Source organism: Felis catus, chromosome C2 (assembly GCF_018350175.1).
Source record: "Felis catus isolate Fca126 chromosome C2, F.catus_Fca126_mat1.0, whole genome shotgun sequence".
In the NCBI taxonomy this organism is placed as follows: domain Eukaryota; kingdom Metazoa; phylum Chordata; class Mammalia; order Carnivora; family Felidae; genus Felis; species Felis catus.
The window spans coordinates 25,092,288-25,164,376 of NC_058376.1; the positions used below are offsets into that span (position 1 = coordinate 25,092,288).

At 34.7% G+C, this 72,089-nt stretch overlaps 1 long non-coding RNA gene across 1 annotated transcript; it reads left to right on the forward strand.

Moving 5' to 3' along the window:
• Positions 1-11,963: 11,963 nt before the first annotated feature.
• LOC123379896 lies at positions 11,964-16,677 on the forward strand. The gene is made up of 3 exons (XR_006584914.1): positions 11,964-13,232; positions 14,265-14,360; positions 16,194-16,677. It is a non-coding gene; the product is annotated as an uncharacterized LOC123379896 (long non-coding RNA).
• The last annotated feature ends 55,412 nt before the right edge of the window (positions 16,678-72,089 follow it).

The window sequence follows — 72,089 nt, forward strand, 5'->3', positions numbered from 1 at the left end:
TCTGTTATTCTTTGTTACAGTAGTAATTTTGATTCCCTTTTCATCTTCTATATAAAAATAGCTTTTTGCCAAAGGTTTCTAGTTCTTTTGTGTCACCAATCATAACCCAGGTGTTTCCTGAGTTGAAGAAGTTCCCTGGGAGTCGATTGGGAAGGTGTTTACATGGACTTCTTTATATGTGCCATCTCAGAGACCATATGGACAATTCTTTATAGTGCCATGGTATCTATGCTCCTTTAGTGCAACCAAAGCAGACTAAGGAGCAGGTGATTTGTTTTTCCACATCAAGATAAGATGCTCAACTGCAGGGCAATGAATTTTTGTTGGGGATCTCTGCGATGTTCCACTGCTTGGCCCATCCTTTCCTCCCACACACCGTGTGCACGAACTCCACCATGAAGAGACTTACATGCATTTTGGAGTGTGAGGATTAAATATGGTTTTTCCATTTCACTAAAAAGTGTTGACCATGCTTTTTTGTTTGTTTGTTTTCCTATATTTCTATTGTTGCTTTTGGTTGTTCTCCAGGAAAGAAAGAGGACAGTGCTGACTCACAGAGTAATGTTTACATGGGAATTCAATACTATTTTACATTCATATAAGTGCACTGCTTTTTTTCCTCTTAAAATCAGTGTACTATGCTAATTTTCTTTTGAAAAAAAAAGGTATAGCATTTTAGTCATTTTGTAATCTGGACCATCTCAAAAGAAACTACCTGTTTTATGAGGAAAGGTTTATGTCCTAGTTTGAAATAGAATATTGGACTTAATTAGGCATTTTATTTTTAAGAGATATGCATTGACTCCATTATCACAAATAACAGGTAAATATTTATGACGAATTAAACTCTCATAAAATATGCTCTCCCAATGTGAGGTAAAAGCCAATAGTAGTTTAAACTGTCTACATTGTAGAAGAAAAGAATTTTTGATTGATTAATAATGGTGTATGCTACTTCTTTTTCACTTTGCTAAACTTTTCCTGGTAGACTACATATCAAAATAATTCCTAATTATGAGTCAGTAACCTAAATATGACATTCTATTTATTTCATCCAACTTACAAAATAAATAAGCCTTATTTCACAGACTGCTCATGTGCTGGGTTACATTTCTATAACACATTTCTAATAATCAAATACATGCCTTTTTTGTTCACATTTACAGCTGTCTCTTTGTAGAAGAGGGATCAATAATCATCTGACTGGGGTTTTAACAGAGAAAGATAAAGAGCAAAACCTAAGGAAAGCTCACACTAACACATAATTGAAAATAGAATTTGAATGTTTTCCAAACAGACAATTGTAGTCTTTCTTACATGCAGCAGACATTTTCATTAAATAGATTCCTTGGTAATAAATTGTATATTTACAAGGGCTTTGTTTGCAGTGTCCCTTTGAGATGATACATCAAGTTCAGAAGCATCAATAAAAGTGACTTTAATATCCAGGAAAATACTGATGCAGCTGTTTGTTTTCCAACAGTGCCAGTGACTCATAAATAACAAAGTAACACAGGCATACCTTGGGCAAAGTGGCTGTATTATCCTTTCTATGACTCTAATACCAGTAAATCAGTTACCGACTTCAAATTTCTTAGAAAATATGCCTTCTAGTTCTAGACAACGTTCAACTCTAAACAATAACACCTGAAACAAAATCCGTGACCAAATAAGTGGATTTCCACATCGAATAAAGTTGAACTACTCTTTAAGTGTCATTCTAGAAATTTTGTGCGATTTCATAGTTTCAATATCTCATTATTTAAGAAAGAAGAATTTTTAATCAGCCTCACCTGGAAAGAGTCAACCAAAATGAAAATTAAACCAAGGGAACTATGCCTAAAAAATACAGAAAAGAATGATATCTTGAATTTAATAAGCCACTTTACAAAGAGGTAAACATATTTATATATTTGTCTTTATAAAAATTCTAATTATGTTTGTAGAGTAGATATTACTGCCTCAGGGGAAATAGACACTTTTATTTGTAGTCATAGAGTCCTAAATGGAGTCTGAACTAAAATATAAGAGTAACGGGGCACCTGGGTGGCTCAGCCGGTTAAGCGTCCGACTTCGGCTCAGGTCATGATCTCGCGTCCCTGAGTTCGAGCCCCGTGTCAGGCTCTGTGCTGACAGCTCAGAGCCCGGAGCCTGTTTCAGATTCTGTGTCTCCCTCTCTCTTTGACCCTCCCCCGTTCATGCTCTGTCTCTCTCTGTCTCAAAAATAAATAATTTAAGAAATTTTTAAATAATTTAAAAAATAAATAATTTAAAAAAAATTTAAATAATTTAAAAAATAAATAATTTAAAAAAAATTTAAAAAAATAAAATATAAGAGTATCAGTTCCCAATCCAGTGCTACATTAAGACTACACTGTATTGTATTTTTAAATAGTTGAAAGCGTACTGCCACTATCCACATCACCCCAAGGCTGCTTGACTATGTAAAAGGTTGTTTATATAGGTTCCAGGAGAAGCTTACCTGTTTGGTTAGCTTTGCATAAACAATCCTCCACCCCTTTATCAAATCCTCATTTATGTCCTCAATACAAGTATATTTCTCAGTTACATTCTTTAGTTTGTATGGTCTTTATAACTGTCTGTCTTTTTACAGTGACTCCATTTCTTCTCCCCATCTTTAAAATAATCACATGGAAAAATGTCCTATTAGTCACAAATTCGCTGCTCATATTCCAGAAAAATAATGAATAAACTATCTCTAAATAAAAAAATAGCAATATTCAAGGATTAATTATGGTGAAAACATCACATCACATCACATCACATCACATCACATCACATCACATCATAACATAGCATAACATAACATAACATGACATCAACATAACATACAAAAAGAGAAGTTTGTTTTCCGAACTTCCCAACTTTGCTTTCTGTACTTCTATACTTTTTTGTTTCTTGCTATACGTCTTTACTGATTTGTACTTCTCTCCTTTCATATTGTTCTTAGTATTTCCTTCTCTATTGGAAAAATGTTGAATATTAATTTATACTTTAATTTGAAAATTATCTCAGCATTTTTCATCTTCCAAGGGTATTTTTTATGACAAGCTTTCACTCCTGCTAACAACTTGCATTGATTTCATGTCACTTGGGAGAAAGGATTTGGGAGTATAGATGTTCCCCATAACCCTGAAATCAAAGCCCACAGAGGCTCATCATCTGCCTAAATAGCAGTACTCTGACTACTAGCTGTTCTATTAGTAATGCACCACTCCTTATAAAGGTCTGTGAAATTACATGAACAAAGTTATTGTAATGATGAATATCATTCACCAAAAGAGAAATTAATTAGCTTTAAATATTTAATTTTAAATTCATCTAAGTATACTTTGTAAGCCAGTATCTTATGTTTAATGCTGCCATTTGGTTCATTTATGACAACATATGGTAAAAGGAAAAATGTTTGTGTGTGTTTCTTTAAACAGAATCAGAGCTGATGGGATTATTGGGTTAGGGAGGGGAAGCTAGTTATTGAATTATAAATTCAGTAATTGGATCTGTCTGGTTCTCTGTCCTCTGAGTTTAATGCAGGGACATCAAACACTTCTGCTCACCTTCTGGATCTGAGTACTTCATATCAGTCATGTTATCAGCAGGCTTTTTACTGTTTGAAAGCACTGAATCTCTGGGGACAGCTTATTATAAAGAAAAAAACACTGAATCTTCATCTATTTCTGTTAAAAAAATGTATCATCAAAAGTCCTTTTTCTGGTAAGCTTAATCTAAAGACATCAATATGCACAGCTGTCACCTTGTAACTTTCATATTTTTATGTACAAAATCACAGTGCTTTCTCTGTCAGATTATTCCAGAAAGTAGCTACAGAAGATAAACCTACCTAATAAATGTCTTAAAAGATTCAGACTTTCCACAGTTAGGGTTTCAACAAAGAGTTTATAAATCTATTATTGGAATTGAGCTTTTTCAGTATTCAGACATCAAATTTGAAATCATATGATGTTTTACAGTAACAAGTGTTCAGGTACAAGTATTACTTGTACTATACAAGTAATACAGTAACAAGTGTTACTTATGGAAATATAATAGATATTTTTGAACCACTTTCTTTTTAATATTTCATAGAAATGAGTACTGTAATAATTTATCTCCACTTGTATCTATTATCAATATCAGTTTCTAGTGCAGAACAGTCTTTAAAATGATAATACCAAACATCTAATTTGCTCCTAGTATGTGCTCCATGCTTTTGTATTGATCTTCTGTTCTATACAATCTAAATGTAGACATTATTATTCCATTTCACAGACAGAGAAAGCGAGACCCAGAAAAGCAATGTAAATTGCCAATATCACATAAAGGGTCAGCTTTTGGTTTCACTGGTTGTCTGTATTTATTTCCTGTTTATAATCTTATTGATTCCTGCTCTCTAATTATTAATATTTCTTTTCTTCTGTTTGCTTTAGGCTTGCTCTTTTTCTCTCATTTTCTGAGATGGAAGCTGAGATTACTGTTTGCAGATCTTTCTTTTCTTATATATATGTTCAATGTTTCAGATTTCCTTGTAAGCATTGCTTTCACAGCATTTTATAAATTTTATTTTCATTTCATTTAGCTCAAATAATTTTTAAAATTTCTTTTATGACTTCTTCTTTGACCTATGTGTCATTTTGAAGTATGTATTTAAGCTCCAAATATTTTACAATTTTCCAGCTATCTTTCTAGCTTAATTCTATTATAGCCTGAGAACATACTTTATATGATTTCTATTCTATTAAATTTGTTAAGGTACGTTTTATGGCCCTGTACTGTCTTTGTGAATGTTCCATGTAAACTTGAGAAGAATGTGTATTTTGCTGTTATTAGATGAAGTATTTTACAATTGACAATTAGATTCCTTTGGTTGGTGTTGCTATTCAATTTAGCTATATCCTTCCTAATTTTCTGCTACTTGATCTATCAATTACTGATAGAGGTGTTTTAAAGTTTCAAGTATAAGACTGAGTTTGTTTGTTGCTTCTTTCTGTGATGTCACAGTTCTGCCTCCCCTATTTTGATGTTCTGTTGCTAAATACATACCAGTTATAGATTAAAATGTCTTCATGGAGCATTAACCCCTTTATCATAATGTTATGCCTTGTTTTCTTCCTGATAATATTCCTCATTCTCAAGTCAACTTTGTCTGAAATTAATGTAACTACTCCAAATTTTGAGTAGTGTTACCATGGTACATTCCCCCCTTCTGTTTATTTTTAATCTCTCTGTGTTTTTATACTAACAATGGTTTCTTATAGCCAATGTATAGTTAGGTCTTTTTTAAAAAATAGATTCACCTGACAATCACAGTTTCCTAATTGGTATATTCAGATCATTTACATTTAAAGTGATCATTAATGTAATTGAATTAATATCTACCACACTTTTTAGCTATTTTCTATTTCTCACACTTCTTTGTCTCATTTTTTCTCTTCCCTTTGTTTTCTGCCTTCTCTAGTTTTAATGAACATTATATATGATTCCATTTTCTCTCATCTCTTAGCATATCAAGTTTACTTCTTTTTCATTTAAGCGTGGGGATTGGCCTAGAATTTGCAACATACTTTTACAACTAACCTAGGCCACTTTCAAATAACACTGTGACACTTCATGGCTAGTGCAGATAACTTATAACAAATTATTCCCAGGACATAGCTCCCTCCAGTCCCTTATAATATTGCTGTTGTTTGTTTCACTTATTCATAGGAACATACATTATTTCTGCTACTATTTTGAAGTTGCAGTTACCTATCCTATAACATGAGAATGAGGAAACTAAGATCTTGTTTTATCATTTATTCCTTTTCTCGTACTCTTTCCTTTTTTATGTATATCTTGAGTTTTTGATCTATATTATTTTTCTTCTCTTGTAAGAACTTCAGAGAGATATTTATTGTGAAGAAGATCTACAGGTAACAAATTCTCTCAATTTTTGTTTGAGAAAGTCTTTTTTTTTCCCCTTCACTTTTGATAAATTCTTATCTGTTACCATTATAATAATTAGCCCTGGGAAAATAAACATAGGTTGATCTGAATCAAATTGAAATAAATCATGTTGAAATGTATACTTTGCTTTTACTTTCCCATATCTTACAGAGATTGATACACTAAGTGGATCCTTGATTATTTGGGACAAATATAAAAAATAATGCTTAGGTTACTTTCTAATATTTCATTAGGAAAAGCCATTATAAGCCTCATAAGTCAGGAGGGCCTGAATGGCTCAGTTGGTTAAGCATCCGACTTCAGCCCAGGTCATGATCTCACGGTTCGAGCCCTACATCTGTCTCTGTGCTGACAGTTCAGAGCCTGCTCTGCCTCGGATTATCTGTCTCCCTCTCTCTCTCTCTCCTCTTCCCTCTCTCATGCTGTGTCTCTCTCTCAAAAGTAAATAAACACTAATAATTAATTAATTAATTAATTAAATATTAAATTATATGTTAAATATAATTAGGTTGTCTAACAAGACAATCTAATTATATTTAACATATCTATTATTGTGCTCATTCCTTCAATGGTTATTAGACTTATATAAGCTTAGAGAAATCCTTCAAGCTCTATGATATAAAACATATATAATATGGCTAATGATAACATTAAGCGTAAATGCAAATTACCAAATAATTTTACATGTCCTTTTTTATTTTTGCATTTTATAAGAATGAGCATTTTTACTTTGCCATTTACAGAAGTGAGCATCTGAATGTCTTCAACTTCCTCTGAACTTTTATTCTCTGGGAAATCAAATTGTATTTCATTACCTTTTTTTTTTTTTGGCATTTATCATTTCTTAGTAGTTTCAGCAGCAAACTCCAGTTCTCTAAAATAATGAAATATTCACATACAGGTTATCAAGTACTCTAGAACAAAATGGTAGATGCTTTTTTCTCTCACTTCAAGGAAATATATATTTATACATATCTATCCCCAAATTTATGTTACCATATAGTGAGTGCATACACACACACACACACACACACACACACACACACAAAGAATAGCATATTTACTTGCGCTGGGACACAGCTGTGTATTACAGCTATACCTCTTTGAATATAAGGCAATATGCTAGTTTCTGTTATCACAATTCCCAGTCACATTTAACCATGCACCCTATATTTTATTTATACTGATAATCCTGATGCAAATGAAAGAAGCATATTACGGAAGTAATGAGATTCAGTAACTAGTTTTATGTACTGAAACTTTTTTTTTTTCTTTCTGAGCAGAGGCAGTCATATACTTTATGTATCTACCTTCAATTCACTTCTAAGCAGTACAAGAATAGTTTTTTCTTCCTTTTTTTTAAAAAAAATTAAAACAGATTTAGTAGCACGTAGAAATTATGCATGTGACTAATGGTGACAGGTGTGTTTGTACAAATACGACCCAAATACAGCTTTATGTAATCATTTCTTTCTATTAAAGTAGGATGCATCAAAAAGAAAATGAAATATCTAAATCCATCTCCTTCCTCATGATTAACGAATCTAGCCTGTCTCTCGTGAACACCATCTGCTCTCTCAAGCACATTTATAGATAACGCTTATCAAAACTGGAGGGGATTATGTGGAAGCAAAGAGAAACAATAAGAGTAGTTTAATGAAATTCTATGACAAACTAGAAAGGAAGAACACATCATCTTTCAAAATAAAATCTCTGAGCTCTCAGTAGGCAAAACCAATATTTGCAGAAAAATATTTATATACCTTAAACATAATGCAATCCCAGAGTTGCTGATGTAAATTGGACTTGGCCAGAAAGTTGCATTTATGAGGAAATTGAATGATGCTTTATCGATTATACCTAAGTTTATATAAACAAATAAGTTACCGACAAAGTTGAAATACAAGTCACATTGTTGGAAACTCGATTATATTGATCTATTGATGTAAGTTACAGTTCAGTTTGCATTATCATATTTTCTTTCCTGGTGGATGAAATTCACAATTGTTCTTTACATCTTGGCTTTGAGTTTCTTTACATCTTTCCCATCTGTAAATCACATTAATACCTTGTTAAGTTAACATAAATAGATGACAAGCTGTAATGATTTAACGTCTAAACACATGACTTTAGGGCTATTGCTATCCATCTACATTGTGTCTGTTCTTGCAGTGTCTTCTCATGAAGGAGGACTAGACATACGCACTAGACTACGCATCCCCTACTGAGGTTGATCTTGCTCTCTTTCTTCTCTGTGTGGGTAAATTATTGTTCCATCCAGCACGCGACTATGTTGTGTCTCCCTTGGACTCTGACACCAGGATGCAATGGGCAGAAGTGCTTAACCTCCACAACAGAGCATAAATAACGTTTACTGAACACAAATGATCCAAAGAAGTTTTATTAGTCAGTGTATGGGTTCTCGTTTTCTTTTTTCCTACTCCCTGTGATTGTGGAAGCTAGTATTGGTATAAAACCTTGTCAGCCTGGGCTCCAAAGTGAAAGACATGAGTAATCCTCCCTGCTAACCTACAATAGATATATAACGTGAGCAAGAAACAAACTCTATCAGTTTCAGATACAGAGCTTTTTCAGTTTTGTTTTGTTTGCTTTGTTTGTAACCATTGCCATCCTGAGCTTTCCTAAATGATATAAGAACTAAGCTTCCCATGGAAACATTTGAAATAGTAATTCATAAAGAGCCCTATTTTCCATATTGCTGAGTTCTATAGTTGTCTCCTTGTCACATATGTTGTACACGTTTTGTCAAACACCTCAAGTCTGCTTCAGCCCAAGAGCCCCTAAACTTGCTCTATCTTTATTCAGAAGGCTCTTGTTTCGGATTTCAGCAATGCTCATTCTCTCATCCGTGCTCCAAGGCACCCTCCCAGAAGGATTGTTCTTGACCACTCGATTCAAACAAAACATCCCTTTAACCAGCCACGGTCTCTCACTTCACTGAACTTTGTTTAGCTACTTATGAGTCTTCCACCTGCTTTGTGCTGCGTGCTTCACAAAAAAGGAGATTTCCTCTAGTCTTGTTTATCATTATATTTCCTAGAACCGTTTCTGATATGTAGTTGATGTGATCACTACACAGACACATATTATTGAATGAATAAATGGACAGCTTTGAAACCTAATATATTCACAAGTCACGAAGAAAGCATTAGTATAGCTGATTTTCATAAATGGGCAACATCTTCAACTTGTAATTGCATTGTGGCTGGAAGGAAGGAGGACATTGAGCTTTCTAGAAGATGCCAATCTCTGCCTCAACTCTGCTTTAAGACTTCTCTTTTCCCATACCTCCAAAGAGAACATCTAGTGACGATTTTATAAATATTTCTCTTCTGCTATTATAAGTTTGAGTTGGCCATCATGTAATGGTGAACTTTAGAAATGGAAAGAGTTGCAGTTAGTGTTTACTAATTATCAGTTATGTGTCAGAATCTCTGATGAATCATTTACATATTGTATCCTAATTCTCAAAACAATGTCTTGACATAATTATACTTTTGCTGGATACAGAGGTGGAAACTGAATCACAGAGATACCAAGTGCCTATCTTAACATCATACCACTAAAAAAAGTCAACAGATTTTAAAGTAGTATTTCTCCAAGTGTATTCTCCAGACCACTTGCCTGAGTGTTGCCTGAGAACTTTCTGGTAATGCAAATTTTTGGATTCCACCCCAAAGCTACTAAATCCCAAACTGTGTATGAGGCCCAGCCATCAGTGTTTAACAAATCCACTAGATAATGCTGATATAAGCTAACATTGGAGAACCACAGCTTTAAAGCAACAAATCCAAATAGTCACATGGTGAGCATAACTGGAAAATTTAGACCATAAAGCCACAATCAATTGTTTAAAATATTTATAAGAGTTGTCCTATACTGTAGTAACCAAAACAGGTGTGCACGTACTAGGACGGTTTCCACTATGAGGTTAGTGGGTTATGGTTTCACAGTTAGGCCCATAGAAAACCAGTAAATATGAATTATTATTTAAATAAAATCACATATTTTCAAGACTGTTAGTAAGAAGCTTGATGTCAGTGAGAGGGACAAGAGCTAAGAGAATTATGCTGCCGGAACTAATTTCCCATCAAGATGCAGCGTGAAAAGCCAGTGGGGATTGTGGAAGAAGTTGCTGAATTTAGGAGCTTCCACATGAGACCTACTGAGAAAATACTAGCCTTTAGCTTCCAGCTTGGCTGCATGCTGGAAACAAACAGCTTAATTGAACTTTAAAAGTCCCAGCACAGGTAATATGTTAATTTGACATTGTCAAACAAAGTACCATTTCAGTTATAATGCTCACTTTCCTTTATAAACAGGAAGACTGGGTGTGTTCAGTAGATCACAATTTTAATTTATGGTTTTTAAGAAAGTAAAAGCCTCAGGCTCAGACCTAGACAAATACATATTTGTTTTTCCTTCAAGAATAATTTGATAACTTTGTATTTACTTTACTGATTTAAAGACTTTTTTTTGGTTGTTCTAGGCCCTCTTTAAGAAATCTCTAGGCTATACCCCCATATCTATCTCTTATAATGGCCATATATTAACTCTTTTAGGCAAATTTGGGCTCTTCATTGTATATAAAGCCTTCTGGCACGTAAACATTTCTATACCTTGGTTTTCTTTACTTTTTTTCCTATTTTTTTAAAAAATGTTTTATTTATTTTTGAGAGAGAGAGAGAGAGAGAGAGAGAGAGAGAAAGAGATTCTGAGCAGGGGAGGGGCAGAGAGAGAGGGAGACAGAATCTGAAGTAGGCTCCACGCTCTGCAATGCCAGCACAGAGCCCAACGTGAGGCTCGAATCCAGGAACCATGAGATAATGACCTGAGGTGAAGTCCCATGAGTAAACAATTGAGTGACTCAGGTCACCCTACTCTTTTTTTTTTTTTTTTTAATTGTTCTGTCTTCTTGGCTAATTCTAGCTATTTGGCTTTACACTAGATAGCACTGTTTAGTTATCACTACCCACCCCCGAACTTCGAATGTATTTTTCATTTGAAAGTCATTATTATTAATATGCATGTGTTACATTTTTACAGTTTTCTATAGATTCCAACAGTTTAACTTTGAAATCATTTCCTGTGTGTGATACTTTTTATATTGATTATAAGGACTTTTGTTGGCAGATGTTTACATATCTTTGAATATTAAGTGCTACATCTGAAATGAAGAAAACAGCTAAGAATTTTTACACATAAATTATAATCTTTTATTTTCCAAAAATAATGTTTGTGTGAAATTTCATAATTCTCTGTGAGGGACTACACTATTGTTCCATATGTTAAGCATGGTTATTTTTCTAGCCTGTGAGATCTGCCTCTTTCCTAAAAATTAAAAATAATTTGCATGACGACTTAAACATTTAAGTCCAAGTTTTCTTTTAGAATATTCATTACAACAGGAGATGGCTAAGTGCTACATTTGACCATGCCAATGAATATTTGTTAAAATTTAGTTTGTCCATTTGACATTTGACTAATTTTATTTCCATGCATATACTGGAGGATTAAGTGCACATGCATCAGAAATAAAAAACAAACCAGAAGACTTCCTGAAATGACAATTAGTATTATTTTCCAGTGCTTTTTACTGCGGCCAATTTTCTGATGTGGTTCTTTCTCTGTGACAAAATTACTAAATACATAATGGAATACATCAAGAAAACACTTAGAAATATTTTATTTTTTAAATACATTTTTCTCCTTCCTTTTTCCATTTTCTTTTCTTTTCTATTTTATTCCAAAGAGTCAAGGTAAGCTGAATTTTAGACATATGAGTTGAACTTTTTTTTTTTTAACGTTTTTTTTTTTTTATTTATTTTTGAGACAGAGAGAGACACAGCATGAACGGGGGAGGGGCAGAGAGAGAGGGAGACACAGAATCGGAAGCAGGCTCCAGGCTCTGAGCCATCAGCCCAGAGCCTGACGCGGGGCTCGAACTCACGGACCGCGAGATCGTGACCTGGCTGAAGCCGGACGCTTAACCGACTGCGCCACCCAGGCGCCCCTGAGTCGAACGTTTTAAACAGACCCTGAAATGAATATATCTGTATATATTACAAATAAATAATATATATGTGTATATATAGATATATATATACAGTTTAAGAACTTAAACCCAATATTCACTTATAATTACAGACTGAATTATTATAAGTGCATTTTTTCTAAAAACTGCTAAATTATTCCTTACAGTCTTATTAGTTATACAGAGCAAATTTTATTGCTTTTCATTCACAGATGAGGAAAGCAATGTCACAATTATCTTATTTTCTTCCTCCTAGAGCTAGAAAACTGGCATACTGTCCCAGATTTTCTGGCTACAAGTGTGGGGCACCCTCGCTCTAAAGCACACTGCTTCTCTCATCAATGTATATGTGACTGAAAGACATGTTGGGGGAGATTGAAAATCCATAGACACAAGACCCTGAATCATCTTGCTTTTTAATCTATTTCTATTTTTGACTGTTAAGATCAACTCAGAATCTCATCTGAAATAAAGATACAAATATATTTTTATATCTGGGCTTATTTTTAGCGCAAAATGATGCTGTTGTACAATAGGTCTCATCTGACATGTACATCATCTGCTGAAGTATATGTGCTGATATTTAGCACAATAACTGATATATAGTCTCCACAGGTGAGTCAGAGAGAAGAACTTTCATTAGTTTTTATAAACCGTAACTTTGCCAAAGAAAGGCAAGAGACCATACAGCTATAAGCCTAAGGATTGACTGTCCAAGTACATGTCTTTAGCTCCCTCAGGTCAATGTTTTTACAGTGATCAATTAAAATAATAACAGTAATAAACATTTTTAAATGAGGCAGTTAATTGCATATCTCCATGTGTATTACCAATAATGGTCTAGATCCTACAATGCATCTAATTTTTTCAAAAATGTAGGATGATGCTAATGCTCTCCGTATCCTACTAAAAATTCTATTTAATTCCTATCTGAGTCCAAGAAATATTTATGGCATGTAAGGTGTGGGGTTTTTAGCTATACTTCTCAAAATCATAGCTTCTGGGTGAGTTAACCATTCTGTTTTGTGGGATTTTCATCTTGACACTATGGTTGCAAATAATTTTATCTTGTTTATCTCCATTTTTAAAGGCTCAATTTGCTGTGTTGTTGAGAACAGACTGGAAGAGGTGATCGGAAAAGGCAGAAAGACTTCTTTGAAGACTATTACAGTCATTCTGCTGAGAGATGACTACATGGATGGAGTGAGAATTAGTCAGTATTTGGATCTGTTCTGGTGAAGATGGGGGAAGGGAAAAGATCATAGGCTTAGTTTGGCTCTCCTACTTTGAAATGCCTACACATCAAAGGAAGATTGGTAAGGTGGCAGATATAGGGCTAGCATTCAGAAGGGGGACTTGAGACATGCACAGTTGTGACATGGGGAGGGTATGAAGTGCAGGTGACTACATAGAAAAGAAAGAGCAAAGACTGAGTGAGTCCTAATCCTAGCCTAGTCCTTAACTCTAGCCCTAGTCTTTTTTTTTTTTTATGTTTCTTTATTTTGAGAGAGAGAGAGAGAGACAACAGAATATGAGCAGGGGAGGGGCAGAGAGAGAGGGAGACATAGAATCCAAAACAGGTTCCAGGCTCTGAGCTGTCAGCACAGAGCCAGATGCAGGGCTCAAAACCACAGGCTGTGAGATCATAACCTGAGCCAAAGTCGGATGCTCAACCGACTGAGCCACCCAGGTGCCCCAACTCTAGCCTTAGTCTTAACTATCAAATGTTTAGAAGTTAGACATGACAAAAGATCTTTTCTTTTACGAAACTCTACTCCATCTCTGCTGAACTTTTTCATTAATGCTTGACTTTTCAGCTTTTAAATTCATCTTCACATTGCTCAATTTTAACAAGAATCCTGTCAAGTCAATTTAGTTAGAATCTCTTGATATCTGATTGCCCCGATAGCTAACTGGATTCCTCATTCTCCACCACCCCTCAAGTCATGTTTGATCACCCTGGCTTGCCTTCAGCAAAAATCCTGTTGGATTGGTTTAGCCAGAATCCCCTCACAACTCTGATGCTTCCTCTTAGTAATTTTCCATTCAGTGATTCCCACCCTGCTCTGTGGCTAGAAATTCCCACTTGCCGATGTTGTATTTGGAATTGAGTGTAATCGCTCACCCGTAGCAAGATCCTACTGCAGTGGTCCCTGGGGCTCTTGTGATACTCTCCTTGAATAAAGCCTGCTTTACCATCCCTATCAAGTGTCATGAATAAATATATACATATTTTTTATTTTAGCAGAGGAAGGAGAGAAACCAGCATAAACACTTAGAAGGAGCACCAGTAAGGCAGCAGGAAAGCTGAGAGGTGTGGAGTCCTGCAAGCCTAGTGAAGGTAATGCAGTGAGTGCTGGTGCGTGTACTTTCTTGCAGGCCTGAGAAGTGATGATTTAATTTAGTACAGGGAAGGTGAAAAGAGATTCCTGTGGATTGGTGGACTGACAGACAAACTGGGGGAGGTTGAAGGGAGAGTGGGAGAAGTGGTGACAATGTGGCAGTTACTTAAAAAAAAAGTTTGCTGGGTGCCTAGGGGACTCAGTGGGTTAAACAACCAACTCCTGATTTGGGCTCAGGTCAGGATCTCACAGTTTCTGAGTTGGAGCCCCAACTGGGCTCTGTGCTGAGAGTGGGGATCCTCCTTGGGGTTCTCTCTCTCTCTTTCCCTCAGTCCCTTGCCTGCTCACTCTTTATCTCTCAAAATAAATTTTAAAAATTTTAAAAAATAATTAAAAGTTTTTCTGCAAAGGAGAGCCAGCAAAGGATACAGAGTGAGAAAAACAGGGTCAAAAATTGTTTTAAGATGGAAAATAAGAATTAGCATGTCATAGGTTATCAGGAGTGATTAATTAGGGAGTGGAATTAATTACTGTAGAGTAGAAAGTAGGAAGAATTTCTAAAATGCCAAAAACAGTATTACTGGAATTTTCAACCATTTTGCAAATAGTTTTTTTTTCCTTTTTCTTGCCCAAACCTCAAAATGGATTTCAAAAAAATCTGAAAGACCATTCTTTTCTCCCAAACAAATATGTACTTCAAATTGTTCCAACTATGTCCTTCACAGCTATTGTCTCCTCTTTATTTATTTACTGTTTGTTCTGTTGTAAGCAAACCTATTTAGAACATTTTCATTGCTTTCATTTTCCTTATCAAAGTGCCTCTGCTGACCTTCTTATACAAAGACTCTACAACAGTGCTATTAATGTGATATAAACTTTAATTCCCTCTATTGACATATTTAAGTCCATTTACAAAATGAGGGAATAGGTAAAATAAATTGTGAAAACATATTTTTGAATGGGATGATGAGGACCTAATAAACTTCCCCCAATCCCTTGTACTGTATTTGTAATTATTTTTAGCCACTATATTTAAATTGTGGTTTGCATAAGAATATTCCGACTCATTTTTAAGTAACTCAAAGCTACAAAAATGCCCAGTTCATTTTAATGTCCTTCAAAGAAAATAACAGAAGTTTTCTTTCATACATGAAAGCATTCAATATTTATTTGAAATGGATTTTAATGCTTTATATTTTTACTCTCTGATATAAGAACCAATTTCTTTACCACAGATGGAAAGTAATTGATTCCTTCTGTGAAGAAAAGCTGAGTTGTTTATGCACATTTTCTCTGTGAACTTGTAATTTATACAAAAAATAGTTGTGTGGTTTTATTTATTTATTTATTGTGTGTGTGTGTGTGTGTGTGTGTGTGTGTGTGTGTGTCTCCTTTAGATGCAAATGATTGAGCTACATGCCAAAGACACTAGGCAAACTTCACTGTTACAACAGAGCATCACTATACCACTACAGTCAGAACACTGCGCTTTGTAAACTTTTACATGAGGAGGATATGAAGATATCGTTTTTCCCCCCACACACAACATTTCTCTAATTCTTAACTTAAAACTTCATCTTTCCTTTATTTTTTTAGGCAGCCAGTCATTTATTTATTTTAAGTTTATCTATTCATTTTTAAGAGAGGAAGAGAATGAGGAAGGGGCAGAGAGAGAGAGAAAGAGAGAGAATTACAAGCAGGCTCTGTGCTGCCAGTGCAGAGCCCCAACTGGGGGCTCGAACCCACAAACTGTGAGATCAGGACCTGAGCCAAATTCAGAGGTCAGATGCTTAACAACTGAGCCACCCAAGTGCCCCTCATCTTTCTTTTAGAGCTCAGAGGACAGAAAAGCGAAGACTGCCCTGGTGAAGAAGACAGAAAAGGAGGAGAAACAAACTGAGGCAGAATAGGGTAGTGTTATCACAATGTCTGGAAAGACTGTATCCTGTGTAAAGCTGTAGGTTCTGATGGATGGAAATTAAGTACATACCCAATTTGTGGCAAAACTGTTGCTAACAAATTATTATCGGCTTCTTGAGGAAACCTGGGAAATATTCTTCGCATGCCTTTGTAAATATATATATTTTTTAAACAATTAAGTTTACCTTAATTGGAGCTGTGACAATTTAGAATAAAGGCAATTTTCTAATTGTCATAAACCAGGCCAAAAGGAAAGTAGGACAAGATCTCTGTCTTCGCTGTCATGAATCATAAAGTAGTGAGTAGACATTAAATAAAATTAGGGGTGCCTGAGTGGCTCAGTCGGTTAAGCGTCTGACTTCGGTTTAAGTCATGATCTCACAGTTCGTGAGTTCAAGCCCCACATTGGGCTCTGCGCTGACAGCTCAGAGCCTGGAGCCTGCTTCCGATTCTGTGTGTGTCTCTCTCTCTGCCCCTCCCCACTCACGATCTGTCTCTCTCTGTCTCTTAAAATTAAATAAACATTAAAAATTAAAATTAGAAACTTATTAAATAATAAATGATAAGATTTGAAAGGCTGTACAAAATAGCTGTAACTTTTGGGAAGGTATCTGATGGAAAGAAAGTTGAATTAAAAACAAATGATTTGTTTTTAAGTACAATTTTAGGTAGAAGACAACTATTATACAAAGTGCCATATATTTTAATATGCCATAATTATACAGATTATTTGAAAACAGTGGTAAGTCATATAGTAAAGTCACAGTGTATATTAAAAATGAAATGCTATTTATCAAAGTTAAATGCAGAAGCATGAAAAGCATACATTAGCATTAAAAGCAGCATAGTAGTTACACATTTTTAAAAATTAACTATGACAAATTTTGTGTCAATGGAAGAAATTATTTTTCTAATAAATTTTTCATGTTTCTATAAGATTGGCAATTTTCAAAACAATGCTAAGTAGACAAGATAGAAAGTGCATTCTCATAAATTATTTTGCTTATCAACAGCACTTTGGTCTGTGTGTCATTATAATTGTTGGTTATTACTAGGGAAAGTATTAATTACTTTCGGGAAATAATTGACACTTTACATATGTCAAAATATGCTTATGTTTATACATGCCTATTGAAAAGTCAAATTTTATGACACTGGTTTCTGTCTTTCAACTTTTTTTGCATATGATCTCTTTGCATAGTATTATATCATAGTAATTCTTTCAAAAATGCTACAAAATAAAAACTGTTGATCTGTTTGGTTTTTTTAAGTAGGAACAATATTTCATTAAATATAATTTGAAAAAAAATGAAGTTGATCACTTTAAAATAATTTAGAGTAAAAGCAAATAGAAAACTGGAAAGATTTTTCTTCTGGGGTAAAAACAACATTTAAACAAAGTTAACCCAATGTGGTTGGTGCAAATCTTCACCTTAATGAGAGCGGAAGGAAATTAGTATCTTTTTAAATAATTTGATAACGTATTGCTAAATTAAAATTTATGTTCTTACACAGAAAATTTAGCAAGATTAAACAAGTTTCTCGATTACCATTGAAATGAAATAAGTAATGAAGAGATGGACAAACATTAAGCTAATTTTAAATACATTATATGAGGCAAGGTTTTTTAGAGAAACTGAACCAATATGATGTGTGAGAACGTGTAAGAGAGAGAGAGATTTATTTTAAAGAATTGGCTCACACATTGTGAAGACCGGCAGACTGGAGACCAAGGAAGAGCCATTCTTGCAGCTCACATTGGAAGGCTGTCTTCTGGCAGAAGTCCTTCTTACTGGAGCAGGTCTGTTTTTCCTTCTGATCAGGCCTTTATCTGGTTGGGTAGACCCACCCACATAATGGAGAGCAATCTGTTTTACTCGAAGTCCACCAATTTAAATGTGAATCTTATTAAAAATGCCTCACAGAAACATCCTGAATAATGGTTGACCACATATCCGGGCATCATGGCTCAGCCAGATTGACGCATAAAACCAACCATTACCGATGTGATTTGGAAATTATCCCCCAAATTAGGTTTTACCAGAATTATGTTAAAGTTAGCTTCATAGAAGATCCTTAGCCATTACTTGAAGATAGAGTTCACAATAGTACTTCACAGGGAAAACCCTAAAGGATTCAGAAATTAAATCAAAACTGTGAACTCTACATATTCCTTTTGTTTGTTATGAAACATAAAGGCTATGGACTTTTGCTGGAGAAAATCTAACAAAGTATCTTTTAATCAATGTTTATATATTTATTTTGAGGGAGATAGAGAGCAAGACAGAGGGTGAGAGAGAGAGAGAGAGAGAGAGAGAGAGAGAGAGAATCCCAAGCAGACTCCACGCTATCAGTGCAGAGCCAGACATGGGGCTCGATCCCATGAACCCTGAGATCATGACGAGCCAAAGTCAAGAGTCAGATACTTAACCAATTGAACCACCCAGGCGCCCCCAAAATCTAACAAAAGATCTTAGTGGAAACTCATATCTCACTAATTCTGGGCACTCAGTTTTGCCCATCAAGTTTGTCTCTTGATTTTCAAGGTATTCTTTCTCTTCAGCAACATTTCCAAGTAAACCTCCTTGAGATAGCCATCCTACCAACATACTTTCAGTCTTGCCTCCCATTAATAGATAAAAATATATGCTGTCAGATGAAAATGCCTACTGCTGGATCAAAGACTGGATCTATTACATGCCCACCTGATATTTCCTCTTTATTCTTATAACAATGAGAGAAATTCTGTCCTCCTATTGAAATCCAAGTTGCACATGTGTCCCTGGGACTGAATTGTCTCCTGCCTTCTCAAGGACCTTGTGCTATTTGATTTCTTTTCCTGAATATTTAATTGTTCCCTTTATACTGTTTTCTTCCCATCTATATTTAAACATATTTATGGCTCTTCTATAATTACAAATATAACCCTCCCTTGAACATGCATCTTGCAGCCATGGCTATATCATTTTTTGCCCAAATATGTCTTCAAACTTTGGGAAAAGATATATAGTTGGTTTTCCAACTTCCTCCCCTCCGTCACAGTCCTATATAGTCAGCTGCTATGCCGTCCACCAGACAGCTCCACTGTAAGTCCCATGGATACCTCAAAACAAACTGTACTAGATTGAACAAATTAAATAACTTTGCTGCATAATCCATCCATCTTTTCTTCATGTTCCCTAACTCAGGCAATGACATCACCATTTACCAGGACCAATATCTAAACATGAGCTCTTCTTTTTTCTCTTATCTATTTGACACCATATGCCATTAGTTTTGCCCATTAAGTATGTCCATCTCAATCCTCCCAGTCACTGTCCTAATGCATCACCTCTTGCCAAGACTGCAATAACTTCCTGACTGACATCACCAACTAGTAGGGACCAGTTAATTATTGGTATTCAAAAAAATGTTATTACACTCTAATTCCATCATCACAACACATTTCTAAGAAAAACTGGTGAGGCAGACAAAAATGGATGCAATGAAGTGAGCTTCAGACCAACCACGCTTTTGCCCTCATGCTTATTCATGAAGAAACTATCAAAGAACAATACAGAGTCTCTTCTAGTGTCCTCAGAAAAAAGCAGAAGACATGCATCAGACTTTCTGGACATGATGGCTTTATGCCTTATGCCTATATGCCTTAGTTACTTCTCATTGTTAGGGTCAGTTGAAGAAAACTCAAATCTCTGCCAAGTTTAGTTTTAGACCAAGCAGTTCTAGAGCTAACCAGTAGTTGCAGACTAAGCAGATGGTAAAATTCCTGGTTCTCTGACTTTTGGATTCATTCTTTATTTTTCACATTTACTCATAAAATTATTTTGCCCTTAATATTTGTCAGAAGGAGCCTTGAATGCCTGTGAAGAGTTCTGGTAGAACATATACAATACCTGGGACTTTGTATTTACTGAGAAATGGGGACATTTGGGTCCCCTGTTGTACATGCTTGGCAGAAGGGGCCAGTTTACAATTTTTACCTAATGAGCTGTCAACATCAACGTATAGACTTTTATCATCTGCCTGCTGCTTATTTCCGCCTGATCTCGTTATCCTCACTCTGGAGGGTTCCCTGTCACAGAAATCTTCTTCCAGTTCTGGAAGTAGCCACAGCTCTGTCTCACCTTCAAGCTTTTATTTATTTCCTCTTCCACTTTGAGCACTCATTTTTTGTTCATGAGATTATGCATCTTTCAAGCCTCAGCTTAAATACAATTTCCCCTATGTGGCACAGGGGAAATGTCTTTCTTTTATGCCCATAGTATCTTGTGTGTTGTCTATCACCGTGCTGATTATGCTAAATTTTAATTTTGTATTTGTCAGCAGTCCCACTTGCTGGCAAGTGCCATTAGGACAGCATCTTTGTCTTTTTTCTTCATCGTACTATCCCCAGTACCTAGCACAATGCCTAACAGAATGGCTATGTAACAAACATCTCTTGAATAACTGTATGCCAATAGTTTTAGGATGTGAAGTATGAGAGGGGAGAGGTCAACGGTAAGTAACCCGAAGAATATGAGCCAACTTTTATGTCAATGTATATATTGTTCTTTGTTCATCCTACAGATGCTGTATTTTATTTATCTGATATTAATGCAATAAGTCTGGTGCACTGATATATTTTCATTCTTGTTGATACTTTCCTTTTCCCTGCTGTCAAGGATCCAATAAGGTCAGTTCATTTAAAATTTAATGCATGAGGTGTCTAATCTCCATATGTTCAGGTATTTGGTGAAATATGGTTTGTTTGATTTGCAGATGCTCTGATAGATTTATCTTCTTTAAAAATTTTTCAGAACAACGTATTTTTATTTTTAGTAGTGGTGCAGAAGCTTAGATAATGCAATTTTAAATATGAAGGTTTTTAGTATGTATTTTTGCATCTAACTGTAAGTGTTCACCAGAAAATAAGGAAATATATCTTCATGACCTAATAACTTATTCAAAAACTGGCCTAGATTTTCTGATGCTCAAATTCATTATAAAATAAAAACAGTGAAAAGAACTTTTGCTATGAACACTAACATGCAAGGTAAACTTTTAATTCACAGTGAGCAGCAGTCAGATGACACCTTCTAGGGTCCATTAAAAAAAGATCTCTAGGCTTTTTAGTGAATTATGAAATGGTAATGAAAATTTGTCATCTAAAGTGAAATTTATTAGAAGATTATTTAATTCAACACATGCTTACTGAGCATCTTCCTTGTATAACGTATGAAACTCAAGCTTGAAAAACACAGGTTTTAGGGAAAACCCAACTATAAAGTTACCTATTTCTAGATATGAAATATTGAATTCCTAATTTGTTCCTAAGCAATTGCACATATGGTATATGTCTCCTATTAGCACACATGTAACATTAAAAAAACACTGATAAATATGTGGATTTAAAACTGTACATATACATTAACACGTTATCCCATCATCATTTCACCACATTTTTATTGTGCATAATTTTAACCAATGCCCTCTTAATGGTCAGCTGAGTAGTCTTATGAACTCAGTCTAGAATACTTTTACTTGATGCAAACTCCAGCAAACATTTCCCTAATAGAAAGCGTACTTGCAATGTTGCTTCCCCTGACATACTGCATTCCATCTGGTTTTCAGAGTAGGAGTTGTGGAAAAATGCCAGTGCACACTGCTTCTGTCCAAGCAGTTCATTGATTTCTTTCATCTTCGGCTAGTTTGGGTAACTTGATGTAGTCCCCATAGCAATGGGTTGTCCTTTCAATTCCCAAGTGATTCCTGTTCAAAGGAAAGCTATTCCTCCCATATGGCAGCCCTAATAAATTAATAAAGGTAATAAGTGTCATGCCATCTGCACTTTACATGTGAAGGACATTAATCAGGGTAAGCCTCCCAGCTGGGTGGTATCTTTAGTGTGTAGCCACCTGGCACACAAACAGTGTCATGGATCAATCGAGGCTATCAACACAGGACAAGATATGCATGAGCTAGCCATCCTGCATTAGGTTAATCTGCAGAGATTCCTATTTACCACAGGCTTGCTTTTGTACTATACTGAACATCCATCCACGATTAATGATTTATATTTGAATAGACAGCAGGTGAGTTCTTAAAAGTTTCAATTAACCAAATTAGAAACTTGCAAGTTAGTAATAATGGAAATACAGGAAACAAACTATATTTAATAGCATGGGAAAGGAAAAGTCACACACCAAAGAGAACTTGTGGAAAAATTAATGCTGAAAACTTTGGTTTCAGGATGCTTGGGTAGACATGTTGCACCACATCTTGATGAAAACTGCTGAAGTTTCTGATGTAAGCATTTAGTGCTATTAATTTCCATCTGAGTACTGCTTTAGCTGCGTCCCACACATTTTTCATGTTGTAGTTTCATTTTTACTCAGTTCAATATATTTTTTATTTCCCTTGAGGCATCCGTCTCTGACTAGTAGATTAGTTGACAAACTATTGTTTACTTCCCAAGTGTTTGAAGTTTTTCATATGATCTTTCTGCTATTGATTTCTAATTTGATTCCATTGTTATCAGAAAACATACTTGATGATGCCGATTCTTTTAACTGGTTGAGAATAGATTTATTGCCTGGGGTATGGTCTATCTTGGTATATGTTCATAGGCACCTAATATCTACTCTACTTTCTTGAGGGTAAAGCGTTTGATAAATGTCGATTGTATCCTATTTATTGATGCCACTGTTAAGTTCTTCTATATCCTTCCTGATTTTTTGTCCTACCCTCTCAATTGTTGAGAAAAGGGTATTAAATCCTCCAACTACTTTTGTGGAAGTGTCTATCTTTTCCTTTCAGTTGTATAAGTTTGTTGCCTTATATATTTTGGTTCTTTTATTGGATCTTATGTTTCTTTGCTGAGACTGTATGTTTCCATGTATGTTTGTTTCAGTCAATTTTATAATTATTCTTTACTTGAGTTATTGTTTTGATTATTGCTTTAAACTATTTTCAGGGGATTCTAACATCTCTTATCATATCTGTGTTGCCTTTTCTCATTTGAGTTGAGAACGTCCTAGTTCTTGGTATAATGAATGATTTTTTAATGAAACCTGGACATTTTGAGTATTATATTATGAGACTCTGGCTCTCATTTAAATATTATATTTCATCTGGACTCTTTTGATATCAATTTGGTGGTGAGGAAGCTATACTTCACCTCTTAGTGAGAGTAGGAATGGGAATCTAGGCTTCCTGCCTGGTCTTTACTGATACTGCCCAGGTTAGGCAGCTCATTACTACCTGCAAAGGATAAATATCTTGGCTTCCTATATGACCTTCTCTGTCATCACCCCAGTAAGGTAGTTGAGGGTGCATTATTTCAGCCTGAGGGTGGAAGGCTAGAGTCCCCTGCTAGTCATTTGCTAGTGCACTGGAAATGGGGGCTGTTCCAGCCCTTCCTCCCACATTACACATGCATTACTCTTACTTGCTGCAAGAGTAGAGTGATTATTGTATCAAAGTGTTTTGGCTTTCTAGGTGAGCCCTTTATTGGTTCTTTAGCTAAAATCAAACAATATTTTGTTGGGGCTCTTTTTTTCTTCTTCTTCTTCTTTTGGCTGGTCTCTTTGGCCCTTCTGGGTTACCAGTTTCTCCAGCACCAATGATGGGATATACTTGCCAAAAGGAAAACCTAGAAATGTCACTTCTGTGTCATTCCCTGGGTCCTGACAATTCTAGGTGTTCTGACTTATATGTCCTATCTTTCAGAGTCTTTTATATTCATTTTATATATAACTTACAGGATTTTTAGTTGGTCTTAGTGGGAGGTACAGGTAAAAATATTTCTACTCTGTGTTCACTGAAGCACAACCTCAATTTACCATCTACTTATGTTTCATGATATAATAAAACATATCTTTGGAATAAGTGTAATCATTTTTAGTTACTGTTTAATGATAATTATGAAAAAGATGATGAGGCAGATTTGACTTCTAAGATGTCACATCAAAAATATCTCTATCAAAAAACAAATAACCCAGTGAAGAAATGGGCAGAAAACATGAATAGACACTTCTCTAAAGAAGACATCCGGATGGCCAACAGGCACATGAAAAGATGCTCAACGTTGCTCCTCATCAGGGAAATACAAATCAAAACCACACTCAGATATCACCTCACGCCAGTCAGAGTGGCCAAAATGAACAAATCAGGAGACTATAGATGCTGGAGAGGATGTGGAGAAACGGGAACCCCCTTGCACTGTTGGTGGGAATGCAAATTGGTGCAGCCACTCTGGAAAACAGTGTGGAGGTTCCTCAAAAAATTAAAAATAGACCTACCCTATGAACCCAGCAATAGCACTGCTAAGAATTTACCCAAGGGAAACAGGAGTACTGATGCATAGGGGCACTTGTACCCCAATGTTTATAGCAGCACTCTCAACAATAGCCAAATTATGAAAAGAGCCTAAATGTCCATCAGCTGATGAATGGATAAAGAAATTGTGGTTTATATACACAATGGAGTACTACGTGGCAATGAGAAAGAACGAAATATGGCCCTTTGTAGCAACATGGATGGAACTGGAGAGTGTTATGCTGAGTGAAATAAGCCATACAGAGAAAGACAGATACCATATGGTTTCACTCTTATGTGGATCCAGAGAAACTTAACAGAAACCCATGGGGGAGGGGAAGGAAAAAAAAAGAGGTTAGAGTGGAAGAGAGCCAAAGCATAAGAGATTGTTAAAAACTGAGAACAAACTGAGGGTTGATGGGGGATGGGAGGGAGCAGAGGGTGGGTGATGGGTATTGAGGAGGGCACCTTTTTGGATGAGCACTGGGTGTTGTATGGAAACCAATTTGACAATAAACTTCATATATTGAAAAAAAATATCTCTAGCATACTACTAAAATGACACTATCTTCAATTTGTTATTAAATGCAATATATATATATATATGTATATATATAATAAAATAAATTATAATGTATAATGAAATTACATAAAACAAGTGTTACCTAGATAAAACTATGGAATAAATGGAAAAGAGCCTGAGATGAACTACATTTGTAGGATGACAGAAGTCTCTAGAAGAAAGGAAAAGATAATAGTTTAAAAATGACAACCTGTACCCAGATATTCCACATTCATAAACCAGGTGTCAATGGTTTTGAACGGCCAGACACAAGTAGTTACTTCTATGTATATTAAGTGGAAACTAACCTGAACATTTAAAAATCTTCAAGTTCCTTTGAGCATCATGTTAGTATATTTATCATTTTTTAATAAAAAAACTTATTTGGATTATCCATTATATTTGTCATCATTCGCATTGCAAGTTCCCTGAAGACGTGAAACTGAGACGTAAGCTTTCTTTTTTTTTCACAGGGAGATGCCAAAGGTTTTATAATAAGGACGTTTGCTATTTATGTACTTCTTAAGATACTTTAAAAATGATGAAAGGGCGGGGCGCCTGGGTGGCGCAGTCGGTTGAGCGTCCGACTTCAGCCAGGTCACGATCTCCCGGTCCGTGAGTTCGAGCCCCGCGTCAGGCTCTGGGCTGATGGCTCAGAGCCTGGAACCTGTTCCCGATTCTGTGTCTCCCTCTCTCTCTGCCCCTCCCCCGTTCATGCTGTGTCTCTCCCTGTCCCAAAAATAAATAAACATTGAAAAAAAATTAAAAAAAAATGATGAAAGGGCAAGTATAGGTTTATTTAACAGTGTATTTCACGCAACTTTATTTGAAAATATTTGATTTCCAGACATATCATCGCCTCTGTACAAGGAACTAGTGTTTCAAAATCATGTATCCAATATGTAAAATCTATGTCCTTTTAACACTAGTAAGAATATAAAGTCATTCTGTTTAAAAGAAATTTTTAATGTTTATTTATTTTTGAGAGACAGAGCATGAGCAGGGGAGGTGTAGAAAGAGAGGGACACACAGAATCTGAAGCAGGCTTCAGGTTCCGAGCTTTTAGCACAGATCCCGACGTGGAGCTGGAACTCATAAACCTCAAGTTCATGACCTGAATCGAAGTCAAATGCTCAACCAACTGGGCCACCCTAAAATCATTTTGTTTCAAATAAAACTCATTATTAGTTAAAATATTTTTTTTAATTTTCTATAATAAAACCAATTCTTCAGTGCTTTTACTTCAAAATTATTTTAAATTTATAATTCTTGTAAAACAAATTTGAGTTAATGAAAGAAAGAGCAGATATTTCAACTGATATCTAAATCACATAATTAATCATTCTAATATTTTCACTTATCCAAATATATTGGTATCTTTAAAAGTTACCAAGCCATGAAATTGAAGACATTTGGAAATTCACTGTCTAGAAAGTTTTCCTGAAACTTGGCAGGTTTTTAGCAGTCATTAGTTGAAATAAATATTCATAGATTTTCTACTGTTATTTGATAAACTTGTTTGATGCTCCAAGGTAAAAGGTGGAGAATTAGAATAACTTAAATTTGATTACCATCTATGTATGTAAAAGACACATACATATCTTAGCTCTTTCTGTTGCTACTGTAGATATTCTTATTTGTTTGTATATGTAGTTTTATTTTTGGTGGAAAGAACTTTTAAGTGTAGACATTCCATTGGTTACTATTCGTGGCCTTATTATCTCTATTTCCTTTTACACAGTCTCCATAGACCATAATGTCACTAGTCCTGGCTCTGGTTATCACTAATACACTGATGGCTTTCCTTTTCACATTTCTTAAAGACTGCCGTCAGCCAGCTACAAAAGAATTCTGCTTGGACTCATAAGTATATCAAAATCAGATGTCCAAATATGACAATCACATTACCAATTCCTACTGACTTATTATTATATTATCCTACTCATATAGCTCTTTTGTTGTCTCTATTGTCAAGCTATCATTAGGTGTACATCAAGACTATAGTGGGGAAGAGAAAACACTCTTAAGCTGTACCAGTGGTACAAGTTCTGGCTCTACCACTTACTAGTCACATGACATTGGACAATTTACTTAGCCACTCTGATTCAATTTTCTCATTTATACTATGAAGTGACATACATATTACTTACCTCATAGCATTTTTGTGACTATTAATAGCATGTTATCTGTAAAGTACTTAGAATAATTTCATATGTGCGTTAGCTATCAGCTATTATTACTATTATTTCTTGTCCGGATGACTAAAATGACATTATAGTCTTACCTGTTGATACTGTGGCATTTCAAATCCATTTTTAAGGATATTACTAGAATAGTTTCCAGAATCGGATCATTTCACTTCCCTACTTAAAATATTTCTATGGCCCCCGTTTATGATACAATTCTTTGAGAAGGCTACAATCCCTTTGGTGAACTGGCTCATGAATATTTATTAGGTTCAACTCCCATCAGTCCTTGGGATATTCTGAGAAGCAGATTCTGAAGTACAGGTGGGTGTGTACAAAGTTCATTAGGAATTGCTCTTGGCATTAGCATCAGTTAAACAAGAGACAGAAATGGGATTGAGCAGAAAAAATGTTGAGCTGTGATACAGTCCCAAAGGAAAGCTTAGCTGATTTTACAAGAATCTCTAAAACTGAAATGATCTTCTAAGTGCCCCATGCCAATTGAAAAGGAAGATGAGTATTTACACTCTCATGTCTATGAATTAAAGTTTGTGGGCATGGCTTCTGTTTCTGCCCCTAGTCAGTACATTGGTTCCTCCCATGTACTATTATGTTTTATGTCCACTGATGCAAAGAAATTCCTTCTAAATAAACAACTTACTTGGGTGTAATATGAAAGAGAGGGAAATTTTCCCCATTGTCTACCCCTACCTCACTTTTAGGAAGGTAGAAAAGAAGATAATCTTCTTTAGGCAAGTTCCTGATTGCAAAACTTGGTAAAAACTCTCCTTTTGGGTGGCCTGCATCTATCATTTACATACACAATAATTACAGATAGGGCAATAGTAAGTATTTTACTTTATGAATGTAGGGAATCAAGAGTCAGGATTCTTTATCTTTGTCACTGATGTTGTGAATCATGCAAACGTTTTTAGAATATAGTGCATGTATGTTCCTGTAGTGCCTATAGTGCAAGCCATAGATAAAGCAATATTGCATGCGACTAGCCAAGAAATCCCCCTCTTCTGCTGGATTAGAATCGCCCAAGACTCTTTGTTACATAGGAAAGCAAAACAAGAAACACATCAAATAGTAATTTAAAACGGTATTTTGCCAGTTCCTCCTTGCCCTGATATATCCACTTCGAAATAGAAGTAGCTACAAAACTCATGCTTTCAGTATCGTGTTCTCTCACTAAGGAAAAAATATTAAAGCCCCCCTACTTACAGCCTACTAAACAAGTATTTTGGGATTTATTTTAAAACCATTTTTATTCATAAAAACTTTGTGAGACCTTAGATCACAGATAACTTCTCAGAAGATAATTTCAAGAAGCATGGGTACAAATTACAAAATTACCTCCATTTTGCTACAGCCAATTATAGACTATAACATGCAGTTTACTAAAATAGTGATTGTAGTAAATTAGATTATTTTTTCAGAAATACTCACCACTCTTCTTTACTTCCATGGGAGGAGAGAGTCTCATCTCTTTTGTTTTGAAGCTTGGCCAAATATCTTGCTTTGCCATCAGATTGAGTGAGGTATACTTTCCCTTTCCAGTTGGGCTTAGTTATTTGATTTATTTTGGCCAATGGGATTTTTTTAAGTTTATTTGTTTTGAGAGAGAGAGCAGGCAAGAGCCTGCATGTGAGCTGGAGAGAGGCAGAGAGAGAGGGAGTCAGAGAGAATCCTAAGCCCCTGATGTGGGGCTCAAACTCACAAACCCACGAGATCATGCCCTGAGCTGAAATCAAGAGACAGACACTTAACTGAGCCATCCAGGTGCCCGGGCCAATGAGATTTTTAGTCACCATTTTACATTTGCATTTTTGTTCCTTTGTCATCATAACCACAACAACAACAGAAATAGGCCTGGGTTAACCTGCTGTCCCAAAGAAAAGATGGGAGACCCCTGGAACAGACAACACTCAGGAAAGCACAGTCTAGGTCAATCTTCTCCTAACGTTCTGCAGACTAATGACTAAGTAAATACTTGTATTCCACTGAGATTTTGTGATTATTATTATTTAACTTTTTTTTATGACAACAGTTGACTCATACAGTGGATCTTAGAGTTTTTTGACCAAACTTCATAGTGTACATTTCTACCTCAGCTTTTAAAAAATGTATTATTTAGGGCCGCCTGGGTGGCTCGGTTGGTGAAGCATCCAACTCTTGATTTCAGCTCAGGTCATGATCTGAGTGTTGTGAGATGGAACCCCACCCCCACATCAGGATCTGCACTGGTCCTGGAGCCTGCTTAAGACTCTCTTGCTCCTTCTAACACTCTTCCTTGCTCGCGTGTGTGCGCTCTCTCTCTCTCTCTCTCTCTCTCTCTCTCTGGAAATAAATAAATAAATATAAGAACATAAAAATGTATTATTTAAAAACTAGTCTCAGTATATTTTGAGAATATAGCCTTCAATATGCCTAATTTCATATCAATATTTGTATAGAATTGCGATTTTACTCAGGTACTATTGACGATCACCTAGATGTCATTGCTTTAAATAAAATCAGAAAATAAATGCATGCATACTAGATATAATGATTTATTATAAAAGTAGAAGTGCTGGTTGTTGACATATAAATTATTTATTTCCTGGTAGAAATGTTCTATACTCTGACAACTTGTATTTTTTCTGTCCCTCTTCTTCTCCACTATTGTTTTCTTTATTTCAACATTACTTCAGTTTATCCAATGTTATTTTATTTAAAAAAATCTAAATTTGAATTAGTAATTATAAAATAGTGATTGGATATTCAGTACATTGAAATTAAAAGAATAACTGACAAGCTAAAAAATTTAAAAAAAAAACCCAAACCAAAAAGACCAAGAAACAGCAAAGATTAAATATATTAGGAATTCTAATAACAATAGGGTAGAGGAATAAATGCTTATCTGCTGCTTTGGACCAGGTTTGTAGCTTAATCAATATGTGAACTTCTTTTCCATTGATGCTATTTTCATCATACTATACCTTGAAAAGTATGTCATTTAGGCCTAATTATAGATTTATCCTAAACATTGCTTAAGTAAATAATGTAATTGTTTAATAAAATAGATACAGCTTAGTGTTAAGTTTCTCCAAGTACATTTTAAAAAATAGTAATAATATAAGACTACTTTGTGGAGCCTATCAAGTCTAGGCTATTTGAGCTTTTGCCTCAAAGCAGATGGATCAAAACACTATGCAAGGATTTCCAAAATCTATTATAAACATAGCAGTTTTGAAATCTAGACATCAAAGTATTAATATATAAGTGTGCCAAATTTCTTTCATTATTCAATGACTCTTTGAGACTTCCAAAAAAAAGTGCTTCATTACCATATGGTTATCTAGTTATGTAACAGTATATAATAATAAGATAAATATACATTCTCAAGAAAGTATGAATGAGAAAATCTGTTGATTATAATAAACTCTATTTTTCTGTGGATAATTAGTTGCTCATGAAACACTATTAAAAAACAAGTAAATACATTCCTGCATTTATCAATACAATGTATAAAATGATACTGGAATATTAGTATTAGAATTATTTTAAACAGAATAATTCAGATGCTTCTTCTTAGCAGATTGAAATATAGAACAAATAAAGATAAGATGCAATGTTCAAATAAAATATTCTTTTTCATATTTGTTTTATACTTCCTTCCGTAAGATAAATGTCTTCAGTTGAATTTTTTTCTCATCAGGGGCGCCTGAGTGGCTCAGTCAGTTAAGCATCTGACTTCATCTCAGGTCACAAACTCACAGTTCATGAGCTTTAGCCCCACTTCAGGCTCTGTGCTGCCAGCGCAGAGCCTGCTTGGGATTCTCTCTCTCCCTCTCTCTCTCTCTGCCCCTGCCCTACTCATGTTTTCTCTCTCTCTCTCTCTCAAAATAAAAAAAAAAAAAAAAGAAAATTTTCTCCTCAGTAGAAGTTGGTTTTGTCTCGTCTTCTTGGTTTGATATAAGCCCATTTTAACACTGACACAATTGAGGCACTAGCAGGAGTGAAACAGGACAGAGGAAGTAGAGGATAAAAATTTATTAGTTTGGTGACATGATGCATGCTAACGTAATTCTTCCTGGACTTCACCAGCCAACTAGTAGGCCATTAAGGAAAAAGAAGACAGGTGTATTTCCATTGCCAGTTTTAATTAATTTCCCTAACAATTTTGTGGAGTCAAAGAGTTCCATGAAAACAGTGTTTGTCTAGACCTATAATTAAATATGAATGAGTGACACAAATTAAAATTTGAATAAACCGTAAAGTTTTTGTAGGCAAAAAATAAGCTTATCTCGTATTTTAAAAAATGAGTATTATGTTAAGAAACATGTTACATGGTTGAGTGCGTTTTGATAGTTCTATTCCAAACCTATTAATTCATTGAGTTTCACAAGTAATCTTCAACCCTTGAACCAAATAACTTAAGAGAATTAAGTGTATTGTTCAAGGAGGGAAATCTAAAAAATGTATTTCATAATCTTTTATCAAAATTGGTCACACAAAATTGTACAGTATCCTTCAATCAATAGTTAGATTACTTTTTATTTCTTTCTCATTTCTGATTCCATCCTATACCCTGTCCTCTACAATAAAGTAATAAAGTAAGTTCTACTGCCTTTACTTTTTTTTAATGTTTATTTATCTTTGAGACAGAAAGAGAGTGCACACAAGTGGGGGAAGGGCAGAGAGAGAGAGGGACAGAGGATCCGAAGTGGGCTCTACACTGACAGTAGAGAGCCCAATGGGGGACTCTAACTCATAAACCATGACATCATGACCTGAGGCAAAGTCAGATGTGCAACATACTGAGCCACTCAGGCACCCCAGTTCTACTGCTTTTAATTATGTGAAAATATCATTACAACAATAGCAGTAAAATATCATTATAATAATACATAAATGTAACACATGGCCCAATTGACATTTCTCTTGAGTTTCCAGAAATTAACGTATATCAGTACGCCATGCTTTGTTTTGCATCCTCATCTTCACACTGCTAATCATTTGTTATGGAAAGGCTGACTGACACTCGCATCATTCTGGCTTATTGGAGTCTTTCCTCTAATAAATCCTCATCCAACCACAACTCCAGTTGGAAATAAAAATCCTTCCTTAGGTGAAACCATGAGACTCTTGAATGAACTCATTATTCTTTATCATACTCTATAGCTGTCTTTGTTTATTTTTCCCCCTAGACTCCAAGCATCTCGTAGGCAGGGACCAAATCTTATTCGCAAGCATATGCCCACTGCTGACTTGTCATCCAACAAATAAATATTCTACAAACTTCCTGTGTATGAATGGACCTCTTGAAGACTGAGAGTGGTGTTGGTAATTAAAAATTAGAAACCGTCTTTGTATTATGAGTAAATTTGATGAATTTACTGTTTTTCCCCCTGGAGTATATTTCAATTCCACCTTTATTGTCTTACTTTTTACTTCATTACTTCTATCCTGTATTAAAAACAAAGAAAAAACTTTAATAAATTAAAAGTAACAATTGAAAATCTTTCAAATACAGCACTATTTTATTTTAAATACTGGACCAAATACTGACTTTAAGCTATCAGGATAGCTAACCAACACATATATGGATTGCATCTTCAAAGAATTGTGGGTGTCTACTTAGGGATCTTCAGTGTAGTATGATTAAGGAGGATGTTGTACATAGGTCAAGGCTGGAAACAAGGTTAGGGGGAAATGTAGGTAGCCCATAACGTGTGTTAATGTAAGGCTGTGTGCTCTATCTTGTGAGTCATTGTCTGGCTTTTGCTAAGAGGTGGGTGTTAATATTTACACTTAAAAAAAATTCTTTTAGTAGTAGCAATGCAAGTCAAGAGCCAAAAAGAACTCTTGGGAACAGTTAAAATGCGTTGCTGCAATCCACAAAAAAGGCAACAAGGGACTGAATTAAGAGGGGAAAGTTGCAAATAAAGAGATGCCAAAGGTAAGAGCTACTTAGCAGATTAAATAGAATGAAAATAGTGCACATTTGGATGTGGGAGGTGTGTAATTGGGGAAAATTTAAGATTCTGTAAAGAGTGACTGGAGGGATAGTTGTTCTCACAAAGATAAGGAAGAGAAACAGATTTTATGACATGTTATGATCTCACTGTCATTTACATTTAAATCACAATAATTTTTTTTTGGCATGAACTAATTGAAGAAAAAGATGAAAAGAGTAAATTTGACCAGGAGCAAGCCAGGTGGTTGGGTACAATGCCTAGAAATAAAAACTAATCACTAAAAATTAGCCATTTATAATGTGTAGACAACTTATACTCCCCTCTACATATTAAAATAAACTAATTAGAGCAATTTTTCATCTATTCTTCATGAACTGAAAAGGTCTTTGTTCTGATCTTTCAAAAGATAATACAGTCTAGCCTTTGGAGCTGTCTAAAATATAGTTGAGGGTTATTTTTAGTCAACACATTAGACACATTGCTGTAGTTTGCATTTCTCATCAAAGAAAATGAATAGGCAGTAAATACAAAGTACAAAAACTGCCATGAAAAGGAAGATTAATAAGGAAGGATTGTCATTTACTTTCAAATCCAGTGGCTCATTTTAAATAGAGCTCAAAAGTACTAGCTTCACAGTGCTTGAATTAGACAACATAGTACATATCCTTAATACTATCATTTGACCATACTTTTCTTTGTATTCTAGTATGTACTTATTAAAAATAAATAGAAATTAATATAAGCCTTTGCAACAAAGTCTGAATCTGAAATTTCTATGTTGTAAGTCTTCTAACATTATCATTAATGATCTCTACTTATGAAAAAATTAAGATAATATTCTCTCAAGATTATCTGATTCTTTAAATTTGGCATTTTCTAAATGGGGATTTTATGTAAATATCATTTATCATTAAATATTATTTTTTAACATTATTGTAATGTATTTGATATAGAAAAAAAGAACACATTTGTTTTTAAAAAAATTTTTTTAATGCTTATTTATTTTTGAGAAAGACAGAACACGAGCAGAGTAAGGGCAAAGACAAAGGGAGACACAGAATCTGAGGCAGGCTCCAGGCTCTGAGCTGTCAGCACAGAGCCTGATGCGGGGCTTGAATTCACAATCCATGGAATCATGACCTGAACCAAAGTTGGATGCTTAACTGACTGAGCCACCCGGGCACTCCAGAACACATTTAATAAATGCATCTTGATGAATTTGGACATATGCAAACACCCATGATATTATTACCACGATCAAGGTACTAAACATATTCATCACCTCCAAACATTTTCAAGTGCTCTCTCGTGTTTTTTTTTCTTGAGGTTTTTTGGTGTTAAAAACATGAGATCTATTCTCTTAGCATATTTTATATATTTAAAAAAATATTTTAATGTATTTATCTTTGAGGGAGAGAGAGACAGAGTGTGAACAGGTGACAGGCAGAGAGAGAGGGAGACATAGAATCCGAAGCAGGCTCCAGGCTCGGAGCTGTCAGCACAGAGCCCAACGCAGGGCTCAAACTCGTGAACAGTGAGATCATGACCAAAATGTGAAGCTTAACCCACTGAGCCACCCAGGTTCCCCTCTCTTAACATATTTTAAAGTGCAGAATTATTAACTGTAGATACTTTGTTGCAGAGCAGATATCCAGAACTTACTCATCTTGCATTACTGAAACTTTAAACCCACTGAACAACAATTTCCCATTTCCCCTGCCTTGGCAACCACCATTCTATTCCATTTCTATGAGTTTTAATATTCTAATACTTCATGTAAGTGGAATGAAGCAGTATCTGTCTTTCTGTCACTGGCTTATTTCACTTAGCATTATGTCTTCTAGGTTCAGCCATGTTGTTGCAAATGACAGGATTCCCTTCTTTGTTTAAGGCTGAATAGTATTCCATTTGCCACATTTTCTTCATCCATTTCTTTCTCAATAGACATTTACATTGTTTCCATGTCTTGGCTGTTGTGAATAATACTGCAGTGAACGGGAGTGCAGATAATGTTGAGATCCTGATTTCAATTCTTTTGGATATATACACAGAAGCAAAATTGCTGGTGCTATAGGGTAGTTCTATTTTTAATTTTCAATTAATCTTCATTCTCTTTTCCATAGCTGCTGAACTATCCTGCCTTCCCCCATCCTTGACAAAACATATCTTTTGCCCTTCTGTTAAAAAACATCCTAATATCTTATTGTGGTTTTAATTTGCATTTTCCTGATTAGTGATGTTGAGCACCTTTTCATGTACATGCTGGCCATTTGGATGTCTTTTTTGGAGAAGTGCTCTTTCTAATTGAGTTATTTGGTTTTGGTGGTTTTTTTTTAAATTAATTTTTGTGGGTTTTTTTTTCTTATGGAGTTGTAGGAGTTCCTTATATATTCTAGATATTAACCCTTATCAGGTAGATAGTTCACAAATACTTTCTCCCATTCTATAGGCTGCCTTTTCACTTTGTTGATTGTTTCCTTTGCTGGCAGAAGCTTTTTACTTTGGTATAGTCCCACTTTATTTTTGGTTTTGTTGCCTGTGCTTTTGATGCCAAATGAAACAAATCATTGCAAGACCAATGTCCAAAACTTTTTAGCCTAAGTTTCCTTCATAGAGTTTTATTGTTTCAAATTTTATGTTTAAGTCATTAATTCATTTTGGGTTGATTTTTGTGTGTAATGTAAGCTAAGAGTTCAATTTCATTCCTTTGCATATGGATATACAGTTTTTTTCAGTACCATTTGTTGAAAATATTTGTATTTCCCCCACGTGTATTATTGGCACCCTCACTGAGATCAGTTGACCCTGTATGAGTGGGTTTATCTCTGAGCACTCCATTAAATTTCTCAGCTTAATTAAAAAAATCCATCTAACTTTTAGAACCTGGACTGCAGCAATGGAGAAAGTGCGATGGTAATACTCTTTACCAAATTATCACCCGTAGTCACTTGAAATGCAGTACCCAGTAGGAACAGCCTTTGAGAGACTAAGTTGCCATTGTCATCAAAACCTATGAAAAGTACATCAGACTCAGTTTTTTCATCACACATCTGCTTCTTTGCCTTGACTTCGGAACAAGGTAACCTTTCCAAAGGCTTGCATCATATCTATGATGGTTGAACTGGGTTATTATTTCTACCGCCACCATGGCTATGCTTCACAGATTCCTGCAGATGGCGTTGACTGGCAAAGAGCTTGTGTGCCTATGTGACTGCTGTTCTGGAATCCCAGTGACTCTGGAGAAGCCATAGAATGTGACAGAGACTCAGGGTGGGGCAATAACAGTCCACACCAGGCTGGAGGTAGCCAGAGGATAAATTCTCCTTTATTTCCTTCAGATGGATTGTTCCGAAATGCATTAGTTCAGATGCCTCTATTAAGCTTCGTCCCAGTCAGAGCAAGTATTTATGCTTTCTATAAATCTTCGATGGGCACAGTAACACTCGTAGCCATATTTTCTCTCCTTACTTTTCTGCCTCACTCCTGTCCTAGGATTATACTTTTCAATAACACTTTAGCATGTAAGATTGGCTTCTGGATCTGTTTTTAGGAAACCCAGATAAGGAAAAAGAGACTGAGAAACTCAAGTACCCTGGTGGGGTGGGATATTTGCTCTAATATTGCAGGTGAATTTGGAGTTGTGCTCAACTTCTGGGGTGGAAATAGGAACATTCTTAGTTTGCTCATATGATGTTCATTCTCCTGCAGTTGTAAGGTTCAGATGGGCTGAAAGCAAATGCTGTTATCATTTAGAATGTCAAATTTCAACAGCAGTTGAATGCATAGCTTTGCATTTCATGTGAAATCTAAGTCATTGAATCAGAGAAGAGGGAGAAATGGAATGTGTGTGTCCAGAAACACCTGAAAAATTCAGGGCACATTTAACAGAGCATCTGCAGTGAGTCACCCTGACCACTGAAGGCAGCTCATCCCCTCTGTTTAAGGGGGCTGCCCTCCTATGCTTGAACAATCTTTAGTGACTTCACAAGTGAGGTGGAGGGGAGCTGTTTTTCATCTTTTTTGTTTTTTTCATTTATTTATTTTATTTATTTATTCTTATTTTTATTTTTTTAACATTTCAGGTTTTTATTTAAAGTCTAGTTAGTTAACATATAGTGTAATATTGGTCTTAGGAGTAGAATGAGGGAGTTACTTTTCAAAGATAAGCCAGAACGTAACATTGTATGTGACCTATGTGAATGTGCATCAAAATTCTCTCACAGTTCTGTTCCCAGGAATGACTGTTTGCTCTGCCCAGATAAAACCACCCTCCAAATGAGAAGCTCCGTAAAGACAATGGGAAAGAAAGGTGACATATTTAATATCCAAATTAAGAAACTTTGAAGACTGTGAAGAGGTGCCCAAAATAATTCAAATACATTATTTCTGAAATACCTGTTTGTTAATTGAAAAAATGTTATATGAGTGGACCTATAGAATACTGTTCAAAAATAATTGTAAATGTAAAATTCTATCTAAAAGCAACATACATACAAACCAACACACATACACTTACATTAAAGCAACATTAATAATTTCTCTATATAGAGTATCTGGACGTTAAAAAATTCATTTTGGTACCTCCTTAAAGTATCTATTCCATATTTTCATATATTTCTTAACAACATATTTTTTCATAATATGTTAGTAGTACTATTTTTACTTGTTCTTTCCAAATTTTATTATTTTTAATGATTTAATGAAATAGGCAGTGATAGTCTTCAAAGTTGCATCATGGTTGATAAATTTGAAACTTCTTTAAGTTTCTCTATATACTATCATATTTTTAAACAAAAAATGCCGTCTCTATGGGCACTGAGGTATGGCAAGTACAGAAAAAATTCTACATGGGAGAGTATTTTCAATTCTACTTTCTTTTTTCCACTTAAAGTGTGTGTGTATATATGTATATAAGTAGAATGATATGTATATATCCTATACACACACACTTTAAGTGGAAAAATGTGTGTATACTTATTTTTCAAAGGTACTATCATTTTCCTTTTTTTAAAGAAATTTTCTTTAGCAAATATGAAAGCACTCCTTAATTTAGATGCTACAAGCTTATAGACTTTCTCAATTTTATTCTAATTAATTACAGAACATAAATTTGTCCTATTAAGAATAAGAGCTTTTCAGGGTACCTGGGTGACTCAGTTGGCTAAGTGTTTGACTTCAGCTCAGGTCATGATCTCATAGTTCGTGAGTTCGACCCCTCGTCTGGCTCTGCACTGACAACTCAGAGACTGGAGCCTGCCTCAGATTCTATGTCTCCTTCTCTCTGCCCCTCCCCCCTTGTGTTTGTTTTCTCTCTCTTTCTCCTCTCTCTCCCTTTGTTTCTCTCTCTCTCTCTCTCTCTCAAAAATAAACATTTTAAAGAAAGAATAGGAGCTTTTCAAAAAAGTACTCTCACAATAAGATACATTACAAAGCTAATTATAGATTTTCAAAATAGATCCTTTACACAATTTGAGCTCTCATTGTATAACTATTCAGATATTCCCACGCTTTTTAAAAATTCTTTATTATTTTATTTTTTGACATTTTATCTATTTTTGAGAGACAGAGAGACACAGAGCACGAGTGGGGAAGGAGCAGAAAGAGCCGGAGACAGAATCTAAAGCAGGCTCCAGGCTCTGACCTGTCAGCACAGAGCCCAACACAGGGCTTACCCACAAGCCATGAGATCATGACCTGAGCCAAAGTGGAATGCCTAACTGACTGAGCCACACAGGCAACCCCCATGCTTTTTTAAAGGGAAAATTTTCAGTGCCTTCTTGTTTACAATATTTTGTTTTCAATCGTTGGCATTTACTAAAAATTTCAAAAGCTCAATGTTTGGAGTGTTCCATTTGTTTTCTAATTTGATTATAGATTTCCAAATAATATTTTGAAAGTAATAATAAAAATGGAATAATTTATCTGCAAAATATCCATAATATTGTAGGACCTTTAGGTTGATACATACAGCAACCCTTAATGTTATCAAATATATCCAAGACTGTGTACTGCTATGCTGAAGGCTTTATTAATGCTTGTTTTTGTTTAGTATTTATTATCAACTTTATTACAAAAATGCTGTAGTTCATTTACTTTCACCATGTATGTTTGCATGTATGTACCTACACATACCCCCCCACATATATACGTATATATACATATATATACGTATATATGTACATATATACGTATATATACATATACAGCATTACATATATATACGTATATACGTATATACGTTATATATATACGTATATACGTTACATATATATACGTATATACGTATATATATACATATATATGTATATATATATGTGTGTATATATATACATATATGTACATGTATATATGTATGTATATACATATGTATATATGTATGTGTCTTCTGAGTTTTTCTCATTCATCACACTCCTGCCTTAACTGCTCTGTAGTGTGCATTTGTTTCCAGTCAGTATTTCCATCTGTTTATCTGACTTTTGAATCTCATGGGAATATGCACATTAAATTCTTTTCTAAAACATGGTGGTTTAGGAAGCTCAGTTTCAGAAATAAGTGTCTTGCTAATTTTTCGAGATGTTTTATGGACAGAAAAATTTACAGATTTATATGTATTTTGCTGCACCAGTAAATGGACCATTAACTAGGGCCCACCCACCTTTAACAGAGCACTCCTCTGAAAGTTTTATAGGTATGAAATATATGTAGATATTTGTAAGGAGTTTTAAATTTTTTTTTGATGGGGTGCTGTGTAAATCTTGTATTTATAAATGTAATGAAGGTGTTGACAGAAAAATATATATACATTTTTTATAAGGATTGTGTACTGACTGAATACATTTAAAAGAAAATATATTTTGAAACCTGTTCTGCTATGAACAGATAACATATCTTTTTACTATGCTGTTGGTTTTTAAGTTAAGCTTCCTAATGCATAATAAATTTGCAATGGATAAAAAAAAATACACATATGTGTATATATATACATATATGTATATGTATATATGTATGTATATATACGTATATACGTATATACATGTGTGTGTGTATATACATATATATATATATATGAATGGCTGTATTATGTCTATATCACCATCCAATTGCAAATAACTTTCTATTTCATTTCGTTTCTTAATTCAGTGTAGATGATTTCACCATTATAAATGCTAAATTTTGCATTTCTATTATAAATTCACAGACAATTCTATTTTTAATACTTACTTACTTTAGAAACTTTCTAAATCTCCTCTTTGATTCCATGAATTAGCTTTTTTATTTTAATTAGCAAAACTGATTTAAAGCATCTCATGCCACTTCTGGAAAACTTGTAAATGCTTTCTTTTCACTTAATGAGGTCGACTCATTAACCAATATTTATTAACATTTACAACTTTTGTATAACATTTATATGATGCTTAAGAAAACTTTGTATCAAAAATGAGTGAAATTATTTCACTTGACATAGAGAAATGATATATTTCATTTGATATAGATGAAATTTATGCTTCCAATGTAATATATAAATGTGCCTTCAGCAACTACATGTTTCAAATTATTTCTTTGAACATAAAATTTCTTTTCTTTCCTTTCTTTATCTTCCCCTATTCCTTTTTTTAATTTTTTGTTCATTGGTCCATTCAAGTTGTTAATAGAATTTTAAATTTGCTGAGTTATCAAATATATAAAATATAATTAAATATAAACAAATTTATATTTAATAATTTTCCCTTCCCCAAGAAATAATTTTTTCTAGGCTTGTAAACATATTAGAACACATATTTTTCAAATATATTGAAGTATATATTGTAGAATTTATTAATACATGATTTTTAAAGTCTCCTAATCTGTAGTCATGTCTCCTCTCTCATTTACAAAACTGTCATCATGACTCCTTTATTTCTCTCTTTTCTTTCCTTCCATCCTTCCTATCTTTCCCAATTTTCCCAAATCTAGTCTATCCTTATGATTTCTACAGAAAATCTTAAAGTTTATTGTTTAATTTAATAATAGATTGCTATATTTAATTGTGAAATTTTCATTTTTTTAAATTTAGACTTTATTCGTTTTTTCTAGCCAGTTGTACTGAAAACATATTTTTAAAAGATTTGTTAAATGTATACTGCACGGCAGGTGCTGGGAAGTTCACAGATTTTATTTATCATTCACTATGATTTTTAAGTAGATGCTGCTGCTTTTTCTGCAGATTTTGTGTCTTCTTTCTGTGCTTAATGACTGTGGTCCATTAGTGAATACTGTATGCAAGGTATGTCTATCCTTGGTTGCCCTGGGAAATGGAAAATTAGCTTTTAACATTTTATTAAATATGCATCCTTCAGTTTATTAATATCAAATATGTTGTTGCAAAATAAAAATGTTCTTATGACAATAAAATAAATAGTTGTAGATTTACACACTATAAGAAAAAGATAAAACCACTGTAGGAGTATGAATGATACCTTCTACAAATACTTTCTACTTTCTACAAATTGTATGGCAAAAATGCCTACACATTCTTCTCTGCTGATATTTCACATACATTTGAAAGATCCCCCATATTTCCCACTGATCCTGCTAATTGGCGGGTTGGTAGTTTGTGACCAAGCTACTATACAGCAGGCTAAGGCACCAAGTGACTGACAAGGGCACCAATATCAAATATGTCTCACACCACGACCTAAACCTCAAAAAGGTAGCCTTCCCTGTTTTTTTTCTGTGTATAATTTACCAATTATGCCCTTGGTGCTCTCCTTGGAGGAGAGGTGTTAGTTACTTTGCAACTGGGAAGTTATTACCGGATGTCTTTCAAATTTAACACTCTGTTACCAAAGTGTCTTGCACAACATTAGACAAAACCATAACAGAGATCGGAAATACAGTGCAACCTCAATAACCTATCTCAGCTCAGGTAACACCACATTTAATAACAGTACTATTTTTAAAACCTGGAATAAATACTGTGTCATAAGGAAGAGAGGATGACAAGTGTAAACAATGTGCTGAGAAAACCAGAATATGTGGTCATCATAGCAGTAAAAGATAGAAATAAAAATTAATATTATAGCGTGCCTTGTAAAAAAGAACACTTCTTGTTGTTCAAATAAGGGTTGCGTAGAGAAGATTTACGTGGTATTTGGTAGTCAATGAAGTGGCCTCAAGCACGTTGATTTATTTTTTGTCACTGAAGTTTCTGATCGCCCCATCTTTTGTTTGGTTAATACTTAACTTATGTGACCTTGGGGGTGGAAGTCAGTCAGTCAACTCCCCATTATAGACATTAAAAATAGCAGATATTTGCTTTACCAGGTTTCCTTATACCCAGGGTACCTGCCCAGGTCCTAGGCTTCACTAATCAGATACACCTGTCTAGATTTTAAAACAGCACTCAGTGGTTTAAAGAAACTGGAAAAATAAAGACTTCTCATTAGCACCAGCGGCCCCTGCCGCTAGCTGGATTTCCTGGAGAACATCGGTGTCTAACATCGGTGTCTAACATCGGTGTCTAACATCGGTCTAACATCGGTGTTAGCAGCAAGTTACTTTGCATCTCCCAGTTCCGAATGCACTTTTGCTTACTGTTCCCAACCAGATGTTTTCCATGCCTGGTTCTGTGGTCCACCTGGCTCTAGGCGATAAGCTCAGTGTTATTTTATTTACTTTTTAAATTCTCACGTGATTCATTTCAGTACTGCAAAAACTACACTAACACGTGCGTGCACCTATAGATACCTTCTCCCCCTCCACACTCATACGCATTGCAATATATTAAGAGGCCACTGAAATTAAAAATCCTATATAGTCTTTCCTTTCTGAGTGACACAAGTGATTCTGGTTGCGGCTAACAGAGAATCCCAGCACTACATATTCCATTAATGATTCCAGGGATGAGACTCAGGAATACATGAAGATATTTGTTCATAATGCACAAACAATATTACAAAATCATTTTCTTCTTAGAAAACCCTTTCATAACACTTTTATCTTGCTACAGGCTTAGGGCAGAGTAGTATTGTTTGCTCATTAGTCAGTCATCTTTACAAATGCAATCTTATTTATTCTGGGTAGGAAAGTTACAGGCCATCACATCGGTGTATGGTCACAAATGAGCAAAAATGGATATCGCTTATCTTTACTATTAGTCCTCCTTAAGAGTCTATGAGAAGGAATTTTGCTTTGCATATCGTAGATGATTTTTCACAGAGATTCTCCCTACGCATGGTTTCTTCTCCCCTAAGTTTCACGCTGAGGCCACCATGAGAATTTCACAACTCTGTCACATGTGTAGTTGCCTCTCCAGGGGCCACCTGCCACCTACCCCAGGTGCTCTAGAACAGATTTAGGCTGGACAGGAGCTTCAGATGACTTGGCATATGAATTTCCCCAGGAAGTGTTTGTTCTTCATTCTCATGTAAGAATTTCTGGTAAACAAAACCTTCAATGTTTTATATGAAAAAAATATATATATTAGCTCTCTCTGAGTAGCACCAGCACTTGTGTTTTACCCATTCCGGCTCAAAAAATGTGTCTAGCCTGAGGAAATACTGACTAGCTGGGAGACTTGACTGTGAACCATGAATGCTGGAGTCATTCTGATTGGCAAGTTACCATGAATTCAGCTATCTGCCCTTCCTGTCTAAGGCAAGTGAGTGGGGTCTTCATAATCCCTTGCAGAGGCAAAGAAGTCTACTGCAAATAAATTCCTATCAATGAAACTATGGTAACTGTTGTTGTTGGGCTCCCCTTAGTTTCCTCTACCACTCAGATTAGCTCATGAAAGTGTTATAAAATCTATCACTTCTTTATATGAAATGCAAATATCTTGCTAAGAATCAGACTCTATGAAAAGAATTAACCCCACCTTCAAGAGGGGGAAATTGATAACCATTTATTATTTTTTTGTTGTTTGTATGAGACTGGTTTAAAATAAGTGGCAAGTACTATACACGGAGATAGATACATATCTAGATATATACACATGTTCTATTTCTTTTCCTTTGACTGTCCTAACTCTAGTGATTAGAGTGTTTGCTAACCAAATTCTGTTCAGTCTATGCTGGCTTTTCTACTCAGCAACAGTGTTCACAAGTTTTAAGGACAAATGTCATTTTCAGATATTTTTAGATTAGAATTGATTAGAGTGCTATTACATTTATAAATGAATTACCATTGGACCATGGCCAGTCTCATGGCATCAATTGGTGTGACATTTTGCAAAGCAAATCTGTCATTAACCTTCTAGTCCAGCCTTGTGGGTTAGGCAACCCATACAAATATGAAACCCTTTACAAATATGAACCCTTTACAAATATGAAATGCAGTAATCAATTTAACAAGAACCAGTAAAGCTACATCCAGATAGGTGAGTTGCATCAGAATAGGAAAGATTAAAATCAGGTGACATTTAATAAACACTAAATTTGATGTTGCAATGTCTGTATTCATAACAACTATTTCGCATTCAGTATTCCTGTGACAGTTACCCTAGTGTAATGTCTTTCTATGAGTAGCAGCTTGTAAGTGGAAAGTAAAATAGAAAAGATTGAGGAATTTTACTTGCAAAGTTAATCCTGTTAATGTATAATGACCACGGATGAATAAGTTAAAATGTGGGGCTAGAAGGAGTGAACTAATTTAAATTTAGTTATGTGAATATAAATGCATATGTGTATTTTCAAATACTGACCTCTTAGTGGATTAGAAGGGATTCCTGTAATTTGCTTTGACATAATCTTACTGTCTAATAGCTATTATACATGAGCTTTTAATATTTTCACAGTGTATGTTTCCTTATTCATAAATCTACTTTAGGATATTTTTAATTGTTTATTAACATTCGAATATAAACACTTCAGTGTTTTACTTTTCTCAGAATTTTATTGTGTTTTTTTCTCACTCATATATTGAAAACATATTTCAACATGAATTGAATTATCATCTGCTGTCATCACTTTATTTTATTATACCAAGTAAAAATAGTCATCTGTATGATTAATTTTATGTGTTAACTTGACTGGCCATGGAGTGCCCAGATAAACATTATCTGGATGTGTCTATGGGGGTGTTTCTGAATGAAATTAACATTTGAGTCAGCGGACTCAGTAAAGTAAATCGCTCTCCCCAATATGGGTGGCCATCATCCAATCCATTGAAAGCCTGAATAGAACAAAAGACAGAGGAGGGAGAGTCTCACCCCTTTTTTACCTGCTTTGCTCTTTGAGCGGGACATCATATCTCATCTTTTTCTGACTTTTGATTGGATTCATACCATCAGTTCTCCTGATTCTCACTCCAAAGGCCTAAAACCAAATTATACCACCAGCTTCCTGGGTCTCCAACTTGTTGATGGCAGATGGTGGGACTTAGTCTCCATAATCATGTGAGCTAATTCCTGATGCGTGTGTATGTGTCTGTGTGTGTGTCTGTGTGTGCATGTGTCCTATTGGTTCATTTTTTTTCCTGGAGAACCCTAATACACCAACATTGCCATTTTGCATGTATTTTATTTCTGATATAAATTTAAAATTGTTGGGGGCACCTGGATGGCTCAGTCGGTTGGTTGAGTGTCTGATTCTTGATTTCAGCTCAAGTCATGATACCAGGGTCATGGGATGAATTCCAAATTTGGGCCCTATGCTAAGTGTGGAGCTTTCTTGAGATTCTCTCTTTTTCTCCCTCTACCCCTCACCTCCACTCACACTTACTCTCTCTCAAAAAAATAATAAGTTTAAAGTTGTTAAAGGTTATTTTGAAACATATACAAAGTAAACAAAAGTGTATAATGACCCCGCATATCATTATAATGCTTCAACAATTACCAATACTCTGATGTTTTGTTTCATCATGTATGCATTTTAAAGTAATCTTTAACATTTACTAAACCAAAAATATATCTGGCAACTGAATGTTACTATTCTTCACATATGCAAGAATAAGTGCAATAATCTCTACTAAGCATTAATTTAGTTTTAACCGCTTGCATATTCAAATAACTGTATGTTACTATTCTTTCTCTTAAAGGGACAAGTGTTTTATTTGTGGAGAACTGACATATGTGTATTCATGAATACTTAATTCTCCACACATGTATTTATATGTATGTTTAAATCACAAAATGAGGAAGTCACTGATGGATTCCAGATTGGTGCATATAGACCATCAATTACACATAGGAAAAGAAGTGGCTATGGAGAACTACAGTTGTTTTAAAGAATGAAAAAATTTGAAGAAAATACAGAATTTTAATACAGATACGATACTGCTAATGCTCTCATGTACTGCCCGTATCTGTCGCGGACCAGAAAGACTTACTACTATTCAGCTGCTGGGGATGCTGGCAGCTGACACCTTTGAACTATCAGTCATCTCTGGAAATTGCCCTACTCTGAAAAGCTTTGTCTGGCCAAAGGCCAGATTGCATTTCCGAAGGCAGTCAACATCTAATGATTAGTGTAAGGCTCCACTCCCTCACCCCAATGTGGGACTACCTCCATTAAATATCTGAACTTTGGTGCATTTGGGACCTGGCTGAAGTCTGCTGAGTCTGCAACATAACCCACATTCTCCTTTTCCCAATCCTGCTTCCTTTGCTGCCTTTCCAAAGGAGCAAATCCCAGGAGCTCCCCTAGGAACTACCAGCCTATGAATTCTCAATTTAAGTCTATTTCTAAGTAAGACACTATGCAACATAAAGGTTGAAAGCAATTAGTTAATGTCAAACAGATGGTCTTCAAAGAACAAAATTGGGGTGAGATGGTTTCTAGTGTTCTTCGGAGACAAGAGAATATATTTAACTCACAACTAAGGCTTTTGGTAAAAACCATTCTTCACTGTAAAATTTATGAATCATCTGCATCAATTCCTAGCCCCTCCCAAATCTCCATTTGAGTGTGTGTGTGTGTGTGTGTGTGTGTGTGTGTGTGTGTGTGTTTGAATGCGCTGTGCATGTTTGGAGTGGGACAGATGTGTCAGGACCTTTGGTCTTCATTTGTAAAGAGTTCTTGGGGAGATTCAGTGCATCCTAATTTGACACAAATTTATAGCACATAAAGCAGGGAGGGAAGGCCATGTCTGGAGTACATCAGATATTCTGGAAGTCTTCTTACTATATGATTTGTTTATGCGTTCATTCATTTATTTATTGATATTTACCATATATTTATTTTTCTTTGCCTTTTCCATTACTATTTTGGTTGAGGTTGTGCATTACATAAGAATTTATTGTAAATGTCACCAAACCACAAGAAGCCACATCTGTACCCAACAGAAAGGTCTGCAAAATGCCTAAATATAGATATGAATATGGATGGATTTTGTGTCTCTTATTACTGAAGAAATGGTGAGAATATCTTTATTTGTATGATATATAATGGCCTCATGTTGTGGAGAGGAGAGGTTTAATGGAATTTTTACATGACAGCTAAACAAGGAAATCAAAGTTATGATGGGGGCTGCATTAGTCAGGGTTCTCCAGAGAGAGAGAGAGAGAGAGAGAGAGAGAGAGAGAGAGAGAGAATATATATATATATATATATATATATATATATATATATATATTCTAGCTTCCTAGAAACCTACACGTTGTATATTCAGATACTGCAAGGAAAGCTGGGCTCCCAGATACAGGTTAGAAAACCTCATCTGTCACTCAACTCTAGAGTAAGAGTAGATTCCTCTCCTGTTAATCTCTGGTTTGCCTTGCCAGCCTCTTACATCTCCCGTATAATCAGCTTCCTCTGTATTAACTACTGAAATTCCTCTGTATTAAGTACTTCTCCTGCTTTCGTGGTTAAGATTGGCATGATATCTCATCACAGAACAGAGGGAAACATTTGAGCCATTCCAAAGACTGATGAGTAGGGTAAACTTTAAATTCTTTTTTAATGTTTATTTCTTTTTGAGAGAGACAGAGACAGAATGCGAGTGGATTAGGGGCAGAGAGAGAGGAAGACACAGAATCCGAAGCAGGCTCCAGGCTCAGAGCCATCAGCACAGAGCATGACACGGGGCTCGAACCCACGAGCTGTGAGATCATGACTTGAGCTGAAGCCGGCCGCTCAACCGACTGAGCCACCCAGGCACCCCTATATATTGTAATAAAACTTTATATTGTAATAAACTTTATATTGTAATAAAAACAAAACAAAATCAAACAAAACAACAACAACAACAACAAAACCCAAAATGTATTACAATTCTTTAGTCCTCTTACTCTGGAACCTCAGGAGGTCCAATATGATGAAAGAGCAATTGCTAAATTCACAGGAAGCAGGTCCACACAGGTCTTACTTCCTTTAATCTCAAAGATCCTCCAATTTCTCTAACATCAGTTTGTATTGATTTAATAACATAAGGATAATACATCTGTCTGTAACCTCTATAATATTTGACACAAGGGAGATATCTTTAAATTCTGGGGAATCAGAACTCAGTGAGTCCTCCCATAACACCAAAATAATAGCAGTCGTAGGGGTGAGATGACATTCACATTCTTTCTTTAATTATTTAGGAAATAATTTTTTAGAAAAATATTAGTAATTTAAAAACCAGCATTTCTGCCCCTCTAAAAGAACACATACCAATGAACAGACAAACAAATAAACCAGAATACGAACCAAAATGCCAACATTTTAAAAACCCCAATTTGGATGAATTTGTTCATTACTTCAATATTTATTTATTTATTTATTTATTTATTTATTTATTTATTTAAAGTTTATTTATTTTGAGATAGAGAGATACAGACAGCATGATCAGGGAAGGGGCAGAGGTAGAAAGAGAGGGAAAGAGAGAGAGAATCCCAAGCAAGCGCGACACTGTCTGTGCAGCTTTCACTAATCAGCTCACTAATGAGCCCCTGAAGAGGGGCTCGATCTCACGAATCTCGAGATCATGACCTGAGCCAAGATCAAGAATCAACCGCTTAACCGACTGAGCTACAAAGGTGCCCTGTGGTGGGTTTCTTTGCAAGGAATGCATCTACTGTCGGTTCATTATGGCCTGGAAAAGAATAAGTAAGAAGATAATAGTATATACAACTCAAACATTTTCTCATGTTTTAATACACACTTTTGTGAAAATTCCTCATTTGACAATTTAATTTTTCTGGATATAATTGTTTTCTTGTGGCATTGAAATGTTTGTAGTGAAATCTTTGTGAAATAAAAATTATTAAATAGCCTACCTTTAAAAAAATTTTTAATGTTTATTTATTTTTGAAGGAGAGAGAGACAGGGCATGAGCAGGGGAAGAACAGAGAGAGAGAGGGAGCCACAGAATCCCAGGCAGTCTCCAGGCTCTGAACTGTCAGCACAGAGCCCAAAGAGGGGCTTGAACTCACGAACCATGAGATCATGACCTGAGCCAAGTCAGACGCTTAACTGACTGAGCCACCCAGGCACCCAAAATAGCCTTCCTTTTAAAGAAAGTGAACAAAATAATGGAGATGATAAATTTGAATTTTTCAAACTGATCCAATATCTACAGAAATAACTAAAGATATATGCAGCATTTCAACAGACAAAAAGGTAAAGGAAAAATAAGCTGCAACAATAAAATTTTAACCAAGGCATTAGAAGAAACATTTTGAGGATTATTTTTAAGCTATCTTAGATTTATAAGCAAATGAATAGCTAGCAGTTGAATACTATCAGTTCAGCGTATAACTGAGAAAATGCACAAACAAAATAATAAGCAAAGAAGGGTCCAATTACTACCTTATGGTATCATTTACTTGTGCTCAGATAAAATTAGTATATTTTAAATTACCTATTGTCCCTAAAAGATTTGTTTGTATTTGAGAGGAAAGAAACGGAAAGATAACATCTGCAGCTATTAAAATTTATAAAGTGTGTTATTACTGGTTTTATTCACATAGCCCTTTAAGATGTTGCCCCTTGAAACCCTTTTCTGTCAAGATGCTTTGAGAAGTATGAATTCTGTGGCCAAATGCGTTTAGAATGTACTGTGCAATAAATCACTGACTATGTGTTTTAAAGGTATAAAGGCAATGATAAATTCTGTACTGAAGAAAACTATTTGTGCTTAATCCATGAGATACAACTTTATCTGAAATAAAACCTTGTTTTCGTCATTCACCAACATTACATAAACTAGTTTTTGAAATATTTATTTATAAAACCTGATTTGCCATAGTTTGCTTCTGATTTATTTTTTTCCCTAAATAGTTAATTCATATTTCTCGTACAACAGTGGGAGTAAACTTTAGTGAGTGGCACCTATAAGTAATTAGAACAAGCAAATTTATCTGTCTTGAAACAAAGAGATAGAGCTGGAGAGCTAGTGTCAAAAATTAATACATAGAATTCCTTTAAGAACACATTTGGCTAGGATACTTGAAGTATAATGTATAGGATACCTAAGAGCTTCAGATACCATGACATGCAAACAGCTTTTTGCAAAGATGAAGTGTTTCACTTCAACTCATTTCAGCTTGGCTGAAATGCTGCCTTCCACAGGAAACACTGAGATGACATAATTGAACAGAATAGAATACTTTGGCTAGTGAGAATTTCATAAGAGTTGAATAAGATATTTCATTCTGCTTTCAGATTAGTCATTATTCTTTCATGTTATGCTTTTAGACAGGAAATGTTAGCTTAAAAAAACCTGCTGGGTTTTCACTGCTTCCATGAAAACTGCCTGTATATAATATAAAATCAACCCATTATTTGAGATAAAATTTGGGGTTCAAAAAAAGTTATTAAGTTTTTGTTAAAGAGGAGAACTTATCCAAAAATAATTTAAAACTCTGCCTGGTTTTGCTGGTCACTGATAGTACAAAGGTAGTGTGAAAATGGAGAAGTTTAGTTTCGATGGAAGTGAATGTTATAACTTTTTGAATTATGAGGAATAAAACAGCTTTAAGGGTTTTCCCCTACTTTCGGCTCCTTTCTCCTTTTATTTTTATTTCTCCCTTTGTTCCCGGTATCATTCTCTGCAAAGAATCGAGGCTATGTCAATGGTGTTGAATTAGGGATCTTAGAAGCAAGAGCATGATTCTATGAAAACAGCCCTTTAGAAATGTCAGTTTTATTAGGGCAAGCCTATTTCCAAGTAATAGACCTAGCACCTAAAATTCAGGAGTGCCACATAGCAAATAGATGAGAGAAAATAAAATTGTGGGAGATTAAGATTTATAGGCGAATAATTTTCTACCTGATTTGTATTGTATTGTCTTGAGCTATAGTATTGTCTGTATATTTGCAGGTAATTTCACCAGCAGATTTATGTCTTCATCTAATTTAAAACGTATGCCTTCATAAAATGTCCACTTTCTTTATCTTCCTATAAATAGTGTCATTTTCTCCACTTCCTTATCAAGGAGTGGGTACAAATAGCATCTTTCTCAAAGTATATGTATATTTAAGAGCACTGAAGTCACACAGAGCAGAAAAGTTTATAATAAAATTATGGATATAACGTCCAATCCATCAGTGAACGTGAGTTACATTTGTCCTTTTGGACAGTTTGAAGCTATATGATATAGTTGAAATAGTTCGACAGGAGTCAGAGATCTTGCTCTGGCTTTGTCTCATCTTCAGACTGCATTTTCCTCCATGTAACATGGAGAATATTCTAGGAAGAGCTGAAAATTCTACAGACCTCTTCTATCTTTGATATCCCATGACCCTCATGTGGCTTATCAGCCACCTGAACCCAAATACTTATTCTAGAATATTTTACTTAGAGGAAAATTTTCTGATGTACGATTAATATTCTGTGAAGAAGCATGGATTTTCAAATGATTTGAAAGAATTCTTATATACATCTGGACTCTACCACATGGGCATACACATATAACACATTCACAGACACATTCACACTCACAAATGCACACAGAAAGAATTCATAGGGATGCAACAAAGAATCCAAAGAAGTTAGGACTACATAGCACACAGTTGGGCACTGGAGGCAGTGTGAATCGTTGTCCTGGGAGTAACACACGAGCCTCCTTAAACCAGTAAAGCTAACAATTTTTTAACATTTCCAACTCGCCATTTCAAACTTAGCATTTTAAACTCAATTTACAGAGAATTTTAGCATGCACTTTTCATTTTTACCAAAATCCACAGATTATCCTTTGGTGTTGTATAGTGAACCTCCAAAATTTCACCAAATGTGAATTAAGATTGCCTGGCAGTTAAGATGAGCTCTTGATTAAACCTTATTCTTTGTCCTGGGTATATAACGTTGCATCTACTCCCCATTATGTTACTATTTATATATAAAAAGAAGGAACCTCAAGCCCATGTAACCATTTGGAGATCACCTAAAATAATATTAACATAATATTATCATTTATCAAGTTACAATGTAATGGTACTATTGTATACATTGCATGTTTATTAATTTCTTCATTAACATAGTTCTAAAGCATGGGCATCTTCATTTTAACAAAAAAGAAACTATTGCATGAAGATGTGAATTAAATTGCATGACACAACACAGCTGGAAAACATACATTTCAAGATAGCCTCTACTGTCACATCTCCTGGCTAGAGAAGAATAGACTTGAAATTAGTCATATTAGAAAGTTCATTGAATGTATTAAACTCAGTTTTTTTAAGGGGGATTAAAATGGATATTCTTCTATGCTTAATTGCAGATTGCTAGAAAAAGTGATTACAATCTGGGAAAAGAGAACATGAAACTCCCCAAACTCGGGAGGATCTGCCATCAGATGCATTGATTTGGGGGTCCTTCAGCTTTTTCAAATTATTGCATTTGTGATGGCAGCAGAGGAACCTGGTCACATTTTTAGATAACAGAAGTGACAGCAAAATGCACCATTTCACACAAACTGGTGTTTTATGATAATTTGCTTTTGGTGTTTATCAACGTTATTAAGGTTTTAAGTTTAAAAAATCAACCATGCTAAATGGATATAGCAAAAATAAGTACTTTCCATCCTCTCTTTCATGTCAGCACTGTCTTAAGAGGCAAGCTCTTTTGATAATTTTATCTCTTCTACCATAATTTAACTCCAATTATTTAAATATTATGTTCATACCCATGTCTCTTGAATAAGCAATACAGACATTGTCTGTTATGCACTGTCTATTGTGACATGTGGCAATTTGCTAAACTCTCTTTCCACTTCCCCCAATAATCATTCATTCATGCAGTCATTCAAAAGAGTTAGTTATTGACCACTTACTAACTGCCAGTCTCCTTTCTAGGACATAAGAATAGAATCAGGGGAATAAAATTCTATCAGAAAAAGGCAGGTACAAATAAAAAAAAATAATATGTCAATAATATGTGGAAACAAGGAAAATAAAATGAAACAAGGGAATAGAGAGTGGTTGGTTACGAACTTACCTCTTTCATAAAATTACATTTGAAATTTTTTTTTCAACGTTTATTTATTTTTGGGACAGAGAGAGACAGAGCATGAACGGGGGAGGGGCAGAGAGAGAGGGAGACACAGAATCGGAAACAGGCTCCAGGCTCTGAGCCATCAGCCCAGAGCCTGACGCGGGGCTTGAACCCACGGACCGCGAGATCGTGACCTGGCTGAAGTCGGATGCTTAACCGACTGCGCCACCCAGGCGCCCCATACATTTGAATAAAGGTATGATAAGATGAGGAAACATCAATGTAGAAATCAAGAGAAAGATTTTCAGGCAAAAGGAGCAGTTGAAATCTTTAAAGCAGGAATGTGCTTGGTATTTTATAGAATTGATTAAGAGACTAAGAGAGCTAGGCTAAGACTATAAAGGAGCAAGTTGTAGTGCACAATATTAGAAATCAGATCATAATATTAGGGACCAGATCGTATCTAAAACTGTGATCATATAGGGCTTGGTAGGGCTCTCAGTGCTGCCAGGAAAGCATGCTGGTATGTTCCCTGTCCCAACCACACTGATATCTCTTCCACTATTCTTACATCAGATGATCTTGCTTCCTACCTTATTAGAAAATTGAAATCAATCAGCCCTTCTGTCATGTATTCCTTTTACCCACCTGCTGCTACAGAATATAAGATATCTTTGCTCCTGTAAAAATTGAATCCTTTCATTTATTTACTAATTCATCACTTCTTACTTGTTCAAAGACTCTGTCTAGCAATCCTTCTCTTTCTGTCCTACATTAGTAAGTTTTACTCTCTACTGGATTATTTCCATAAGCACACAAATAAGCTGTTATTTCTCCCATCTTAAAAATCAACACATCAATCACAATAATAATAATAATAATAATAATAATTTTATATTTTAAATTTATATATCTTTATATTTTATATATTTTTATATTTATATTTTATAATTTTATAAATATGTGCTTGTGTGTGTTTAGTGGAAGTAGTATCAGGTCTCATTTAACAAGCCGACCAGAGCACACCTAGTTAAAACTCACCACATTCTGGCCAAAGACCAAACACTGCCCACTGCAGGCAAGAAGAGTCTCTTCAGACAACTAGACTGAAGCATAGTACAGCCAACAACAGCAAAATACATGTAGTACACATCAGAGACACTCCCTGAAGCACCAGGCCCTGAACACTACATGACCTCTTTTTCACAAAGCCATTGCTTTCAGGAGCTAGAAACATAATGGGCTTTTTTTTTAAAATGTTTATTTATTTTGAGACAGAGAGAGACAGAGCATGAACAGGGGAGGGTCAGAAAGAGAGGGAGACACAGAATCTGAAGCAGGCTCCAGGCTCTGAGCTGTCAGCACAGAGCCCGATGTGGGGCTCAAACTCACGGACCTTGAGATCATGACCTGAGCTGAAGTCGGATGCTTAACCAACTGAGCCACCCAGGTGCCCCATAATGGGCTTTTCTAACACATAAAAGAAGGGAGAGACTTAGACAAAATGCCAAGATGGAGGAATTCACCCCAACTGAAAGATAAGGTCATGGCCAGAGATCTAAGGGAAACAGATATAAGTAACATGCCTAATGGAAAATGTAAAGCAACAATCATACGGATACTCACAGGGCTTAAGAAAATAATGGAAGACTTCAAAAAGGGCCTATGACAAAGGTAAGAGAGTTAAAAAGAAATCAGTTCAAAATGAAATGTGCAATCAATAACTGAGATTCAAAACAGGCTTAATGAAATGGACACAGGATGGAAGACTCAGAGGAACAAATAAGTGACCTAGAAGACAAAATAATGGAAAATAATGATGCTGAACAAAAGAGAGAAAGAATTATGGAACACGAGAATAGGCTTATGGAACTCAGTGACTCCATCAAATGCAATAATATTGGTACCATAGGAGTCCTGGAGGAGAAGAGAGAGTAAATGGGGCAGAGAATTTATTTGAGGAAATAATACATGAAAACTTCCCCAATCTGGGGAAGGAAACAGACATTCAGATCCAGAGGCACAGAGAACTCCCATTAAAATCAACAAAAGCAAGTCAAAAACAAGAAATATTATAATTAAATTTATAAATTATAGCAATAAAGAGAAAACCCTAAAAGCAGAAAGACAAAAGAAGTCCCTAACTTACAAGGGAAAATCCATAAGGTGAACTGCAGAACTCTCAACAGAAAGTTGACAAGCCAGAAGGGAATGACATGATATATTCAACATGCTGAGGTAAAATATCTGCAGTCAAGAATACTCTATCCAGCAAGACTATCATTCAGAATAGAAGGAGTGATAAAAGGGTTCCCCAGACAAACAAAAACTAAAGGAGTTGGTGACCACTAAACCAGCCTTGTAAGAAATATTAAAGGGGTCTTTCTGAGTGGAAAAAGAAAGACCAAAAGTGACAAAGTCAAGAAAGGAACAAAGAATGGCTCCAAAAATCACAAAACAAGTAACAAAATGGCACTAAATACATATCTATCAATACTTACTCTGAATGTAAATGGAGTAAACACTTCATTCAAAAGACACAATGTATCAGAATGAATAAAAAAGAATATCAATCTATATGCTGACTACAAAATATTCATTTTAGACCTAAAGACACCTGCAGATTGAAAGTGAGGGGATAGAGAACTATTTATCATGCAAATGGACATCAAAAAAATCCAGAGTATCAATACTCATATTGGAAAAACTAGACTTCAAACCGAAGATTATAATAAGAGATGAAGAAGGGCACTATATCATAATAAAGGGGACAATCCAAAAAGAAGATATAACAATTGTAAATGTTTATGCACCCAACATGAAACACCCAAATATATAAAACAATTAATAATAAACATAAAGGAACTCACTGATAATAGTACAATAATAGTAGGGGAGTTTAACACCCCACTTACATTAGACAGATCATCTAAGCAGAAAATCAATAAGGAAACAATGGCTTTGAATGATACATTAGACTGGATGAAGTTAACAGATATATTCAGATAATTCCATCATAAAGCAGCAGAATACACATTCTTTTTTAGCACACATGGGACATTCTCACATACTGGGTCACAAATCAGGCCTCAACACACACACACACACACACACACACACACACACACACATACACACACACACACACAAACACACACACACACACAAAACACAACAAACACTATAAAATTTGAAGTCAACTACAAATACTGGAGGTTAAGAGACATCTTATTAAGCAATGAATAGGTCGATGAGGAAATAAAAGATTTTTTTTAAAAAATATACGAAACAAATGAAAATGAAAACATGACAGTCCAAAACCATTGGGATGCAGCAAAAGTGGTCATAAGAGGGAGGTATATGCAATACAGGCTTACCTCAATAAGCAAGAAAAGTTTCAAATATACAACCTAACCTTATACCTAAAGGAACTAGTGAAAGAACAACAAATGGAGTGTAAAGCCAGCAGAAAAAAGGAAATGATAAATATTAGAACAGAAATACATGATATAGAAACAAACAAACAAACAAAAACTAGTAGAACAGATCAATGATACCAGGAGCTGATTTCTTGAAAGAATTAATAAACTTGGTAAACCCCTAACCAGACCTATCAAAAAGAAAAGAGAAAGGACCAAAATAAAATTATAAATAAGACAGAGGAAATAACAACCAACACCACAGAAATACAAATTATAATAGAACAGTATGAAAAATGATATGCCAACTAATTAGACTACCTGTAAGAAATGGGTAAATTTCTAAACTTAAGGGTCTCAATGTGACCCCTGAGGGAGTGAGGTAAAGAGAACAAGCTCTCAGAAGTAATCTCTGGGACACTCCAAAAAATGAGTTATGTTAATCCAACAAAGGAAATGAAAAGGATGGCTATTATATTAGAAGAAACAAGTAACAGTAATACTGCAGAACCAAGAGAAGGAAAAGAGAGCTATCAGCATGTCAAATGCTACTGATGGATCCATTGTGATGCAAAGAATTAGCCAGACACTATGAAAGATAACTCTTCCAGTGAGTGGTGAGGACAAAGGTATCATTCTAGTGGTTAAGGATGAGAGAATAAGACAGAAGGGAAGGAGACCACGGATTCTTACAAAGTTTTGCAACAAAATAAGTTGAGAAATGAAGCATCTGGAAAAGTATGTGAGTTTGAGGGATATTTTCTTTTGTTTTTGTTTTAATTTGGCGAGTATTAGCATGTGTATGTATCAAAAAATGAAATAATAAAAGGAGGGGAAACAATTCTGCAGAGTAGAAAAGTGAGATAATTTCAGGATTAAAGTATAATATTCAGAGAGGATGGCAAGAGTAGAATTGATATAGGCACATCATGGTTCTATAATATTGATCCGAAATTCTGTATTGAGCTGATAGAAAATAATGTAGAAATACAAAAGTTGATGTGCCAGAATTTGTTAGTCTAAAATCTACAAGTGAGATTCAGGAAATCAAATTAATTGAGATGGAAGGAAAATTTTAGAAGTCTATTTTATTTTATTTATTTTTTTACCGTTACCAGAAGAAACATGGGATTGCCCAACTTTTCGCTCTGAAGGCAAGGAAAGGACTTCTCCCAACCAACACATTTATAGATATTGTTATAGATAAATAAAAATACAATAAATAAGTAAAATGGAAAGAAATTATTATATATCATGAGATTTGCTTCTTCAATACAATATATCATTGTTATAACTATGATAAATTGGCCATTGTTTTGGCTGGGTCATTGTTTTATTTCTTTATGCAACTTTTGTTCCTGGTGTTAATAATAGACTCATTTTTTATCGGTTTGTCCTTGATGATTTTGTCCTCATGAACATGTCTTCTTCCACACTCTGATAGCCACTCTAAAATTTTCTAGAGATTGGTTTTGTCAGACATACTGTCCTGAATGATCAATTCCCCGGCTCCAGGAGTCTTTACTTCCTTGGTAGATGCCATCCTGGCATTCTGTGCACACCTGCTGCTCCTTGCCTGGGTGGAATATTCTATTGACTCCATTTCATAATTCGTTATTTAAAATTTAATTTCTCTGGGTGCTTGGATGGCTCAGTCTATTAAGTGTCCAACTTCAGCTCAGGTCATGATCTCATGGTTCGTGACTCTGCGCCCTACTTTGGGCTCTGTGTTGACAGCTCAGACCCTGGAGCCCACTTAGGATTCTGTGTCTCCCTCTCACACTGCCCCTCCTCTGCTCATGCTCTGTCTCTCTCTCTCTCTCAAAAATAAATAAACATTTTAAAAATTTAAATTTAATTTCTCTTTTGATAAAACACACCCTCTAATGTCTTTCTGGGTTTGCATTGTAGATAAGTTATCTGATACAAAATTCTTGGTAATGTCTTTATCCTTCCTTCTTCAATTGTGTTATATTTTGGCTGTGTAGGAAATTCAGGTGGAAATTATTTTTCCTGAGAATGTTAGAAGACATTGTTCCATTTATCTCTCAGCTGCTGTGGACGAGTCTGATGTCATGCCAATCTTATTTCAAATCTTGCTTATGATTCATGATTTCCACTCTTTGGTACTCTTTGTGTCTTCTGTTTATTCCAAACATTATAAAAGTTTATGATGATATAGCTGAAATTTTTTGGGCAGCCCCTTTGTGAGTATAAAGATTTGTTTCTTCTCTAATCTGCAATGCGTTATCAATCTGACTTATTTGTATCCAAGATTATAATTATTACCAGCTTCATTGAAAGTAGATATTTTTTCCTCATATTCTTGCTTGTAATTTTTTTCTTTGAACATGCATTAAGCTGAGAGCACATATATAGAACATGAGACCAAGAAATTCATTTCTTGAAAGATTTCTACATCAGGTTAAAGGTATTCCAAAGCAGTCTATAAATAGTTTAGCCATGATCATGCTAAGTTTAGCCTTCACTGAGTTATGACATACCTCTTTTTTCCACCTTGTGATTCTGCTCTTCCCTACCCTCTCTTTTCTTTTCTAAGTATATGATCACGGATATAGGCCTTTTACTTCTTCTATTAATGTACATCACTTAAATACATGCACACCTTGAAAATCTGTGTCCACTTACCTAACATTTAACTAAGCTATTTCTTGCTCAATATATAATATGTCTATTTATTTAGTCTCTCTTGTATTTAATTACAATAATGTGTCTTTTTGAAATAGTTGTTTTTTGACCTTTAATACTCTTTCTTTTATTATTCTCTCAGCCCCTTCACAACTACTAAATCCATTTATCTTTTCTCAAATTACTGAGCCCTGAAGGAAGTGAAACACTATTATGATAATTTGTCTGCATTTGTTCCATTAAAGAGCAGTGAGAGTCTAACTATAAGCATATTATTTCTACTTAAAACACTGTGTTGCACAAAGAAACCTTTATTTACCGATTTCCCATTAGAAGTTGGCTTTGTAAATGAATGTATCTTACTCGGTGGACAATTTTGTACTTTAGTAAAAAATTGTTATAATTTTAAAAAGCAATACTTTGACACAAAAATGTATTGTAAAAAGAGGCAAATTAAATATTAATATATGTTACATTCCCACAAGCTAGAAATAACATGTTATAAACTTCAATGATTTATTTTCTCTTCCAGACACCATCTAATACCCTATATCAAAATGCTCAACCACCATTATTAAGGTTGTTCTTTGTTATTCTTTCCTTCTCAATTGCTCATATATTTAATTTTAATAACATTGAAATTGTATAAAATAGACTTACTCAAGATGTTCTATGAACACAGGGATATTGAATTAGGTTGAGTTGGTAGTTTATATTTAAAACCCTTTATGTTCTTTCTGAAAATCTAACTTTTGGGACTCTCCCTATAAGCTTCTCAAATTCTTTAATGACAAGATACAGCCATTTACTCTCAAAAATTATTCCTGACCTTCTTATCCTAGAAGAGCTGTTTCCTCCTTATAAAGATCTTGGTATTATAATATTAAATCTCCTATTTATTTATCTTATTCATAATACCAGCTAAATCATTGAAAATTATGCTTCACCATCTAACACATGTGTATTCAGATTATATATTTACCTATTAAAAGCCATACCTAAAGATCAGGTATTTCATTTTAGCCGTCTAAGGGTATTCATCAAAATCATTGCTCCCTGAGGTGTCAGACCATCAAATCAACCATAGAATGAGACTAATATTTCTAATAACATATTATCAACAAAGAAATAATCACAAATTTTAAAATCTAATCACAGGACATACCAATAAAAATAAAAGCTTTTAAATACACAAAGAAGGTAGATATAGATATAGATGATATAGAAAGATATAAATATAGACAAATATACAGACAGATATAGATACACACACACATATATAGATACATGTGTATCTATCTATATATACACTTTCAATATTTTATTTGACTAGATACAAATCACATATCATTTAGGTTTCTGTTTAATTACTTTATTTTCAGGGAGAAGTTTACAGATATCAAGTCTACACTTGGTTTTCCTGTTTTATTTTTCCATTGGTTCTTGTAATTTCATTTTTCAAAATGACTTATTGCATGTAATGCTCATGTCCTTGTACGTATAGTATTACACTGCATATTAGACAATATGGACACTAGAAAAACTGAGCACCATTTCTTCTTTCAATCCCTGCACTAAATAATTAAGAAAAATTGAAGATATCTACTATTTTGGGCATTTAAAAATTCTTAACTTTGTGTATAATTTCCATTTTACTTCCTTTTACTGAAAATTGTGTTTATGTAGATACATGCTACATACAGTATATACACAGATTGCTTCTGCTTGTATTAGTTTTCTAGACAGTTTTAACTATCATTATTTTGCAATTTAAATTTAGTAATTTGGAAATTTAGTGAGTAATAAAGATTGTAAAAATATTACCTAAAAGTAATGTTTATTAGCATATAAAGAAATTCAAAGACAATTGAAATGTTTAATTTACAATGAATTGTATCTTTACCCTTTTAAAAGGAAAGCAATAGCTTCAAATTAAGTCTAGCTGTCATGATTATTGTCATCAAATACTATATTATATGGGAAAAGAAACATCTTTTGTTTGTACTCAGCTCTTATCTGTCAAGTTCAGAGCTTGAACTAAATTGTTTCTTTTATTTTCATATTTAAGGCTCTGCAATGTAAGATTCTATTCCTTTTAAAATTACGAAGTATTAAGGGGCACCTGGGAGCTCAGTTAGTTGAGCATCCAACTCTTGGTTTCGGCACAGTTCATGATCTCATGTCTTCATGAGTTCAAGCCCTGCAGAGGATTCTGTGTTGGCAGAAAGGAGCCTTGTTGGGATTATCTCTCTCCATCTCTTTCTGCCCCTCCCCCATTCATGCTGTCTCTGTCTCTATCAAAATAAACTTTAAAAACATTTTAAAAATAAATAAGATTATTAGCTTTTAAGTATCTATTTAGTGCTACATACTATATGAATTATAAACATATACATGAGAAGATAAAGCTGTTTATTTGGAGTTTACCATTTGGTTAGAGAAAAAGACAAATGTCACAGCTGATAAAAAAAAAAAAAACAGATAAAAAGCACAATAAATCTCCAGGGGAAGAGAAGGTTTTTGGAGGATTGATTTTTCAAAGAATTCTGTTTTATTTTATCCCTTTCCATTTCTTTCTGTTCAATTCTATTCTAGATTGTAAACATTTATTCAATGCTATTCTGTGCTCTTTATGCCATGCTGGGGACATTGTGGTGTATAGAAAAAGGAAAAAGTGTAGATTCTTTTCCCAAGAATCTTGCCAGTTTTCCATTTTTCACAAATGACTATAACATAAGTAAAATACTAATTCACAATATAGTAAAGTTGGAGGCAAAGTGCAGTAGCAATGCTAGAGAGTATAACTCAATTATGATTAGGCTATAAAGAAGTCTTATGTGAGAAATAGCACTTGAATTTATACTTAGTAATGTGTAGGGATTCAACAACCATGGTTTAAGGGACAATTGTACAGAAGAGAAACAGCATTAGCTAGTGAAAGATATGAAAAATGCTAGATATTGAGTGGTTAAAATTTATATTTGGTGTCATATTGTAGGATTGTGCTTGAAAGGGCTGGTTGGTAAAACGTGATAAAAAATCAATGCCATTCTGACTGTCAACTTTTGGAAATAAGTAATGTCAAAAGTTCTTAAGCAACAAAGTTATTTGATCTTACTATGTTTTAGGACATTGTTCTAAGAGAGTTAAGAAGAGTTTAGAGGAATGTTGTATTTTTTTCAATCATTTATTCAATATTGTTTACATAAAGTCCAAACAATAGCACAAAAATCCTAACAACTTGGAAATTATATTTCAATGGAAAGTGTAAAATAAATTGTACAAATAGCATAATATAATGTAATATATTACCAAATAAAAAATAAAATGATATAATACAATGTTTGATATAAAAAAAGGTAGTAACAGGTATATATGTTCTATGAAAAAAAAATGAAAGTAGGTTGAAAGATCAGAGAGTAAATGGGATGCATGACAATTACATTGGGTGGAGCAGTGTCCTCTGAAGGAAAAACATTTGAGCAAATGCATGAATGAAATAAGGGACATGGTCATGACTCTGGAATGAAATTCTTCTTGGCACTGGCACGGAAAAACCATTACTCTAAGAACAAAGTGGGATTGTAAGGGCTAAGAAAACCAATGAGCTTAGTGTGGGCACAAAAATATACATAGATGTGCAGAAGGCAATGAGGTTAGTGAGGAAACCAGAGATCATGTCAGCCTTGTAGGTATGTAAGAACCATTGGATTCATTCTATCTGGGATGGGAAGACTTTGAGAGTTATAAGAAAAGAACCAGCACGATTTTATGTACTTTCAAAATACCACCTCATTTTTTAGGTGGATGATTGACTATGGAGGGACTAGAGAGGGTAGTGGACTAGAAGTAGAAATAATTAGTAGGGTATTAAAGTAATTCAAGCCAGATAAAATGTATTTACTTTAAGATGGTAATAGTGGAGAGAAACTGGTTACATTTGGGATTCCTAAGTTTGTGAAACATTGAATAAGAATAAAACAATTATACATTATTTGACAAAAATGTAATATATTTATGAACAAAGGTAGTGCAAGGATGTGAAAATAAGAGATCAATTATGCAAGTCTCTTTCAACATAAAAAGAGTTTGGTGTTGGATTTTGTAGGTGCATGAGAGAAGGGCTCATAATCTCTCTGATATTTCAAGATGACTGAAAAAAATTTGGAGATATTAGTCAATGTAGTGAGTTGTATAGAAAAAAACAAAATAAAACAAGCTTTGTAGGAAAACAACCAGAGACAGTTGAGGACATGTAGAGGGAAGACTGTGAAGATGGTTAACACATAATTGCAAATTTGGGTCTGAGTATCAGTGTGTAGCAGATTATGACCTGTTCTTCAGTAATTTGTAAATATCAATAAAAATATAATTCAATATGTTGAAAAAGAAAAAGGAACCAAACATGCATTTAAAAATATCAACAGGAGAGAGTGACATCAGAAGATGGCAGAATAGTATGTCTCTGTACTCTTCCCCCAACAGAAACACTGACTTCACTTTCATAAAGAACAAGGATGCCTTTATGAGAGTTCTGGAATTCAGGAGAGCGGTTACAGTACCCTAGTGGAGCAAAGAAGCAAGAAAAGATGCATTATAAAAAGTGGAAATAAAAGTCTCACTTTATCTGTACCATCCATCTTCCAGCCAGGCACAGCGGTGCCAAAAGAATTTTCAGTATTGGCTCATGAATTTTCCTGTGAAGAAAAGAGAGAGGAAGCCCACGCATGGTCCCAGTCACCAGGCTTGCTGTCCTGGGAACCACTGCACCAGGCCCACCTGTGGCCTCTGACCAAATGTAAAAAATTTTCCATGCAAATGGTAATCAAAAGAGAGCAGGAGTGTTACACTTATATCAGACAAAATAGACATTAAGTCAAAAACTGTCACAACAGACAAATAAGGTCTTTATATAATATTAAAATGGTTAATTCAACAGGACGATATAACAATTATGAATATATATGTACCCAACATCAAAGCACCTAAATATATAAAGCAAACACTGATAGATCTGAAGAGAAAAATAGACACCAATACAATAATAGATTTCAATATCTCATTTTAAGATGTGTATAGATGATCCAGACAGAAGAAGAATGAAAAAAAGAGCAAACTTGAATATTACAGACCAAAAGGACCCAACAAACATATAGAGTACATTGCACCTAACAGCAACAGAATACACATTTCTCTCAAACGCACACAGAGCAGTCTATAGGATGAATCATATGCTAGATCAGAAAATAATAAATAATAGTTAAGAAGATTAAAATCATTCCAAATATCTTTTTTCCAAACAAAATGGCTTAAAACTAGAAATCAATAACAAAAGAAAAACAGGAAAATTCACAATTACATGGAACGTAAACAATATACTCTTGGGACGGGACACCTGGGTGGCTCAGTGGGTTGAGCGCTTGACTTCAGCTCAGATCATGATCTCAAGGCTTGTGAGGTTGAACCCTGCTTCGGGCTCTGTGTTGACAGCTCTGAGTCTGGAGCCTGTTTCCGATTCTGTGTCTCCCTCTCTCTCTGCCCCTCCCCCGCTCATGCTCTGTTTCTCTCTGGCTTTCAAAAATAAACATTAATTTTTTTTAAATAAAATAAACAACAACAACTCTTGAACGACCATTGGGTTAAAGAAAATATCCAAAGAAAAAATAGAAAATATCTTGAGACAAATGAAAACAAACACAGCAAATACCAAAACTTGTAGGATACAACAAAACCAGGACTAAGAGAGTTTATAGCAATAAACACCTATGTAAAAAAAGAAAAAGAAAGATCTCAAATAACCTCACTTGACAACCCTAGGAACTATTTTAGAGAAAGTGTAACCCAAATTTAGGAGAAGGAAGAAAATAATAAAGATCAGAGCAGAAATAAATGAAATAGGGTATAAAACAATAGAATAAAACCAATTGTACTGAGTTGGTTTTTTGAAAATAAAAACAAAATTGAAAACGTTTTAAATAGACTAACCATAAAAACCAGAGAGAAGACTCAATTAAGTGAAGTCAGAAATGAAAGATGAGAAATTACAACTGATGGCAGGGAAATAAAAAAGATTGTAAGAGACTAATATGAAAAATTGTATGCCAACAAGTTGGACAACCTAAAAGAAATGGAGAAGTTACTCAGAACATACAAACTACCAAGACTAAAAAGAAATAGAAAACCTGAACAGGAAAAAAAAAACAGGGAGATTAAATATGTAATCTAAAACTTCCTAATAAAGAAAAGTTAAGGACTAGGATGGCTTCATAGGTGAATTTTTTAAACATTGAAAAAATAATTAATATCAATCCTTCTTAAACTATTTCTAAAAACAGATGAGGAGGGAATGCTTCCAAACGCATTGAAACCACCTCAGCATCACGTTGAAACAAACACCAGATAAAAACATTATAGCAAAAGAAAATTATAGGCCAATATCCCACATGAACATGTGTGTAAAAATCTTAAACAAATTATTGGTAAACCAAACTCCACAGCACATTGAAAAGATAATACACCATAACCAACTGCGATAGTTCAACATCCACAAATCAGCCAGTGTGAAATACCACATTAACAGAATAAAGGATAAAAATCACATGATTATCTCAATTGTTACAAAAAAAAAAAGCATTTACCAAGTTTAGCACCCATTCACGATAAAAGTCATCAACAAATTAGGTATAAAGGAACTTATCTCAACATAATAAAGGCTATATATGACAAGCCCACAGTTAACATCATACTCAGTGATGAAAAATTGAAAGCTTTTCCTTTAAGATCTGGAACAAGGCAAAGATGCCCACCTTCCCCCTTTTTATTCAGTAATACTAGGTTTCTTATCCAGAGCAATTAAGCAAGAAAAAGATATAAAAGTCATCCATACTGGAAAGGAAGAAGTAGAATTTTGTTTGTGGATGACATGATATTATATGCAGAAAACCCTAAAGACTACAAAAAACTGTTATAATTAGTAAATTCAGTTAAATTGCAGGACATAAAAACAATACACAAAAATCAGTAGAGTTTCTATACATCAACAAATTACTACACAAAATTAAATTAAGAAAATAATTTCATTTAGTATAACACCAGAACAAATAAACTATTTAGGAACAAACTTAACCAAGGAGGTAAAAAACTTGTACATTAAAAACTATAAAGCACAGAAAAAGTATTTAGCAAACACAATAAATGGAAAGACATCCCTTATATCCTGTAAGATGGCTATTATCAATCAATAAATCAATAAAATTTTAGAAAAGAGAGGATCCTATATACTGTTTTCCACAGTTGCACAAATTTACATTCTCACCAACAGTACACAAGGGTTCCCTTCTCTGCACATTCATAACAACACTTGTCATTTCTTCTCTTTTTGAGACCAGTCTTTCTGACTGGTGGAAAGTGATATCCCATTATGATTTTGATTTTCATTTCTCTGAAGATTAGTGATGTTGAGCATCTTTTCATGTGTCTATTGGCAATCCGTATTTCTTAGGAAAAGTGTTTATTCGGGTCCTCTGTCCATTTTTTAATAAGATTATCTATTTTTTATGGTTGAAATGTTTAAAGTTATTTATATATATGGATCCAGTAGTCCCACCTCTGGGTATTTATGTAAAGAAAACAAAAACACTAACTAAAAAAGATATAGGTGCCCCTATATTCACTGCAATATTATTTACAATAGCCAAAATATGGAAACGACCTATGCGACTGAAAAATGAACGGATAAAGAAGAAAAAAGAACATTGTGTGTGTGTGTGTGTGTGTGTGTGTGTGTGTGTGTAATATTAGCATAAAAATAATAAGATCTTGCCATTTGCAACAACATGGATGGACCTATAGGGCAGTTTATGTTAAGTGAAATAAGTCAAACTGAGAAACACAAATACCATAGGATTTCACTCATATGTGAAATCTAAGAAACGAAACAAATGAGCAAACAAACAGAAACAGACTCATAAATACAGAGAGAAAACTGTATGCCAGAGAGGTCTGGGGGGGGTGCTGGGTAAAACAGGTAAAGGGGATTAAGAGGTACAATTTCTAGTTACAAAATAAAAAAGTCACAAAGATGAAAAGTACAGCATAGGGAATATGGTCAATAATATTGTAATAATATTGTATACTGACAGATGGTAACTGCACTAATCATAGTGAGGCACCTGAAACTAATATAACATTGTATGTCAACTACAAAACATCAATAATAAAAATTTTTAAAAAGACAAGTGCTGATGAGGTGTGGAGAAAAGTGAATCCTGTGTACTGTTGGTGGGAATGTAAATTGGTACATTCACTATGGAAAGGAGCATAAAGGCACCTCAAAAATTGTTTTTAATAACTACCATATGATCCAGCAATCCCACTTCTGTTATATATGCAAAAGAATTGAAGTCAAGATCTTGAATAGATACCCACACTCCCATGTTGATTACATTATTCATAGTAGTCAAGATATGGAAACAACCTAACTGTGCATCAATGAATGAACGAATAAGGAAAGGGTGGTATATGCATACAATAAAATGCTATTCAGTCATAAAAAAAGAAATCCTATCATTTGTGAGAACATGGATGAACCTGGAGGACAGACACCCCGCTTAGTGATATAAGCCCGACACAGAAGGACAAATACTCCATGAATCCACTTATATAAGGAACCTGAAATAGTCAGACTTAAAGCAACATAAATGAGAGCAGGGTTATGGGAAGTTGGAAATGGAGAGGTATTAGTCAAAGGGTACAAAGTTTCAGTTATATAAGATAAATGAGTCCTAGAGATCTACTATTCACTATAGTAACTATAGTTAATAATACCATATTGTTATTATTAAAGTTTTGCTATGAGGATAGATTTTAAGGTAAGTGTTATCACCTAATAATAATAATAGTAAAAATTAAAGACAGCAGGAGGAAACTTTTCTAAGAAATATATATGTTATGGCATAGATTGTGTTGATGGTCTCATGGTGCAGTTGACCCTTGATCAATGCTAAGCTTGGGTGCTAACCCCTCCTGCAGTCAAAACCCTACACATAACTTTTGATTCCCCAACACTTACATACTAATAGCCTAATATTGATCAAAAGGAAACCTTATTGATAACATAGATAGTTGGCTAATACATGTATTGTATGCTCTATATGTAATATACTATATTCATAATAAAGTAAGCTAGAGAAAAGAAAACATTCTTAAGAAGATTATAAGGAAGAAAAAATACATTTATGGTACTGTACTGTATTGATCAAAAAAATACACTTATAAGTGTGCCTACACAGTTCAAACCCATATTGTTCAAAGATCATCTGTATACTTATCTCCAAAATAATCAGGTTGTATACAACAAATATGTACGACTTTCTTTTTTTTTTTTAAACATTTTTTTTCAACGTTTATTTATTTTTGGGACAGAGAGAGACAGAGCATGAACGGGGGAGGGGCAGAGAGAGAGGGAGACACAGAATCGGAAACAGGCTCCAGGCTCCGAGCCATCAGCCCAGAGCCTGACGCGGGGCTCGAACTCACGGACCGCGAGATCGTGACCTGGCTGAAGTCGGACGCTTAACCGACTGCGCCACCCAGGCGCCCCTGTACGACTTTCTTTATGTCAATAATATTTTAGTAAAGTGGCTTAAAAATATCATGAAGAACTGGAGCTGATCCAAAAGAATATACTGGACTATTCTTTAATCGAATCAAGAAGTATAATTCTATTTAGAGAAACTGCAAGAAATCTTCATGGGAAGGGACTGTAACAAAAGAAACGGAGTTCAGAGTTCATTTATTTAAAGAAGTAGATTACCTCAGGCAGTGGGAACTTTTCCATTTATTTCATTGGGTTAGATTTGAAAAATGATTATTTCTTAGAATGTTTCTAATTGATCTGTGAATATATCTATCACACAAAGGGGCTTCAGACAATTAACTATCTTCTTGTTCTTCAAATATTTCCCCTTTGAGTATCATTCCCTTTTGATATACTGATTACAGAATAAGACATATTGGAGCATCTGATCTGATGTTGTAACTTAAAAGTGGGCAGAATGATTAGTAGTGCTTGAGTGTAGCAGCAATTACTTATGCAAAGCAGATTTCTGTATTTTTCAGCTGCTGAGGTAAAATTGACATACAAAACTGTAATATATTTACAGTGTACAACATGATAATTTGATATATGTATAAATTGTGAAAGGATTGTTCCCATTGAGTTCATTACCACAGCCATCACCTCATATATTTACCTCCCACATTTTTTTGGTGAGAACATTTAAGTTCTATCCTTAGAAAATTTTAATTATGTAGTACAGCATTATCAACTATACTCACAATGTGACACATTAGATATTCAAACCTTATTTATCATATAACAGGAAGTTTATATGCTTTCACCACCATCTCTATTTCTCCCACATCACTAATCATCAGGAAAATGAAAATCAAAACCAAGAGGAGATATCACCTCACACCTGTTAGAAAGGTTATTATCAAAAAGACAAGAAATAACAAATGCTGGCAAGGATATGGATAAAAGGGAACCCTTGTACACTGCTGTGGGGATGTAAACTGGGTCAGATGCTATGGAAACAGAATAGAGGTTCCTCAAGAAATTAAAAAAAAAATAGAACTACCATATGACCTAGCAATTCTATTTCTGGGTCTATATCCAAAGGAAACAAACCATTATCTTAAAGACATATCTGTACTTCTGCATTCAGTATAGCATTATGTATAATATCCAAGATATAGAAATATGTTGGGTCTATCAATGAGTAAACAGATCAAGAATATAAGACAGCCATAAGAAAGAAGAAAATCGCTGGGCGTCTGGGTGGCTCACTGGGTCAAGTGGCTGATTCTTGATTTTGTCTCACGTCATGATCTCACAGTTCGTGAAATCCAGCCCCACGTGGGGCTCTGTGCTGATAGTGTGGGGCCTGCTTGGGATGTTCTCTCTCCCTCTCTCTATTTCTCAAAATAAATAAACATTAAAAAAAAAGTAATAAGGAAATCTTGTAATTTACCACAACATGGATGAATTCTGCAGGGCATTATAGTAAGTGAAATAAGCAAGACAGAGAAACATAAATGCTTATGGTGGTATTACTTATATTTGGGGGGGGAGAGTCAAACTCATAGATTTATGCATTTTAGTTAAACTCAAAGTTAAAGAGTTTACCTCCCTCTATTTCTAGTGTAAGTGATTATGTATTTTTGTGTTTATAAAGCTAAAAGAAATGCTCTCTTAATATTCCTTATAGAAAAAAATTCTCTCAAAACTTTCACTATTATAGTGAGACCATTGTGGCAGAGATATAGAGGTAGTATAATTTGCTATCATCTATGCATATCTTCAGAACTGAACTCAAAGAACTCACTTTTATTTGTCACCAGAGAAAGTGCATGTTAGAACCAAGGAAGAAATGAAGGTATGGGAGAAAAAGAAACTGAGGTAGAGAGAGGACAAAATAGAGGAAGTAATATAAGGTATGGACTCAAATGTTGTGTGGTTTATAACAAATTAAATTCTTTGAAAGTAAAGAATTTAGGTATCTATTTCAGCCAATTGACAGACTTAGCATCTTCACCAATTCTAAACTTTAAAAATTCTTAAAACAGTCCTTAAAGTGTTTTAAAATTCTATTACATGCAGTGATGAGCCAGCACAACAAACAAACAAAAAACAAACAGAAAAAAAAAACAATGTAATAGTATATAGGTTAAAAAGTAAGTGAAGGCAATGATTTAGAGAAGGAAGATAAGCTTCAGCTTACGTTCGTTTTAAGGATATTTACTGATCCATGGCAAGGTGAAGGCTTTAATGAGAGGCCCATCATAAAACAAGCATCACAAAGAACTATAGCTTCACTGGAGAGATGAGCAGCAGACATAAACCTTGTTTCCTCACCCCATGTCCCGTGTACTCCTAGGAAAATTGCTTATCTTGTACCTTGATGCTGAACAGATGGAAAATCACATTCCTGAAAATTGCTTATGATACGCATTACCTATGTAATATATTATAATACTGCTCATTAAACATTCATTCTCCTATCCCATTCTGTGTTCAGAGGACTTTGGGATTGCCATTGACTTTGGCATTGTCATAGGACTCTATCTGACCAACGGAAAATGAGTAGACCTTCACAACTGTGAAGTTCCTTATCTCTACCATAACTGCATGGTCCAGTGTCAATGCACCTTCAGGCTAGAAACAAGAAAAGACATGTGATATGATCCTGAACCTGACCTACAGATTGGAGCTGAGCACTCCAGAACTTTAAGATTATAAGGAAGAGATAAATTATTATTGTTTGTAAGCCACAGAGTTTACAAGACAGTTCAAATGCATCATTATACAAAATGACTAATAAGCATTCTTATAGAT